Source organism: Oncorhynchus kisutch, linkage group LG24, assembly GCF_002021735.2.
Source record: "Oncorhynchus kisutch isolate 150728-3 linkage group LG24, Okis_V2, whole genome shotgun sequence".
Taxonomy (NCBI): Eukaryota; Metazoa; Chordata; class Actinopteri; order Salmoniformes; family Salmonidae; genus Oncorhynchus; species Oncorhynchus kisutch.
Genome location: NC_034197.2, coordinates 39,641,705 through 39,701,833, shown reverse-complemented (window position 1 = coordinate 39,701,833; position 60,129 = coordinate 39,641,705). Strand labels below are relative to the sequence as shown.

Sequence of the window (60,129 nt, the reverse complement as noted above, 5' to 3'; positions counted from 1 at the left end):
GTCTACAGTAGTGTCAGGAAGCACTGGGTCTATTCACCAATTCCACACTGTCATGAATATAAACACTTATGAAGCAACTAAGTGGTTACAGTCTCTAAGACTAAATAAAAAGGTATGTATTGAATTTAAACTCCCAAAACAAAACATGTCCACCGTATCCAAGCAACACCATGTGATCTATCTCCGACACTATTATTCTCTGCACGTTTTGTAAACCCTTACGCTCCTGGGTATTGTGAGAGAAGGTGTCCCCTCCTATATACCACCTACACTACCGTTGTAAACAGAGGCGGTGGTGAAAATGTTGAATTAACCATACGACCTTAATCTGGAGAAATTCACTCCAAACATCCTAGTTCTGGGACCTTCTCTCTCCTGGCCCATGTAAACCCCACCACCTACCTAACAGTAACTGTGTTGTAGTAGCACCTGCTAACAGTAGTAGTTGTAGTACTCTGTGGCCGAAAGGACATCCTATTATGTAATACTTTTATGTAGCCTGGTGCATTGGAACCTATGGAATAGTCACCCACCCATCTGACTCTCCAGGGAGGCTCATTCAAACTACTCAAATTGAACATTACACTTGCAGAGATAACCACCATGTTTTATGACTTCCTGTTCTAGATCAAAACAGATGTGACAACAGATTGCCCCAAGGCTGAGATGGTAAGTTCCAGATGAAAATATATTGTGTATAAAGGCAGATGGACGGGTTGCGGGTTCAAATCCTGTGGCAGGATTGTAAAAAAAAAAAAATGAGGAGCTGAACTGGAAACAAAATGGCTGCAGGTAAAGACCCGAGACCATCTGCCGTTGTGCCCATGTGCAAGGCGCTGCATTCTGGCTGACCCTGTGCCTCTCTACATGTGTGTCTGGCAGGGATGTGAATGGACAATAAAGCATCTATTCTGTTGTATTATATTCTCTGCTTGTTCCCTGTAGAGTATCTTGCCGCTGGACCATCCAAGACACCTCGGACTGTAAGTACTGGGCTTAATGATAATACTTCAAAGTAGGGTGGCAGTTAGCCTAGTGGTTAGAGTGTTGGGCCGATGACCGAAAGATTGCTGGTTTGAATACCTGAGCGGACGAGGTGAAAAATCTGTCGATGTGCCCTTGACCAAGGCACTAAACACTAATTTGCTCCAGGGGTGCCATGCTACTATGGCCTAACCCTGTAAAACAACACATTTCACTGCACCGATCCGGTGTATGTGACAGTAAAACATGTCATTTTTATTTTTATACTGCAATTCAGACAAGGTGTTACTCCCTATATAATGGAATCTTTCCAAACTCAGTGCTGTTGATTTGAACAATCCAAATCCTGTTTACCTCTCTCTTTAAATTTCCCAAAGAGTATTTATTGTATTTTAAAGCATACGAGATGAAAGAGAATGTAAATGTTACTTATCATATTGGTCCAATATACATTTGTTTCTGTATTATTCATTCATTCTTAATAAAAGTCATTTTTATGCAATTTCTTTGTGTGTGAGAATTATTTTTCTCCAGGTGTCCTGAGTAGAAGCAGAAAAGAATCATTAACAAACCTCACCATCCATGTCACGTGTCACTTTATTGCAGCTGATTGTACAGTCAGTTAAAAGGCATACAAAAAGAACAACGCGTTTAGATGATAGTAACTATTAGGAATATGATTGGTTAAGCATGTAGTAAGCCTTAATCAAATGACACCTGAAACCAATATATAAAATGTAAAGTCTTGTCCAACATGAAATTATTGTAATCAGAATACAATATCAAATATATTTCTAGGTGTTACAAAATTACATTTAAGCACTTGTTGAGTTTAAGGGTTGCATTTGTTCCTGTTTTCTTGAAAACAATTGTTGGACAAAATAGCTTTTTCAGGATATTGCTTTAAATCACAGTTCCTTCCTAAAAAACACTGGGTTCAGGCAGTAAAGAATAGACTAACAAAATAAAGAGATCTACTTTTAAATCATCAAAATATACATTTTAACATAACATTCAGTGGCCCTCAATCACACAGGAAGTGCACACACAGGAAGTGCACACACAGGAAGTGCACACACAGGAAGTGCACACACAGGAAGTGCACACACAGGAAGTGCACACACAGGAAGTGCACACACAGGAAGTGCACACACAGGAAGTGCACACACAGGAAGTGCACACACAGGAAGTGCACACACAGGAAGTGCACACACAGGAAGTGAACACACTGATTGCACATCCCAAATGGAACCCAATTCCTTATATAGAAAACTACGTTTGACCAGAACCCACAAGGCTCTCTTGGCATCCATTTTAGGAGCGAGCAGAGCTGCTGCATGTGAATAATGGTAAATGGAAGAATGTGCTGAGACGATACACACAGAGTTGTGCAGGCAGGCTGATGAGCTTTGTGAGAGTGAGTTGAGGGGGAAGAGCGATTTGGTACTGATGAAGTGTTCTTTGAGTTCAAGCTTTTTAGCGCCACTAGAGGGCAGTAGAAAACAAAAGCAAATGTTTATCACTCAATTTTCAAAGGACCAGGTCAGTGTTTCTCAGGAACATAGCCTCGTACGAACCACCTGATCTCACGAGCTTACATTCTGTTTCGTGGTATCATTGTTGTTCGTTGGAAAAACAATGAACTAGGTACATACAGTACACAATATATACTTAGGAACATTTAGTGAAGAATGGGGGAATCACTATGGTAACAAAAGAACAACATATAAAACCTTGTAGATAACAGAATTTAAACGACAGACTAAACTCCCATAGAACACTGCCCTAAAGAGCAAAAAGACAGTGACTGCTCATTTGGTCGAAAATGAGTTAATATCATAAAATACATGCTTAATCATGTGGACAAGTATCCTGCCTCATATTGTGTTTTGGAGAAAAGGGTTAGCAGTAACTGCATAAAGTAAATAAAAACAGGTAAGGTCAAGGTAAATAAAACACATGTTTCTCAGTTCCACATTATGAGCAGTTACTGCCTTTTTGCTTGGTAGGGCAGAATAGCTCTCCCATGTCATAGCTCTCCCATATCATAGCTCTCCCATGTCATAGCTCTCCCATGTCATAGCTCTCCCATATCATAGCTCTCCCATGTCATAGCTCTCCCATATCATAGCTCTCCCATGTCATAGCTCTCCCATGTCATAGCTCTCCCATGTCATAGCTCTCCCATATCATAGCTCTCCCATATCATAGCTCTCCCATATCATAGCTCTCCCATGTCATAGCTCTCCCATGTCATAGCTCTCCCATGTCATATGCCTGAAGTAGCCTTCAACAGCATTTCATTTCCTCATTGTACCAGCCTTACTAAGGTATATGGGTAGTACCATCTAAAGAAGATGTATTATCTGGGTAATAATAAGCAAATAATAAAACCTGAGTGGCAATCTGCCAACTCCTTGTCACTCGGTTAACCCCCGGGCACCAAAGATGTCGATTAAGGCAGCCCCCCGCACCTCTCTGATTCAGAGGGGTTGGGTTAAATGCGGAAGACACATTTCAGTTGAAGGCATTCATTTGTACAACTGACTAGGTATCCCCCCCCTTTCCTATCCCTTCATTGGCAATACAACAAAAACACGGGTACTCAGGCGAAGCAAATAAACTGTCTGTCTTTTAAAAGCACTTGGTCAGTAGTTTACACAGTAAAACAGCACCAACCAACATGGCTGTCCACTGTGTACATACCAAGTAAACCCAGGTATTTCACCCTATGTGATATACTCTTCCACCCAGCTTGGTCCTTGACAACTTCTATGTGTGATTGTCATGTGGCATGCCAAACATTGGCAAGACAGCACAAAGTAACCGATCTGGGACCAGGCTAACCTAAATTAGGGTCTGTGTACAAAGTAATCTCCCCTCAGTGGTATACCATACATACCGAAATAGGTCTCTCATGATTACACTAATAGTGAACTATTTTGAACTAACTCCAGATCCAGTTGAATGGTAATATGATACCTTTACGATGTTGAATGTATGTAGTATTGGAAAATACTACTGTACATTAATACTGTTGTTTGAGCACCTGTGAATCAGAGATGCTAACGCTAACCCAGATCTAGATTTGCTGACTCAAAAACAGCTTTGTGGTAACTACCGTGTCTTCAGAACGTATTCAGGCCCCTGGACTTTCTCCACATTTTGTTACGTAAACACCCGTATTTTAAAATGGATTCAATTACATTTATTCTTCATCAATCTACACACAATACCCAATAATGACAAAGCGAAAACAGGTTTAGACATTTTTGCAAATATATATATATTGACATAAGTATTCAGACCCTTAGCCATGAGACATCAAAATTGAGCTCCGGTGCATTCTGTGGTAAATTCAATCTGTTTTTGCTTTGTCAATATGGGGTAGTGTGTGTAGATTTATGAGGGGAAAAACAATATAATAAATTGTATAATAAGGCTGCAATGTAACAAAATGTGGAAAAAGTGAAGGGGTCTGAATACTTTCCAAATGCACTGCTATGAGTGGATTTATCTAGCAGTCCATTGTTGTATATTGCATGGTGCAGCGGTTCAGTATATCGCGTGGTGCATCCGTTCAGTATATCGCGTGGTGCATCCGTTCAGTATATCGTGTGGTGCAGCGGTTCAGTGTATTGCATGGTGCAGCGGTTCAGTGTATTGCGTGGTGCAGCGGTTCAGTATATTGCGTGGTGCAGCGGTTCAGTATATTGCGTGGCGCAGCGGTTCAGTATATTGCATGGCGCAGCGGTTCAGAGTATTGCGTGGTGCAGCGGTACGATTCCCAAACTATTATTTTGGGGTCTGATTGACTGCAACCCTTGGTGATATTATGTGAACATTGTTCATTAAGACATTTGTGTAGTATTGTGAAATTGGGCTTTGATTAGTGGGATGGGCTAAACAGTTTGGTACAGTGGCAGAAAAGGGTCTAGGTGAGAACACTTACATGTCTTTGGAAAGCATTCACACCCTTTGATTAGTGGGATGGGCTAAACGGTTTGGTACAGTGGCAGAAAAGGGTCTAGGTGGGAACACTTACATGTCTTTGGAAAGCATTCACACCCTTTGATTAGTGGGATGGGCTAAACGGTTTGGTACAGTGGCAGAAAAGGGTCTAGGTGGGAACACTTACATGTCTTTGGAAAGCATTCACACCCTTTGATTAGTGGGATGGGCTAAACGGTTTGGTACAGTGGCAGAAAAGGGTCTAGGTGGGAACACTTACATGTCTTTGGAAAGCATTCACACCCTTTGATTAGTGGGATGGGCTAAACGGTTTGGTACAGTGGCAGAAAAGGGTCTAGGTGGGAACACTTACATGTCTTTGGAAAGCATTCACACCCTTTGATTAGTGGGATGGGCTAAACGGTTTGGTACAGTGGCAGAAAAGGGTCTAGGTGGGAACACTTACATGTCTTTGGAAAGCATTCACACCCTTTGATTAGTGGGATGGGCTAAACGGTTTGGTACAGTGGCAGAAAAGGGTCTAGGTGGGAACACTTACATGTCTTTGGAAAGCATTCACACCCTTTGACTTTTTCCACATGTTGTTGTTGTTGTTGTTACAAAGTGAAATTTCGTTTTTAGAATAAGTATTCCCCCCGTTTCGTTATGGCATGCCTAAATAAGTTCAGGAGTAAAGATTTGCTTAATAAGTCACATAATAAGTTGCATGGAATTACTCTGTGCAATAATGTTGTTTTAACATGATTTGTTTTGATGACTAGCTCATCTCTGTATCCCACACATACAATTATCTGTAAGGTCCTTCATTCAAACACAGAACCACAAAGACGAGGGAGGTTTTCCATTTCGTCGCAAAGAAGGGCACCTATTGGTAGATAATTAAAATAAAAAGCCAACACTGAATGTCCCTTCAAGCATGCTGAAGTTATCAATTGCGCTTTGGATGGTGTATCAATACACCCAGTCACTACAAAGACACAGGCGACCTTCCTTACTCAGTTGCCGGATACTGTAGGAAGGTAACAGGGATTTCACCATGAGGCCAATGGTGATAATTTTAAAACATAGTTTTAAAGAGTTTAATAGCTGGGATAGGAGAAACTGAGGATGGATCAACAACATTTTAGTTACTCGACAATACTAGCCTAATGACAGAGTGAAAAGAAGGAAGCATGTACAGAATATAAATATTCCAAAACATGTATCCTGTTTGCGATAAGGTACTAAAGTAAAACTGCAAGAAATGTGGCAAAGGAAATTAACTTTTTGTCCTGAATACAAAGTGTTATGTTTGGGGCAAAACCAACACAACACTGAGTTACAATCTAAATATTTTCAAGCATGGTGGTGGTTGCATCATGTTATGGGTATGCTTGTCATCGGCAAGGACTAAGGAGTTTTTTAGGATAAAAATACATTTAATATAGCTAAGCAAAGGCAATATCCTAAAGGAAAACCTGGTTCAGTCTGCTTTCCACCAGACAGTGGGAGACAAATTCACCTTTCAGCAGGGCAATAACCTAAAACACAAGGCCAAATATACTTTGTAGTTACTTACCAAGACAACATTGAATATTTCTGAGTGGCCAAGTTACAGTTTTGACTTAAATCAGCTTGAAAATCTATGGCAAGACTTGAAAATGGCTGTCTAGCAATGATCAACAACCAGAGCTTGAAGTTTTGCAAAAAGGCTCTTAGAGACTTACCCAAAATCACCCACAGCTGTAATCGTTGCCAAAGGTGATTCTAACATGTATTGACTCAAGGGGGTTGAATATTTATCTATTTATTAATTTTTTCTTCCACTTTCACATTTGATCATTGACAAAAAAAAAGGGACAATAAAATGAATTTGAATTCCCACAAAATGTGTAAAAAGTCAAAGGGGTGTGAATACTTTCTGAATGAACTGTATCTACCAGACATATGGTACATCATCTATATGGTACATACAGTAACCCATATCATATATAACATGATCTCAACATTTTTCTGTGTACAGGGCCCTGCGTGCCCAAAAAAATACACCCTATATTCCCTATATAGTGCACTACTTTTGACCAGCCCCTATGGGACCCCTATGGGCCCTGGTTAAAAGTAGTGCACTATATAGGGAATACGGTGCCATTTGGGACGGAACCCAAGACTCATTCGTGGGTGTACTGTACGTTGTACTGTATTTAAGACAGAAGTGTACCGTTTCTGATGAATATAGGATGTGATTGTGTAGACAATTGTGGTTGTGTCGTGTCAGAAGTTTGTTGTGTTGTTCAATTCCTCTGAAAAATGACGTCAAGTGTTCCAGCCACATTAGTCCACACTACAATGAGATTTGTGTAGCAGGCGTCAGGCGATGCCATGAGAACATGAGGGATAACATGTGGCCCAGCAGAATAAGTGTACATTTGTCTCGTATTCAAAAAGTTACAAAACAGGATTCTCCGTTTGCTGCCTCTCTTTATGGACTGAAGGAAAAGTCTTCGTTATATCTACAACCATTTTTAAGCTATTACAGTAACATTGCTGTGGTCATAATAATTTCTCCTCAGACAGTCAGTCAGTTGGGTATTCCTTGGCTTTTCCTCAGTCAGACAGTCAGTCAGTCAGTCAGTCAGTTGGGTATTCCTTGGCTTTCTCCTCAGTCAGACAGTCAGTCAGACAGTCAGTTGGGTATTCCTTGGCTTTCTCCTCAGTCAGTCAGACAGTCAGTTGGGTATTCCTTGGTTTTCTCCTCAGTCAGACAGTCAGTTGGGTATTCTTTGGCTTTCTCCTCAGTCAGACAGTCAGTTGGGTATTCCTTGGTTTTCTCCTCAGTCAGTCAGTCAGACAGTCAGTTGGGTATTCCTTGGCTTTCTCCTCAGTCAGACAGTCAGTTGGGTATTCCTTGGCTTTCTCCTCAGTCAGACAGTCAGTCAGTTGGGTATTCCTTGGCTTTCTCCTCAGTCAGACAGTCAGTCAGTTGGGTATTCCTTGGCTTTCTCCTCAGTCAGTCAGATAGTCAGTTGGGTATTCCTTGGCTTTCTCCTCAGTCAGACAGTCAGTCAGTCAGACAGTCAGTCAGTTGGGTATTCCTTGGCTTTCTCCTCAGTCAGACAGTCAGTCAGTTGGGTATTCCTTGGCTTTCTCCTCAGTCAGACAGTCAGTTGGGTATTCCTTGGCTTTCTCCTCAGTCAGACAGTCAGTTGGGTATTCCATGGCTTTCTCCTCAGTCAGTCAGACAGTCAGTTGGGTATTCCTTGGCTTTCTCCTCAGTCAGACAGTCAGTCAGTTGGGTATTCCTTGGCTTTCTCCTCAGTCAGACAGTCAGTCAGTTGGGTATTCCTTGGCTTTCTCCTCAGTCAGACAGTCAGTCAGTTGGGTATTCCTTGGCTTTCTCCTCAGTCAGTCAGTCAGTTGGGTATTCCTTGGCTTTCTCCTCAGTCAGACAGTCAGTCAGTTGGGTATTCCTTGGCTTTCTCCTCAGTCAGTCAGTCAGACAGTCAGTTGGGTATTCCTTGGCTTTCTCCTCAGTCAGACAGTCAGTCAGTTGGGTATTCATTGGCTTTCTCCTCAGTCAGTCAGTCAGACAGTCAGTTGGGTATTCCTTGGCTTTCTCCTCAGTCAGTCAGTCAGACAGTCAGTTGGGTATTCCTTGGCTTTCGCCAAAGCAGCAGGGTCATTTCAGTCCACCCAAAAGCTGGGTAACTGGCACAGTTGGCACATGCTTGTTTTAAGGAAGGAGAGAGAAAGGGGAAGCAGCCAACTCTGCTCTCCCTCCCTCTACATGGTTATGTGTGTCTCAGTCAGAGCAATGGTGCTAGTAGTGCCAAGGTCGCAAGTTCGATTCCCGCTGGGATCACAAATCCCCAAAATGTCTGTACTCACTTTACTGTAATTCGCTTTGAATAATTATCAAGTGTCTGCTAAATGACATATATTAGGAACAGGAAGCCAACCCTGTCCTCCCTCCATCTACATGATTCCAGGCTTAATGAAGGAGAGTATGGTAATGTCCCCCAGCTAGCATACTGCTCCCGTAGTGATTGTTAAGGCATCGTGATTGCCCTATGGTTATTTTGCATATGAACTTCCAAGGAACCAAATGTGCTAGCTGGGGTGAAACTACCCTCTAGACGACGCCATTGTTGTTGCTGTTCTTTAGGACAGGAAGCTCAGGGCAGAAGCAGCCATTAGTCTTCCAGCTGGTGTCTACATCGCGGGCCTCGCGTCTCCTCTTTCTGCTCTGCCACCTCCTCGCCACGGGCTCCAGGAAGAGAGAGACAGAGGAGAGCAGGTAACACACCCCCGCTAGGTAGAAGGAGCAGTCGTAGGTCTGGGTGTAGTCATACAGGAAACCTAGAGGATGGAAGACAAAGGGAAGACAAGTCATTCAATGAAAAGAGAGAAATGGACATCCACATTAAAAGGACAGAAGACACCACCGCGAAGGGAAGAGGCCAATAACATCACTCCTCAATGAGAGAAACAACGGACACATAGAAAAATAATTACTCCTCAATAAATCAAATCAAATCAAATCAAATTTTATTTGTCACATACACATGGTTAGCAGATGTTAATGCGAGTGTAGCGAAATGCTTGTGCTTCTAGTTCCGACAATGCAGTAATAACGAACAAGTAATCTAACTAAACAATTCCAAAAAAACTACTGTCTTATACACAGTGTAAGGGGATAAAGAATATGTACATAAGGATATATGAATGAGTGATGGTACAGAGCAGCATAGGCAAGATACAGTAGATGATATCGAGTACAGTATATACATATGAGATGAGTATGTAAACCAAGTGGCGTAGTTAAAGTGGCTAGTGATACATGTATTACATAAGGATGCAGTCGATGATATAGAGTACAGTATCTACGTATGCATATGAGATGAATAATGTAGGGTAAGTAACATTATATAAGGTAGCATTGTTTAAAGTGGCTAGTGATATATTTACATCATTTCCCATCAATTCCCATGATTAAAGTGGCTGGAGTAGAGTCAGTGTCATTGACAGTGTGTTGGCAGTAGCCACTCAATGTTAGTGGTGGCTGTTTAACAGTCTGATGGCCTTGAGATAGAAGCTGTTTTTCAGTCTCTCGGTCCCAGCTTTGATGCACCTGTACTGACCTCGCCTTCTGGATGACAGCGGGGTGAACAGGCAGTGGCTCGGGTGGTTGATGTCCTTGATGATCTTTATGGCCTTCCTGTAGCATCGGGTGGTGTAGGTGTCCTGGAGGGCAGGTAGTTTGCCCCCGGTGATGCGTTGTGCAGACCTCACTACCCTCTGGAGAGCCTTACGGTTGAGGGCGGTGCAGTTGCCATACCAGGCGGTGATACAGCCCGCCAGGATGCTCTCGATTGTGCATCTGTAGAAGTTTGTGAGTGCTTTTGGTGACAAGCCAAATTTCTTCAGCCTCCTGAGGTTGAAGAGGCGCTTCTGCGCCTTCGTCACGATGCTGTCTGTGTGAGTGGACCAATTCAGTTTGTCTGTGATGTGTATGCCGAGGAACTTAAAACTTGCTACCCTCTCCACTACTGTTCCATCGATGTGGATGGGGGGGGTGTTCCCTCTGCTGTTTCCTGAAGTCCACAATCATCTCCTTAGTTTTGTTGACGTTGAGTGTGAGGTTATTTTCCTGACACCACACTCCGAGGGCCCTCACCTCCTCCCTGTAGGCCGTCTCGTCGTTATTGGTAATCAAGCCTACCACTGTTGTGTCGTCCGCAAACTTGATGATTGAGTTGGAGGCGTGCATGGCCACGCAGTCGTGGGTGAACAGGGAGTACAGGAGACAACATACTGTGGCCTGCTCCTCAATATACAACAGCCTTTGGCCTGTTTCCCAATATACAACACATACTGTGGCCTGCTCCTCAATATACAACACATACTGTGGCCTGCTCCTCAATATACAACACATACTGTGGCCTGCTCCTCAATATACAACATACTGTGGCCTGCTCCTCAATATACAACACATACTGTGGCCTGCTCCTCAATATACAACACATACTGTGGCCTGCTCCTCAATATACAACACATACTGTGGCCTGGTCCTCAATATACAACACCTACTGTGGCCTGCTCCTCAATATACAACATACTGTGGCCAGCTCCTCAATATACAACACATACTGTGGCCTGCTCCTCAACATATAACACATACTCTGGCCTGCTCCTCAATATACAACACATACTCTGGCCTGCTCCTCAATATACAACACATACTGTGGCCTGCTCCTCAATATACAACACATACTGTGGCCTGCTCCTCAATATACAACACATACTGTGGCCTGCTCCTCAATATACAACACATACTGTGGCCTGGTCCTCAATATACAACACCTACTGTGGCCTGCTCCTCAATATACAACACATACTGTGGCCTGCTTCTCAACATACAATATACTGTGGCCTGCTCCTCAATATAAAACGCACAGCCTGCTCCTCATTTTAGATTCTATTTTTACAAACACATTAATAACGTCAGCAATACCAGAGAGAAATTGACATCCCCCGACACCACACGTTATAATGAAAGAAGACACCACAGCAAAGGGAGACCGTTAGTAACGTCATTCAATAACAGCATACGTCTCACATGACGATATATGTCAGAGTTAACAGCACTCTTTTAATCATAATGTCAACTGAACAATACATGGGGGGGGGGGGGGGTTCTAAACCATTTCCTCCTCTCAGACCCTGGAATACAGATCCCCATTTCCTGGTTTAGAACTGAAATACATTCTACACGAGAGGCTACTCTAAATTTAAGGACACACGATATAATTTAAAAGTGGTGGTAATATTTGAATGGAACAGATGGAGTTCATGGTACATCACGTCCTGAATAAAGTAAGCTCTATATCTGGTCATGTTAGATCTGTAGTTCATCGTTATGGCTCTTTAGGTTACCAGCCTGAAGGGAAGAGAACAGCTAGGGCTAGCCCATTCCAGCAGGAATTGGATAGCTAACACACAGTCTGTATAGATGTTTGTTTACCTTTATTTAACTAAGCAAGTCAGTTAAGAACAAATTATTATTTACAATGACAGCCTACCCTGGCCAAACCCTCCCCTAATCCGGACGACGCTGGGCCAATTGTGCGCCGCCCTATGGGACTCCCGATCACGGCCGGTTGTGATACATCCCAGGATCGAACCAGGGTCTGTAGTGACACATCTAGCATTGAGATACAGTGCCTTAGACCGCTGCGCCACGTCATATAAAGCTGGAGGGGGAGGGGGAACGCTAACACAGCATGTATAGCTAGCTGGTCGGGGGGGGGGTGCCAGGTCATGGTGCCAGGTCATGGTGAGTTGAGTTCATCCTGCAGGACTAGCAGCATGAATGGCAAACACAGCAGCATGCTATTTCCGGACCCCAATGACCCTGGAATGCAGATCTCCTCTCAGACCCTGGAATACAGATTACCCCTCTCAGTTCTCAGGACAGCCTGACAAAGTGGGAGACCCTCCCACCCCCCTCCCCCAAACCAACCTCCCCTTCTCTCTGTGTCAATCGTGTCGTCGTAACTTCCTGTGTAGTTTTTATTATTACTTGAATATGTTATTCTACTTTCTATTACTATCTATATTATTACCACTGCATTGTGGGAAAAAGCTCTGGAGTTAAGAAATTCACTGTACTGTTTTACACAAGTTGTATCCTGTGTACGTGGCGAATATATTTTGAAACGTGGAAGTTCAAAGAGTACCTCAAATCAAATATTATTTGTCACATGCGCCGTATATAACAAGTGTAGACCTTACCGTGAAATGCTTGCTTACAAGCCCCTTTACCCCTCTCCTACAGATTGAAGTCAAAAGTCAGCAGTTGGGTGAATGCAGTGTTTTTTTTCTTCTGGAAATAGGAACACCAGTGTTTGTAGATCACAGTTCAAAGATGGGAAGGTGTTTTGAACTTATTTTATTTCGCCATATATATCTAGTAGACTAAATTAATTGTAAACATGAAGCTTATTGAGACAATGCCAAGAGTGTGCAAAGCTGTCATCAAGGCAAAGGGTGGCTACTTTGAAGAATCTCAAATATAATGATTTGTTTAACACTTTTTTTGGTTACTACATGATTGCATATGTGTTATTTCATAGTGTTGATGTCTTCACTATTATTCTACAATGTAGAAAATAGTACAAATAAAATAACTTTTGACTTTTGGTATTGTACATTTAGACTAGTTTAGATTATGAAATACCAGTTTATCAATGGCAGCGAAAGAGAGGAAAGCCCTTCTTAGATAATGTCTTGGCTGGTGTGGGCATTGCGTAACCCAGAACAACCTACTAACCTGGGCTCATATTCACAAAGCATTCTCAGAGTAAGAGTGCAGATCTAGTTGAGTTTATTTAGATCATAATCAATAAGATTACATGGATAGAGGGGACCTGATCCTAGATCAACACTCCTACTCACGAATACTTCGGTGTAAACGTGACCTTTTTTTATAACATTTGAAGCACAAACTTGTTCTGGCGATTGAAAACAGATTGTAAACCCAAACAAATGGCCAATGTCAACAGTTAAAACAGTCTGGACTGAAATCAAGTAAGGCTTAGCTGGCCTACAACCCACATGAAAATATACTACAGGGGTCTTCTCTGGGTCTGGGTCTTCTTTTTTAATGTGGGAGGGTTTTAAACCACGTTAGTCAGTCTTCTTTCCCCCCAGTATTTCTAATTTCTAAGAGGGGGTGTGGTATATGCACAATATACCACGGCTAAGGGCTGGGTCCAGGCACTCTGTGTTGCGTCGTGCATAAGAACAGTCCTTAGATGTGGTATATTGGCCATATACCACACCCCCATGTGTCTTATTGCTTAAGTATACTACAGTACATATGGTACTGTAGTACTTTAGTCTGCAATAGTATTTTTTCATGTGTGAAAAATGAAATGAACACAACTTTGTTTTTTAACTTTTTACCCCTAATTCTCCCCAATTTGTAGTTACAGTCTTGTAACTACCCGTATGGAGAGACATGCGTCCTCTGAAACACGACCCAACCAAGCCGCACTGCTTCTTGACACAATCCCTGCTTAACCTGGGAGAGGACAACAACACCAATGTGTCGGAGTAAACACTACACCCGGCGACCGGGTATGCATCTGGTCCGCCACAGGAGTCGCTAGAGCGCAATGGGACAAAGACATCCCTGCCGGCCAAACACTCCCTTAACCCGGACAATGCTGGCCCAATTGTGCACCGCCTTCATGGGTCTCCCGGTCATGGCCGGATGCGACAGAACCTGGACTCGAACCAGGATTTCTAGTGACATAGCTAGCAACTGCGATGCAGTGCCTTAGACCACTGCGCCAATCGGGAGGCCCGACAATGTTTTTCTATGGCTTAGCTTGCCTAGAAGGGCTGATGAAATGCATTGCTATGCATTTCTGTCAATCAACCCACAAACGGCTAACTATAGGTTGATTTTCACCTGGCTGTTTCTGTTTTCGAAACATGAACACACATGTTAGCTAATCTACTCAAACTTCACCAGTTAGTTAAAACAGCTGTGGTCACACACACACACACACACACACACACACACACACACACACACACACACACACACACACACACACACACACACACACACACACACACACACACACACACACACACCTACGAGTGAGAAAAATAAATCACTCATCTGTCATTGTGTGTGTGTGTGCATGCATGCAATGCGTGTGTTTCAAGTTCCACGTTTTTATTGTCACGTGCACACGTGTCTTTCTTGTGTGTAACACTCCCTCACCTGCGAGAGGAGGTCCTGTCAGACAGCCGAGGCCTACGAAGAACATAGAAAATCCCATGGAGTTGTTGAGTTTCTCTTGCCCTACCAGATCCACCTGAGGAAAGAATTAACAAAGAAACATACCACCAGTCAAAAACTAACTAGTGTTTGTTACCAAACTATCTAGGTAGGAACACAAACCCAGGTTTAGTACATTGCCTTCAGAAAGTATTCACACTCCTTGACATCATCCACATTTTGCTGTGTTACAGACTTAATTTAAAATGGATTCATTTGAAATTGTGTCTTACTGGTCTACATACAATACCCTATAATGTCAAAGTGGAATTATTTTTTGTAGACATTTTTTGATTTTTTTAAATGAAAAGCTGAAATGTCTTGAGTCAATAAGTATTCAGCCCCTTTGTTATGGCCTAAATAAGTTCAGCAGGTAAAACAATGGTAAAAACAAGTCACATAATAAGTGGCATGGACTCACTCTGTATGCAATAATAGTGTTACTGAGTGGCCTAGTTACAATTGTGACTTAAATCAGCTTGAAAATAGATGGCAAGACTTGAAAATGGCTGTCTATAGCAATGATCAACTTGACAGAGCTTGAACATTTAAAAAAAATAAAATAATAATTGCCAAATATTGTACAATCCAGGTGTGCAAAGCTCTTAGAGACTTACCCAGAAAGACTCACAGCTGTAATCACTACCAAAATGTGATTCTAACATGTATTGACTCAGAGGTACAGTGCCTTGCGAAAGTATTCGGCCCCCTTGAACTTTGCGACCTTTTGCCACATTTCAGGCTTCAAACATAAAGATATAAAACTGTATTTTTTTGTGAAGAATCAACAACAAGTGGGACACAATCATGAAGTGGAACGACATTTATTGGATATTTCAAACTTTTTTAACAAATCAAAAACTGAAAAATTGGGCGTGCAAAATTAGCCTAATCACTAGGCTACCCTGCCGCCCCAGATGGGTGGGGTTGACAAGACTGATCACTAGGCTACCCTGCCGCCCCAGATGGGTGGGGTTGACAAGTCTAACCACTAGGCTACCCTGCCGCCCAAGATGGGTGGGGTTGACAAGTCTAACCACTAGGCTACCCTGCCGCCCCAGATGGGTGGGGTTGACAAGTCTGATCACTAGGCTACCCTGCCGCCCCAGATGGGTGGGGTTGACAAGTCTAACCACTAGGCCACCCCAGATGGGTGGGGTTGACAAGACTGATCACTAGGCTACCCTGCCGCCCCAGATGGGTGGGGTTGACAAGACTGAGCACTAGGCTACCCTGCCACCCCAGATGGGTGGGGTTGACAAGACTGATCACTAGGCTACCCTGCCGCCCCAGATGGGTGGGGTTGACAAGTCTAACCACTAGGCTACCCTGCCGCCCCAGATGGGTAGGGTTGACAAGTCTAACCACTAGGCTACCCTGCCGCCCCAGATGGGTGGGGTTGACATGTCTAACCACTAGGCTACCCTGCCGCCCCAGATGGGTGGGGTTGACAAGACTGATCACTAGGCTACCCTGCCACCCCAGATGGGTGGGGTTGACAAGTCTGATCACTAGGCTACCCTGCCGCCCCAGATGGGTGGGGTTGACAAGTCTAACCACTAGGCAACCCTGCCGCCCCAGATGGGTAGGGTTGACAAGTCTGATCACTAGGCTACCCTGCCGCCCCAGATGGGTGGGGTTGACAAGTCTAACCACTAGGCTACCCTGCCGCCCCAGATGGGTGGGGTTGACAAGACTGATCACTAGGCTACCCTGCCGCCCCAGATGGGTGGGGTTGACAAGACTGATCACTAGGCTACCCTGCCACCCCAGATGGGTGGGGTTGACAAGACTGATCACTAGGCTACCCTGCCGCCCCAGATGGGTGGGGTTGACAAGACTGATCACTAGGCTACCCTGCCGCCCCAGATGGGTGGGGTTGACAAGTCTGATCACTAGGCTACCCTGCCGCCCCAGATGGGTGGGGTTGACAAGACTGATCACTAGGCTACCCTGCCGCCCCAGATGGGTGGGGTTGACAAGTCTAACCACTAGGCCACCCCAGATGGGTGGGGTTGACAAGACTGATCACTAGGCTACCCTGCCGCCCCAGATGGGTGGGGTTGACAAGACTGAGCACTAGGCTACCCTGCCACCCCAGATGGGTGGGGTTGACAAGACTGATCACTAGGCTACCCTGCCGCCCCAGATGGGTGGGGTTGACAAGTCTAACCACTAGGCTACCCTGCCGCCCCAGATGGGTAGGGTTGACAAGTCTAACCACTAGGCTACCCTGCCGCCCCAGATGGGTGGGGTTGACATGTCTAACCACTAGGCTACCCTGCCGCCCCAGATGGGTGGGGTTGACAAGACTGATCACTAGGCTACCCTGCCACCCCAGATGGGTGGGGTTGACAAGTCTGATCACTAGGCTACCCTGCCGCCCCAGATGGGTGGGGTTGACAAGTCTAACCACTAGGCAACCCTGCCGCCCCAGATGGGTAGGGTTGACAAGTCTGATCACTAGGCTACCCTGCCGCCCCAGATGGGTGGGGTTGACAAGTCTAACCACTAGGCTACCCTGCCGCCCCAGATGGGTGGGGTTGACAAGACTGATCACTAGGCTACCCTGCCGCCCCAGATGGGTGGGGTTGACAAGTCTAACCACTAGGCTACCCTGCCACCCCAGATGGGTGGGGTTGACAAGACTGATCACTAGGCTACCCTGCCGCCCCAGATGGGTGGGGTTGACAAGACTGATCACTAGGCTACCCTGCCACCCCAGATGGGTGGGGTTGACAAGACTGATCACTAGGCTACCCTGCCGCCCCAGATGGGTGGGGTTGACAAGACTGATCACTAGGCTACCCTGCCGCCCCAGATGGGTAGGGTTGACAAGTCTGATCACTAGGCTACCCTGCCGCCCCAGATGGGTGGGGTTGACAAGTCTAACCACTAGGCTACCCTGCCGCCCCAGATGGGTGGGGTTGACAAGACTGATCACTAGGCTACCCTGCCGCCCCAGATGGGTGGGGTTGACAAGTCTAACCACTAGGCTACCCTGCCACCCCAGATGGGTGGGGTTGACAAGACTGATCACTAGGCTACCCTGCCGCCCCAGATGGGTGGGGTTGACAAGACTGATCACTAGGCTACCCTGCCACCCCAGATGGGTGGGGTTGACAAGACTGATCACTAGGCTACCCTGCCGCCCCAGATGGGTGGGGTTGACAAGACTGATCACTAGGCTACCCTGCCGCCCCAGATGGGTGGGGTTGACAAAACTGATCACTAGGCTACCCTGCCGCCCCAGATGGGTGGGGTTGACAAGTCTGATCACTAGGCTACCCTGCCGCCCCAGATGGGTGGGGTTGACAAGACTGATCACTAGGCTACCCTGCCGCCCCAGATGGGTGGGGTTGACAAGACTGATCACTAGGCTACCCTGCCGCCCCAGATGGGTGGGGTTGACAAGACTGATCACTAGGCTACCCTACTAGGCTACCCTGCCACGCTTTGCCAGTATCAACAGTAGATTATGAAGTATTGACCTTGAATTGTCTCTCAGCTGAGACACTGCGTAAGTAAGTTCACAGCAGTGTGCAAGTTATCTTCTTAAATTATATCATCTAATTACCCAGTGAGAAGTCCTAGAAAATATGCAATTTTGTAAATATTATTAAATTGGAATTTCCGTGAATTGACTTAAGTTCTTCAAATCGACACCAACCCTGACGGACTGGTTTCTTACCAGGACGGGCAGTACCATGTAGCTCCCGCAGAACATGGACCCAAACACTGATATTGATATATTGTATGATTAGGCTTGTGTGTGTGTGTGATGTTTCCTTACCAGGACAGGCAGTAGCAGTGCCATGTAACCGCCACAGAAGATGGCAAAGAAGACAGCGTAAACCATGAGCAGGATGTAGGTGTTAGCCAGCGGGGCAAACAGGTTGACCACTCCACACAGGATCAGGTAGGTCTTGTGGTAGTGGTACTTATGGAACGGGTTCTTATCCGCTAGCCAACCAGAGCCTAGCTGGGCTATAGTCTCTGTGATACCTGGAGGGAGAGGGAGAGGGAGAAGGAGAGGGAGAAGGAGAGGGAGAGGGAGAGGGAGAAGGAGAGGGGGGGGGGTGAGAGGGAGGGAGAAGGAGAGGGGGGGTAGGGGGAAGGAGTGAGGGGGGGGGGGAGAGAAGGAGAGGGGGAAAGAGAAGAAGGGGAGGGAGGGAGAAGGAGAGAGGGGGAAGGAGAGGGGACAGAGAATAAGAGGGGGAAGGAGAAAGAGAGGGAGAGGGAGAGGAGAAACCTCTGTATTAGTCTGTATCAAGACTATTGATGACTTTAATGATGATTTTATATTATGTTCTTTGTCGTCAACGGATCATTTCATTACTCATGTACCTGTCCTATTTAAAGGTGGGTGGGCTGTTGAGTGAGTAGTGCCTTTGTCCAGGTTTCAATCAATCAGTAAATCAATCAGCTTTTTGAGAGAAAGAAAGCGAGAGACCAACCTCTATTAGAGAGAGAGAGGGAGAGTGACAGAGAGTGAGAGAGTGAGAGAGAGAGAGCGAGAGAGTACAGCAGCAGTCTTCAAACATGATGTGTGACATCTGTGACATCCTCCATCTCAGTCTCCTCGCACTCAGTCTCCCACAGAGTTCCCATCTGGAGTCCCGTGTTCCGTCTCGTGTTGGAGAGAATGTCCAGGAACACATTCCATTTAGCAGGACACCACGTAGTGGAACACTCCGACAGAGATCTATCTAGCCTGAGTGCCAGTCTGTTTGTGCTATTATTACAACTCCTTGTCACTCATTGTGATGTTTGGCTTGACTATGACAGCAATGGAGTAAACAAACTTCTCTTACGTGTAGAATACAGAATGACAGTCACATCATTTCTATTTGTGATGTTTTTATCTGCAGGGTTCTAAACTGTTTTCCTACTCAAGGTAAAGCAAGATACAGAGGTTAATAAGTGCAGTGGCTTATCATAAGCAACAGAGTGTTCCTTCATAATGCCGTTACAACCGCTGACGGCAACCACTGACGACAACAACAACAACTTACGACAACAACAGCTGACAACAGCTTACGCCAACGGCTGAATGTGGTAGACAAATCAATAGATAACAGCAAAACAAATATCTAATGAATAGATAAGATCTGCATCAACTACTGTATTCGTGATCATCTGTCACATCACAGCTATTGATTATGTTTTGAATTAATTAGTTCTAGTGGCTGATAATAACTGTGCATCTAGAATGGGTTAATCCCAAATGGCAGCCTATTCCCTATAAAGTACAGAACTTTGTGAACACAGATCTATGGTGCCCTTGTTAAAAATAGTGCAATATATATATATAGGGAAAATGGTGCCATTCAGGATTGTGGCCTCTCTCTCTCTCCTGTCTTTTCTGGAGTCAATGTGAATGTGATAGCTGCTGCAGTGGCTGTATTGTCCCTGGGTTCAGAAATAGCTCTGGACAGGCAGCATCATCCCATTGATCAATTAAATAAAGTAAACAGGTCCCCCATCCCACACAGTCAGACCAGTGCTAGTCTACAGCCCAAATGGCAGCCTATTGCCTATATAGTGCACTACTGTTGTAGGGAATGGGATGCCATTTGGGACACAAACCACAGTGATTTCCACTATTGATGGAGTACTGCAGTGAGTGGACTTGAATCTACTGTGGACTTCTTTTTTTATTTAACTAGGCAAGTCAGTTAAGAACAAATTCTTACTTACAATGATGGCCTAGGAACAGTGGGTTAACTGCCTGTTAAGGGGGCAGAACAACAGATTTGTACCTTGTCAGCTCGGGGATTTGAACTTGCAACCTTCCAGTTACTAGCCCAACGCTCGAACCACTAGGCTACCCAGCTCAGATACTCTGCAGCGTTATAGGGTTATCACAGTGTGAGGTTTGAGGGAAAAAAAGTTTAGTGATAGCTTTTTTTTAAGCTGGTAATCTTTTCTAGTCTTATTGATTGACAACGTCAACAGCCTTTATCAGAATGAGAGTGTAGTTGGCTCATGGTCTCAAGAAAGGCCATCAAAAACATTAGTTAATAGAGAGGCGCCAACAGAGGTTCACTTCGCCATAGCTCGTTGGTCAAAGCCTATGTGGAAATTAATAGGGTTTTATAGATACTAAATGACAAAAAATAATGTCTGAGGTAAACACAGGCTTAGGAGATCTTAAACATTTTGTTCTATGAGATATTCTTCATCAGCTAAAGCACACGACGGCTTCATGATTCACAAAGGTCATGTTAACTGACTCATAAACTCAGCAAAAAAAAGAAACAGCCCTTTTTCAGGACCCTGTCTTTCAAAGATAATTCGTAAAAATCGAAATAACTTCACAGATCTTCATTGTATAGGGTTTAAATACTGGTTCCCATGCTTGTTCAATAACCATAAACTATTAATGAACATGCACTTGTGGAACGGTCGTTAAGACACTAACAGCTTACAGACGGTAGGCAATTAAGGTCACAGTTATGAAAACTTAGGACACTAAAGAGGCCTTTCTACTGACTCTGAAAAACACCAAAAGAAAGATGCCCAGTGTCCCTGAACGTGCCTTAGGCATGCTGCAAGGAGGCATGAGGACGGCAGATGTGGCTATGGCAATAAATTGCAATGTCCGTACTGTGAGACCCTTAAGGCAGCGCTACAAGGAGACAGGACGGACAGCTGATCATCATCGCAGTGGCACAACACCTGCACAGGATCGGTACATCCGAACATCACCTGCGGGACAGGTACAGGATGGCAACAACAACTGCCCGAGTTACACCAAAAACGCACAATCCCTCCATCAGTGCTCAAAATGTCCTCAATAGGCTGAGAGAGTCTGGACTGAGGGCTTGAAGGCCTGGTGTAAGGCAGGTCCTCACCAGACATTACTGGCAACAACGTCGCCTATGGGCACAAACCCACCGTCGCTGGACCAGACAGGACTGGCAAAAAGTGCTCTTCACTGACGAGTCGCGGTTTTGTCTCACCAGGGGTGATGGTCAGATTTGAGTTTATCATCGAAGGAATCAGCGTAACACCGAGGCCTGTACTCTGGAGTGGGATCAATTTGGAGGTGGAGGATCCATCATGGTCTGGGGCGGTGTTTCACAGCATCATCGGACTGAGCTTGTTGTCATTGCAGGCACGCTGTGCGTTACAGGGAAGACATCCTCCTCCCTCATGTGGTACCCTTCCTGCACGCTCATCCTGACATGACACTCCAGCATGACAATGCCACCAGCCATACTGCTCGTTCTGTGCGTGATTTCCTGCAAGACAGGAATTTCGGTGTTCTGCCATGGCCAGCAAAAAGCCCGGATTTCAATCCCATTGAGCACATCTGAGACCTGTTGGATCGGAGGGTGAGGGCTAGAGCCATTCCCCACAGAAATGTCCAGGAACTTGCAGGTGCCTTGGTGGAAGAGTGGGGTAACAACTCACAGCAAGAACCGGCAAAGCTGGTGCAGTCCATGAGGAAGTGCACTGCAGTACTTAATGCAGCTGGTGGCCACACCAGATACTAACTGTACTTTTGATTTTTACCCCCCCCACCCCCCCCTTTGTTCAGGGACATATTGTTCCATTTCTGTTAGTCACATGTCTGTAGAACTTGTTCAGTTTATGTCTCAGTTGTTGAATCTTGTTATATTCATACAAATATTTACACATTTTGTTTGCTGAAAATAAACGCAGTTGACAGTGAGAGGACGTTTTTTTGTTGTTGCTGAGTTTAGTATATCATAGAACAAAACATGACGCCTTCATAATTCATAAAGGTCATGTTAACTGACTAATAGTATCACATAGAAGAAAACATATCAGATCTCCTAAGCCTATGTTAACCTCAGACTTAATTTTCAGCATTTATCCCACAACCCTCCTAAGATCAAATCAAATCAAATGTATTTATATAGCCCTTCGTACATCAGCTAATATCTCAAAGTGCTGTACAGAAACCCAGCCTAAAACCCCAAACAGCATGCAATGCAGGTGTAGAAGCACGACCCCATTCATTTCCCCATAGGCTTTGACCAATGAGCCATGGGTAACTAATTTCATTTCCCCCCCCTCTGGAGAACAGACTAGCCCTGAGGTTCTTCCCCCTCCGGAGAACAGACTAGCCCTGAGGTTCTTCCCCCTCCGGAGAACAGACTAGCCCTGAGGTTCTTCCCCCTCTGGAGAACAGACTAGCCCTGAGGTTCTTCCCCCTCCGGAGAACAGACTAGCCCTGAGGTTCTTCCCCCTCCGGAGAACAGACTAGCCCTGAGGTTCTTCCCCCTCCGGAGAACAGACTAGCCCTGAGGTTCTTCCCCCTCTGGAGAACAGACTAGCCCTGAGGTTCTTCCCCCTCTGGAGAACAGACTAGCCCTGAGGTTCTTCCCCCTCTGGAGAACAGACTAGCCCTGAGGTTCTTCCCCCTCCGGAGAACAGACTAGCCTTGGTGTTTTTTGTCTGTTTTACTCACAGCAGGTTGGTGGAAGTTTTTTATTTATTTATTTTTTACAGCTGTTTCTGAAGAAACGCAGGACAATGGGTTTCAATAGAGCTGCCTCTCTCTCTCTAGCCAGATCAGTTTGTGCCATCTTGCCAACTTATGACAACTCAAGACCCCACATGAAAAGAAATGCTACAGTTTACTATAGAATACTACACTACTTACTATAGAATTCTATACTAAACTTTATTATACTGTAGAATACTACACTACTGTAGTATCCCTCAATCACGTGTAGTACTTACTATAGTATGTGGTAGTATACTGTAGAATACTATAGTAAATACTACAGTATTATCAGCAAAAAAAGCACTGTAGTAAATACTACAGTAATATATGCAAAAACACTACAGTGTGCAAAAACACAACACTTTTTGAAACTATAGTAAATACTACAGTATTTAATTAGCATATACCCCACGCATTCCCCTCCCCCATATCACAAGTTGTGCCACCCATAAGTTATAAACCTATATGCCAAGTATAGACCATATACAGTTCTGTGAAAAGTATTTGGCCCCCTTTCTGATTTTCCCTATTTTTGCATAGAAACGGACTGTTATTAGATCTTCAACCAAAACTTGGTATTAAATCAAGGGATCCTGAGTTTACAAATAACAACAAAACAAAAAAAATGTGTATTTATTTATTTAATTAAATGGAGTTAAGAAACACCCAATGTCCCCTGTGTGGAAAAAGTAATTGCCCACTTACACTCAATTACTGGTTGTGCCACCTTTAGCTGAAATGACTGCAACCAAACGCTTCCTGTAGTTGTTGATCAGTCTCTCACATGTCATCCAAAAAGTTGAATACATTTAGCCAAAAAAGCACCTGGAAGCACCTGGATGATTATCAAAACTCTTGGAAGAATGTTGTATGGACAGTATAACCTTTGAGAAGACATGGGTCCCGTTATGTCTGGCGAAAACCAAACACGGCATTCCATAGTAAGAGCGTCATAAGAACGGTCAAGCATGGTGGTAGTGTGATGGTTTGGGGTTGCTTTGCTGCCTCAGGACCGGGACGACTTGCCTTAATAGAAGGAACCATGAATTCTGCTCTGTATCAGAGAGTTCTACAGGAGAATGTCAGGCCAACAGTCTGTGAGCTGAAGCTGATGTGCAGCAAGACAATGATACAAAACACACAATCAAGTCTTCATGAAAATTGATAGAAAGCAACAAAAATCGAAGTTTTGGAATGGCCTAGTCAAAGTCCAGACCCAATACCAATTGAGATGTTGTGGCAAGACTTGAAATGAGCTGTTCTTGCTTGAAAACCCAGAAAAGTCGCTGAGTTAAAGCAGTTCTGCATGCAAGAGAGGGCCACAATTCGTCTACAGCGACGTGAGAGACTGATCAACAACTACAGGAAGCGTTTGGTTGCAGTCATTGCAGCTAAAGGTGTCACAGTCAGCTATTGAGTGTAAGGGGGCCATTACTTTTTCATACAGGGGCATCGGATGTTGGATAACTTTGTCCATAAAATAAATTAAATAAGTATGTAATTGTTGTGTTATTTGTTCCCTTTATCTAATAGGTTTTGGTTGAAGTATAAAAAAAATATACAAAAGTAGAGACAATTAGAAAGGGAGAAACTTTTTTTCACGGCCAAAGTATTATATAATAACTTCACTATCCTCAAAGGGATATTCAATATAGTATATATACAGTGCCTTGCGAAAGTATTCGGCCCCCTTGAACTTTGCGACCTTTTGCCACATTTCAGGCTTCAAACATAAAGATATAAAACTGTATTTTTTTGTGAAGAATCAACAACAAGTGGGACACAATCATGAAGTGGAACAACATTTATTGGATATTTCAAACTTTTTTAACAAATCAAAAACTGAAAAATTGGGCGTGCAAAATTATTCAGCCCCTTAAGTTAATACTTTGTAGCGCCACCTTTTGCTGCGATTACAGCTGTAAGTCGCTTGGGGTATGTCTCTATCAGTTTTGCACATCAAGAGACTGACATTTTTTCCCATTCCTCCTTGCAAAACAGCTCGAGCTCAGTGAGGTTGGATGGAGAGCATTTGTGAACAGCAGTTTTCAGTTCTTTCCACAGATTCTCGATTGGATTCAGGTCTGGACTTTGACTTGGCCATTCTAACACCTGGATATGTTTATTTTTGAACCATTCCATTGTAGATTTTGCTTTATGTTTTGGATCATTGTCTTGTTGGAAGACAAATCTCCGTCCCAGTCTCAGGTCTTTTGCAGACTCCATCAGGTTTTCTTCCAGAATGGTCCTGTATTTGGCTCCATCCATCTTCCCATCAATTTTAACCATCTTCCCTGTCCCTGCTGAAGAAAAGCAGGCCCAAACCATGATGCTGCCACCACCATGTTTGACAGTGGGGATGGTGTGTTCACGGTGATGAGCTGTGTTGCTTTTACGCCAAACATAACGTTTTGCATTGTTGCCAAAAAGTTCAATTTTGGTTTCATCTGACCAGAGCACCTTCTTCCACATGTTTGGTGTGTCTCCCAGGTGGCTTGTGGCAAACTTTAAACAACACTTTTTATGGATATCTTTAAGAAATGGCTTTCTTCTTGCCACTCTTCCATAAAGGCCAGATTTGTGCAATATAAGACTGATTGTTGTCCTATGGACAGAGTCTCCCACCTCAGCTGTAAATCTCTGCAGTTCATCCAGAGTGATCATGAGCCTCTTGGCTGCATCTCTGATCAGTCTTCTCCTTGTATGAGCTGAAAGTTTAGAGGGACGGCCAGGTCTTGGTAGATTTGCAGTGGTCTGATACTCCTTCCATTTCAATATTATCGCTTGCACAGTGCTCCTTGGGATGTTTAAAGCTTGGGAAATCTTTTTGTATCCAAATCCGGCTTTAAACTTCTTCACAACAGTATCTCGGACCTGCCTGGTGTGTTCCTTGTTCTTCATGATGCTCTCTGCGCATTTAACGGACCTCTGAGACTATCACAGTGCAGGTGCATTTATACGGAGACTTGATTACACACAGGTGGATTGTATTTATCATCATTAGTCATTTAGGTCAACATTGGATCATTCAGAGATCCTCACTGAACTTCTGGAGAGAGTTTGCTGCACTGAAAGTTAAAGGGGCTGAATAATTTTGCACGCCCAATTTTTCAGTTTTTGATTTGTTAAAAAAGTTTGAAATATCCAGTAAATGTCGTTCCACTTCATGATTGTGTCCCACTTGTTGTTGATTCTTCACAAAAAAATACAGTTTTATATCTTTATGTTTGAAGCCTGAAATGTGGCAAAAGGTCGCAAAGTTCAAGGGGGCCGAATACTTTCGCAAGGCACTGTATATATATATATATTTTTCCCCCTTTACCAATAGGTGCCCTTCTTTGCAAGGCATCGGAAAACCTCCCTGGTCTTTGTCGTAGAATCTGTACTTGAAATTCACTGCTCGACTAAGGGACATTACATATAATGTGTGGGGTACAGAGACTGGGTTTTCATTTAAAAACACCATTATTGCACACGGAGTGAGTCCGTGCCACTTATTATGTGACTTGTTCAGCAAATTGTTAATCCTGAAGTTATTTAGGCTTGCCATAACGAAGGGGTTGAATACTTATTGACTTAAGACTTTTCAGCTTTTCAGCTTTTGTTTACTAATTCATTAAAAAAAATTATTGTAAAAACATAATTCAAGTTTGACATTATGGGGTGTGTAGATCAGTGACACAACATCTGCAAAAACGTCAAGGGGTGTGAATACTTTCTGAAGGCACTGCATACTACAGTTTTCATTACTACAGTATTTATACTACAGTTACCTGTAAATACTACAGTATTCACTGTAGTGTTGTTAATGACTTTGGTCTGCAAAAAACTACAGTGAATACTACAGTAAAGCCTGCAAAAAAACAGTACAGTGAATACTATAGTATTTACAGTATATCATAGTATACTATAATATGTTTTCATGTGGGACAGCACAAACAGATTTGGAACCAGGATCTTTCTCTCTCTCTCTCTCCACTTCCTGGAAGCCAAACGGCTTGGGAATGGGAAGTCACAGATGTTTGTGAGGCTCTCACCTCTGTCAGTCATCCAGCCAGAAAAGACAGGCATGTGTTATAGTGCTACACGCCTCCCAGCGATAACCCTTAACAAGCTAAAGGTCCAACTACAAGGCAGAAGGATTGCTTTTCAATTCCTCTCACTTCAAACAGACATTTAATCAAATAAAATGTATTTTATAAAGCCTGTTTTATATCGGCAGGTGTCACAAAGTGCTAGTGAGGTTTCCCTGTTGAAGCAGCCCACATGAAAAAAAAACTACAGTTTTCTATAAAACACTACAGTACTTACTATAGAATTCTCAATGATTATGAGGGAACAATATCAACCAGGCACTTCAACATTGGACAAAAAAAAGAAAGTATAAATTGTAATGCCCTCCTGTCACCACGGCAACCGCTTTTACACACTAAGCCGTTGCCTAGTGACCCCAGTGGATTGGCCGATGGTGGCCTGACATGAGGCCTGGTCTGGTGCATAGAAATGTAAATAATAGAACGCAGAAACATGGACTGGTATGGGAATGTGCATTCCATTAATTATATTTCTATGGTCTGGACTATGGTGGCCCTCCTCTCTGTCTGAGCTCAGCTAGCTGAAAGGACCTCTTTCTATGGAGGTGGGGAGGGAGGCTGGGGGACATATTGGGTATGTTGTGGTGTGTGTGGGTCTCTCTCTCTCTGTCTCTCTCTCTCTCTGTCTGTGTGGGTGTGTGTGCTTTCTGGGAGCATGGAACATGACATGGCAGCAGAATGTGAGACAGAAAGCATGTGTGCTGAGAATAACTCAATGCTATCATCCCTGCTCCTCTCACAGACAGGCTCAGACTCACTTACTTTAATACACAAAGTCTGTGAGGAGCATAGGCCATCCATTTATGTTCTCCAAGACACCCTCTGCTCGTTTAGAGGTACTTTGGGTTCAAGACGGAAATAGAGACATCCATACCAACTGGTTCCCGGCCCACATGGACGAACCTCTGTGTTAGACCTACATTCATTCACATACCACTCCCATTCCCTCTCAGAAGCCAGAACCAAATTGTGTGCACTAGCTAGCTATCTACTCAATATGACAGTCTGTCACAAGATCTCCAGTCATTAGTCAATAATTTTGCACGCCCAATTTTTCCTTTTTTGATTTGTTAAAAAAGTTTGAAATATCCAATAAATGTCGTTCCACTTCATGATTGTGTCCCACTTGTTGTTGATTCTTCACAAAAAAATACAGTTTTATATCTTTATGTTTGAAGCCTGAAATGTGGCAAAAGGTCGCAAAGTTCAAGTGGGCCGAATACTTTCGCAAGGCACTGTACATATATACATACATACATATATACATACATATATACATATACATATATAGATAATGGAGAACCATTTAGGACGCAAGCCTGGTTTTCATACAGAGTGGCCTCAGCCTCATCAATGGGGATACTACTGAGCTGAACTCAACGGCTCGGGCCATTGGGCCAAAGTTCAGGTTTTATATAAGAACGTTTTACATAAGACTACTGCAGCTAGGGTCTGAGTCTGCGCTGCTACAGTACTCACAAATAATTCATAAATAGTGTAAGAGGAACAAGATAACTATAGCTGAGGTCTATTTTTTTTTTGCCTCACTTCTAAAAAACTATTTCTAATAATCTATTCAACCACAACTTCACATAAAGCTGGTTCTACCTCTAAACACAGTGCCCTGAGAACTACACATTTGAAGATATAGTATGTTTGCATCCTTTTCTAAAAATAGAATCTCATCTCATAAGCACTGCAAAGAAAACTAGGTACTCGGCTGGGCTCGTTCTACATGACTAGGCATACGGAAAACTGGACATTTTGAATCTTGCATATGTTCATAGAAAGATTTGTGGCTCATTCAATTACTGTACTGGCTTTCCAGATTGATTGCCAACAGCTTGAGGTCGTTTGGATCAATTACTTTGCCAGTCATGCTCTATTGGTCACATAGGCAAAATTGCCACGGGGGACATGGCAAAATGTGTTGAAATGCAGGAATCTAGCTGTTTTACAAAAACAATCTGCTTTCCCCAAAACAATATTGTTATTATTTTTGGGGGGTTGGGGAGTAGGTCCCCCGGAGTCCCAAATGCGTTAGTCCGGCCCTGCTCGGACGCACTGCATGTTCTCTGCTCAGCGATGCGGTCTATAGACATTCGCACAGCCTATTCGCACTTCTCCCTCACTCATTTCAGTCAGGGGCGAGACGAGGGGGAGGGCCTGAGGTGGCACCAGCCTCCCCTGAAATATGATTGGTCACCCTTGGTGACCCCCCCCCCATTCTCATTGGGTCAGAGCGCAGTCAAACTCGGCAGACTTGAAGAGCAAAGACGGAAAGTTCGTTCTGGTTTTCCCTTTGTACGAGATGAAAACTGACCCGGCACCTCTGGCAGGCTAAAACGAACGCACCAAAACAGTACCGCGTCGTCTTCTGGCGCTGACCCGGCACCTCTGGCAGGCTAAAACAAACGCACCAAAACAGTACCGCGTCGTCTTCTGCCGCTGACCCGGCACCTCTGGCAGGCTAAAACGAACGCACCAAATCAGTACCGCGTCGTCTTCTAGCGCTGACCCGGCACCTCTGGCAGGCTAAAACGAACGCACCAAAACAGTACCGCGTCGTCTTCTGGCACTGACCCGGCACCTCTGGCAGACTAAAACAAACGCACCAAAACAGTACTGCGTCGTCTTCTGGCGCTGACCCGGCACCTCTGGCAGGCTAAAACAAACGCACCAAAACAGTAACGCGTCGTCTTCTGGCGTTGACCCGGCATCTCTGTCAGGCTAAAACAAACGCACCAAAACAGTACCGTGTCGTCTTCTGGCGCTGACCCGGCACCTCTGGCAGGCTAAAACGAACGCACCAAAACAGTACCGCGTCGTCTTCTGGCGCTGACCCGGCACCTCTGGCAGGCTAAAACGAACGCACCAAAACAGTACCGCGTCGTCTTCTGGCGCTGACCCGGCACCTCTGGCAGGCTAAAACGAACGCACCAAAACAGTACCGCGTCGTCTTCTGGCGCTGACCCGGCACCTCTGGCAGGCTAAAACGAACGCACCAAAACAGTACCGCGTCGTCTTCTGGCGCTGACCCGGCACCTCTGGCAGGCTAAAACGAACGCACCAAAACAGTACCGCGTCGTCTTCTGCGCTTCTGTCATTAGAAGGAAGTTTCCCGAATGACCTAGTGGATATTGACAGAATACGGTCGGGAGACAGACTAGGGAGTCGGGATCAACATTCAACGACACAAATGTCAGTTTTTGTCCATGGTATGTTCAGTCAATTATTATATTTAAAAAGAAACATGGAATGGGCATAAGGTAAGGAGAACTCCACTTATAATAAAACTCAGTCTTCATCTGTTGTGTCTTTATAATATAAATAAATAGGTATGTGTGCATCATTATAATGCAACTCAGTGTTCATATTTTGTGAATTTGTTATACTTGCCTTCAAATAATGATGATGGCGACTTAACCTTCCATTTGCACTGGGTTTACAAAATACCCTTTCATATAGGCCTCAAAATACCCTTTCATATAGGCCTCAAAATACCCTTTCATATAGGCCTCAAAATACCCTTTCATATAGGCCTCAAAATACCCTTTCATATAGGCCTCAAAATACCCTTTCATATAGGCCTCAAAATACCTTTTCATATAGGCCTCAAAATACCCTTTCATATAGGCCTCAAAATACCCTTTCATATAGGCCTCAAAATACCCTTTCATATAGGCCTCAAAATACACTTTCATATAGGCCTCAAAATACCCTTTCATATAGGCCTCAAAATACCCTTTCATATAGGCCTCAAAATACCCTTTCATATAGGCCTCAAAATACCCTTTCATATAGGCCTCAAAATACCCTTTCATATAGGCCTCAAAATACCCCATCCATACAATCCATTTGGGAAGTTTTCAGACCCCTTCACTTTTTCCACATTTTGATACGTTACAGCCTTATTCCAAAATGTTTAAAAAATCTAAGTAATAATAATCTCATCAACCTAAACAAAATACCCCATAATGACAAAGCAAAAACAGTATTTTAGAAATATATATATATATATATATTTATTTGAGAAATATCACATTTACATGAGTATTCAGACCCTTTAATCAGTACTTTGTTGAAGCTCCTTTGACAGTGATTACAGCCTTGAGTCTTCTTGGACATGATGCTACAAGCTTGGCACACCTGTATGTGGGGAATTTCTCCAATTCTTCTCTCAAGCTCTGTCAGGTTGGACAGGGAGTGTTGCTGCACAGCTATTCTCAAGTCTCTCCAGAGATGTTCGATTTGGTTCAAGTCCGTCTCTGGCTGGGCCACACAGGGCCATTCAGAGACTTGTCCCAATGCCACTCTTGCATTGTCTTGACTGTATGCTTCGGGTTGTTGTCCTGGTGGAAGGTGAACCTTCCACCTGCGCGCTCTGAAGCAGGTTTTCATCAAGGATCTCTCTGTAATTTGCTCTGTTAATCTTTCCCTCAGCCTGACTAGTCTCCTAGACCCTGCCGCTGAAAAACATTCCTACAGCATGATGCTGCCACCTCCATGCTTCACCGTAGGGATGGTGCCAGGTTTCTTCCGGAAGTGACTCTTGGCATTCAGGCCAAAGAGTTCAATCTTGGTTTCATCAGACCAGAGAATCTTGTTTCTCATGGTCTGAAAGTACTTTAGGTGCCTTTTGGAAAACTTAAAGCGGTCTGTCATGTGCCTTTTACTGAGGAGTGGTTTCCGCCTGACCACTTGACCATAAAGTCCTAATTGCTGGAGTGCTGCAAAGATGGTTGTCCTTCTGGCAGGTTCTCCCATCTCCACAGAGGAATTCTGAAGCTCTGTCACAGTGACCATCAGGTTCTTGGTTACCTCCCTGACAAAGGCCCTTCTCCCCCAATTGCTCAGTTTGGCCGTGCGGAAAGTTCTAGGAAAGGTCTTGGTGGTTCCAAACTTCTTCCATTTAAGAATGATGGAGGCCACTGTGTTCTTGGGGACCATCAATGCTGCAGGCATGTTTTTATACCCTTCCCCAGACCTGTGCCTCGACACAATCCTGTCTCGGAGCTCTACGGACAATTCCTTCGACCTCATGGCTTGGTGTTTGCTCTGACATGCACTGTCAACTGTGGGACCTTATATAGACAGGTGTAGCTTTCCAAATCATGTCCAATCAAATGAATAGGTGGAATAGGTGGACTCCAGTCAAGTTGTAGAAACATCTCAAGGATGATCAATGGAAATAGGATGCACGTGAGCTCAATTTCAAATTTCATAGTGAAGGGTCTGAATACCAAAGATTTTCTAAAAGCCTGTTTTTGCCTTTTTCACTACGGGGTATTGTGTGTAGATTGATGAGGAAATTGTTGTTGTTTTTTAAATCCATTTTAGAGGAAGGCTGTATAGAAACAATGTGGAAAAAGAGTCTGAATAAAGCACTGTATACACCTCCATATATACCCCTCCATATATACCCCTCCATATATACACCTCCATATACAGTGGGGCAAAAAAGTATTTGTGCAAGTTCTCCCACTTAAAAAGATGAGAGAGGCCTGTAATTTTCATCTGACTAGGTCTTTCCCTTTACTAGGGAAGGTGTTATTACTACCCTATATTCAACAAGGTATATTCAAATTCAATTGTTTAATCATCAAGGGTACAAGTATGAGTATCCTGAGAGATTATTGTCTTTGGTCACCATCCTTGCTTGTTTGCACAGTGGAAATGTTGTGAAAAAGAGGTTCTGTGGGTTGATAAAGACCTGAGACATGTCTGTAGACCCTACAGCCTACTTTCCCGGTATGGTGTCCTAATGCCCACAGCCTACTTGCCTTGTAGGGTGACCAAATGTCTACAGCCTTGTCTCAGGGGAAGGTTGATCGACTGTCTGAGACTCACCTGCCACAGAGATGATGAAGGAAGCATCCATGGCATCTATACCCAGGTTCCTGGCCCGGGCAGACAAGTGGAAGTAGGGGATGAAGTAAGCCAGCTGGCTGAATACCACGGACCAAGTGTAGATGCAGAAGAAGGGGTTCTTCAACAGGGAGAAGTCTAGGACTCTGTTATTTTTCACAGCCGGTGGGATGTGATCATCCACAGTGGTAGAACCATTAGTTGAGGAGAACCCAAACACAGCTGAACCGTTTAGGCTAATGGTACCGTTCTGTTCCATGAGGCTGGGGCTGTCTATGGTGGCTGTGGGAGGGGATGCCTCCTGAACGTGCCTGTTCACGCTGTTTTGTACCAGCTTGGTCAGTTCAGGGTTTGGTGGAGGTGGGGGGATGTAGTTGCTCTGAACCAACTCATGTGTGGAGACCTTCTCTGAGGTCTCAGTGTCCCAATGCAGGGGTTGTGGAGTGGAAGGAGAAGACTCTGATTTGGTGATGCCATTGGTTAACATTGTGGATCTGTTAAAGCAGCATCCATTCTGAGGGCGGTCCTTCTCCTTCTCTGGATCTATCAGAGGGGTTTTTTGGATGGATGAAGATGAGGATGAGGAAGGGGGTGGTGCAGGCTTAATGTGGATGGGTCTTAGCAGCATCCCAGAGGCCACCAGGTTTAACATCAGGCCTCCTAGGATCAGCAGAGCTCCTATGGGAGGAGCATAGGGGTGTTACGGGGTCATTCCAGAAGAGCATTATGATATTCCCATAATAATTAAATCATTTTCACATCCCAATAACAGATGTGTGTGTATATGTGTGTGTGTGTATATCCGTGTGTGTGTGTCAGTACCTTGCCAGGCATACTGATCCAGCAGCAGCTGAGTGAAAGGGGCGAGGGCGAAGGTCAAGCCCATCCCAGACCGCCCGATGGAGTATGCCGTCGCTAACCTCTTACGGAAATATGTTGCCGTGACAACAGAGGTGGCTTGGTACAGGAGTGCAAAACCCAGGCCTGAGAGGGGTTACATGACATACAGTATATAGACAGCAGTATGTTGACACCCCTTCAAATGAGTGGATTTGGGCTATTTTAGCCACACCCGTTGCTAGCAGGAGTATAAAACTGAGCACACAGCCATGCAATCTCCATAGACAAACATTGGCAGTAGAATGGCCGGTACTGAAGAGCTCAGTTACTTGGGCACTGTCATAGTTTCCAACAAGTCAGATTGTCAAATTTCTGCCCTGCTAGAGCTGCCCCAGTCAACTGTAAGTGCTGTAAGTGCTGTTATTGTGAAGTGGAAACGTCGAGGAGCTCAGCCACAAAGTGGTAGGCCACACATGCTCACAGAACTGGAATGACAAGTGCTGTAGCGAGTAAAAATCGTCTGTCCTCAGTTGCAACACACACTACAGAGTTCCAAACTGCCTCTGGAAGCAATGTCAGCACAAGAACTGTTCGTCGGGAGCTTCCTGAAATGGGTTTCCTTGGCCGAGCAACTGCGCACAAACCTAAGATCACCATGCCAAGCGTCGGCTGCATTGGTGTAAAGCTCAACGCCATCGGACTCTGGAGCAGTGGAAACGCATTCTCTGGAGTCACAATTCACACTTCAAATCAAATTTTATTGGTCACATACACATGGTTAGCAGATGTTAGTGCGAGTGTAGCGAAATGCTTGTGCTTCTAGTTCCGACCATGCAGTAATATCTAACAAGTAATCTAACAATTTCACAACTACCTTTTACACACAAGTGTAAAGGAATGAATATGTACATGTAAATAAATGGATGAGCAATGGCCGAATGACAAAGGCAAGATGCAGTACATGGTATAGAGTACAGTATATACATATGAGATGAGTAATGTAGGGTATGTAAACATGATATAAAGTGGCATTGTTTTAAAGTGACTAGTGATACATTTATTACATCCGAGATTTGAGGCAGTATGTTGGCAGCAGCCACTCAACTTCACCATCTGGCAGTCCGACGGACAAATCTGGGTTTGGCGGATGCCAGGAGAACACTACCTGCTTGAATGCATAGTCCAAACTGTAAAGTTTGGTGGAGGAGGAATAATGGTCTGGGGCTGTTTTTCATGGTCTGGGCTAGGACCTTTAGTTCCAGTGCAGGGAAATCTTAACGCTACAGCATACACTTACATGCTAGATGATTCTGTGCTTCCAACTTTGTGGCAACAGTTTGGGGAAGGCCCTTTCCTGTTTCAGCATTACAATGCCACTGTGCTCAAAGTGAGGTCCATATAGAAATGGTTAGTCGAGATCGGTGTGGAAGAACTTGACTGGTCTGCACAGAGCCTTGACCTCAACCTCATCAAACACCTTTGGGATGAATTGGAACACCGACTATGAGCCAGGCCTAATCGCCCAACATCAGTGCCTGACCTCACTAATGCTCTTGTGGCTGAATGGAATCAAGTCCCCGCAGCAATGTTCCACAGTCTAGTGGAAAGCCTTCCCAGAAGAGTGCAGGCTGTTATTGCAGCAAAGGAGGGACAAACTCCGTATTAATGCTTATGATTTTGGAATTAGATGTTCCAAAAGCACATGTCCACATACTTTTGGTCATACAGTGTATTTATGATCATGTATTTTATGATCATCACAGATTCAGACACAGATTCCTATTTTTTGTCACCAAATACCAAAATAAGAATGCAAGAGAAAAAAAAACACAGTTCAAGTATATCAGATACCTGAAGACAAGTACTTTCAAGTATTTTACACATATATTGGACTCCAGCCTAGTCTGCTCTGTAGCTCTTTTAACCTCTTTTAACCTCTGATAACTTACCCACAATCAGCCCCATGCTGATGTATAGGAATACCACACTGGTGGCAAAGACACTCATGAGGAAGCCAACACTGACCAGCACAGCCCCAGCTATAGAGGTCACTCTGTTCCCCAGCTTCGCACACGATACAGCGGCCAGGGGACCTAACACAGGAACAAACAGAAAAACATGAAAATGTATCCCATAATTCATCCATTCACAAAGCTCTTAGTAGGACAGACAGGTGTCAGATGTTGTCAGTGATGCAACACAAGAGCCAGACCCCCATACCCCAGACCCCAGACCCAGAGGGAAGAGTGATGTGGTCGGACTTTGGTTTTATGTGAACTCTGACCTCACACACACACACTGCACACATCTGTATTAAACACGCGCACACACACAGATACAGTACAGTGGGGGCTGCTGAGGGGAGGACGGCTCACAATAAGGTCTGGAATGGAGTAAGTAAATGGAATGGCATCAAACACATGGACACCATGCGTTTGAGTTAAATACCGTTCCAATCATTCCTCTCCAGCCGTTATCACGAGCCCGTCCTCCCCAATTAAGGTGCCACCAACCTCCTGTGATACAGTAGTAGTCTGAGTGTTTTCATGTCATGTGAACGCTGACCTCCAGAGAGCCGCAGGCTAGACATGATCGAGCCGATCCAGCTGATACTCTCTGCCGACCCTCCGAACTCATCCTGGAATGTCACGAAGAAGATCCCAAACGTCTTCAGGGTCCCCATCACCAGCACATTCACCTGGAGTCAGACAGAAAGAGGGAGGCAGGTAGGCAGACGTACACACACACACACACATGATCTGCCACACTACAAAATGCAGGGTTGGGGGGGTCAGGGTTCGGGTCAATTCCCTTTCTATTGCAGTCAATTCAGGAAGTACACTGAAATTCCAAATTGGAATTCGGTTTACTTTTACGAATCGACTGGAATCTAAATGAAATTGACCCTAACTCTGCATAATTGTATAACATATGAACAATTATATATACAAACAATAATAATCTAGAAACATGTCCAATAGATAAACATTTGGTGAACCTCCAAACACTCAAAGATGAGGAAAGAAGAAGTCGTACCAGGAAGCAGTGAAGTACAACCATCCAGCCCCAGCCACCATCTGGGGAATCCTCATAATGAATCTCCTTCTCTTTCTTCTCCTCTTTCTTCTCCTCTTTCTTCATACAGGCATTCAGGGCGTTATTTCTGTTGAACAGGCTGAGCTTGGCAGCCTTGGGCTCGCTGCAAAACATACCACAACAATGCAACACTTTTCAAAGTAAACAATAGCTATGGAACACTTTCAAAGTAAAATGTTACAATGTAATGCTTACAAAAAGAACACATAATGGAACACTTTCAAAGGACTGTAAACCACCACATCTATGGGCTTAGTTACTCAGCCACAGCGCATTCTGATAATAATCCTAATCATGAGCCATACAGTAAATCTCAGCTAAACGCTTGATGAGAACATAAGAAAAATGTTCGGTATAGAATTATATAATCTACTGTATACTGTACTGGTATATATTGTACATGAAAAGCTGTGGTCAGAAAAGTACTTGATTTATTTCATGAAATAAGTCATACTCCAAATGTACTGTATGTAATCAATACAAAAACTTCAAAGTAGTGGCTCATTTGATCTAATTTGACCTCTACTGACAAAGCTTAAGTTGTACAGTAGCTACCAGAGACATTGCAATGTCTTCATATGTTAAAGAATATATTTAAAGTAATCAACCGTGGCTACTATTTCATTTTTTCCCCCCACTCCGGTTGGTAATAGTGATGGATAAGGACAGGTTACTAACTCCTATTGGTTAGTGCAGACAGAGCCCCTGGGCAAATTATTTCAGGGTTTTTAACATTAAGGCCTGTGACGATACCAGTACCATATTATTTTTGTTCCATGGCAAAAATGGAAAAACACAAAGCAGACCAAACTCTTGTGTCCTTTAAAAAAAAGAAAAATTCTGTATGTAACATATTGTGTTCTATAACCTGGATAAATAAATACAGGTGACTCTGGATGACATCATAATGTCATAATGTCTGGATGACATCATGATGTCATAATGTCTGGATGACATCATAATGTCATTATGTCTGGATGACATCATAATGTCATAATGTCTGGATGACATCATGATGTCATAATGTCTGGATGACATCATAATGTCATAATGTCTGGATGACATCATAATGTCATAATGTCTGGGTGACATCGTAATGTCATAATGTCTGGGTGACATCATAATGTCATAATGTCTGGATGACATCATAATGTCATAATGTCTGGATGACATCATAATGTCATAATGTCTGGATGACATCATAATGTCATAATGTCTGGGTGACATCATAATGTCATAATGTCTGGATGACATAATGTCATAATGTCTGGATGACATCATAATGTCATAATGTCTGGATGACATCATAATGTCATAATGTCTGGATGACATCATAATGTCATAATGTCTGGTTGACATCATAATGTCATAATGTCTGGATGACATCATAATGTCATAATGTCTGGATGACATAATGTCATAATGTCTGGATGACATCATAATGTCATAATGTCTGGATGACATCATAATGTCATAATGTCTGGATGACATCATAATGATGTTTGTTTGCCAACAATAGGGATGTTTCTTTAAGAAGTTAAGTCCGCTTCGTGTTTTAATTTCTTTGCTAAGATACTAACGAGTATCGCGATACTGGTATCGTCCCGGCCCTAGTTAACAGGTTAACAAGCACTTTAGTGTTTTATGTGTGTTTACAACACGTGTCTGAAGTACAGTAGATCTCCTTGGTCCGACTGTCTGTGGGTGAATTCGAAGATTTCACACTCGGACCTATAGAATGGTCTAAATTAAAATGTGTAAACTCCTCCCACCCAGGGAACTCGGCCTGTATGTCGTAGCACACGTTCATATTTCAACACGCACCATCTATAGAGTCCCTTGAGTAAAAGCGCTGTCAGCAATACTATACTTGTCCCAGGATATTGTACATTTCCTATAGACACTGGCCAAGTGCAATGCTACTGACAGCGCTTTACTCAAGGGACTCTATAGATAGAGAGTTAAGGATACTGAGAGGTTGGGAGTTCTTCTTAGAGACTGTAAATTATAATTTATCATCCATCTAGCTACACATGATTTTGTGTGTGTGTCATGGATCACCAGCAAGGACAAGGTCCCAGCTGTGTGTGTGTGTGTGTGTGTGTGTGTGTGTGTGTGTGTGTGTGTGTGTGTGTGTGTGTGTGTGTGTGTGTGTGTGTGTGTGTGTGTGTGTGTGTGTGTGTGTGTGTGTGTGTGTGTGTGTGTGTAAAACCCCAGCTTTGCTAACATGAATCCGTAGCCTTGTGTCGTGAGGTTCTCCCTGGAATTAGGAGTGGTTGAGGAGATTGACTTGTTCATGACTCTTTAAATCTGTCTAAGCCAGCTGTGGGGTGATAATGACTGCCAGCCAACTGTGTGGTGATAATGACTAGCAGTGCGTCCCAAATGGAGCCCTATTCCCTTTGGACCAGTGTACTATAAAGAGAATAGGCTGACATTTGGGACAAACGCCCAAGCCTGGACTTGGTCGCTCTATTAACCAGACAAAAACACTTTTTAACATGCGAACAAACTTGACCTGAAACCTGTACCTTCCAACTACTTTGCAGACGCTGCGTTGTTGGACATCCGATTGCTACAGAGTGTAGGATCTTAATTTGATCACCCTGTTTCAGGAGAGCTTACCTGAGGTTTAAAAAGGCTTCTGAACTATGACATTTTACCTATGAAATTTCAGACTTGATTTTCCCGTACGAAGAACATATCAACCCCTACAAAAATGTTGCTTAATTAAATTATAATCCACATTTTCTGTTGCTGCATGATTATTTTCTTGCTGTAGCAACCTGGCTCAAATTCAGATCCTACATCTGTATATCATATGATGTGGTTAGCTGGTATGACAGTCTGCAATGTAGGTCAGCCTGGCCACTGTTTGGTTGTGTTGATGAAGCTCTGTAGATTGATCACAAAAGCATTCCAAGAAACACCTCCACATTTCCAAGATTCCTGCCAGCCCAACCCAGCTGCTAACAATGTCCTCAGGAACATATATCCCAGTTAGACAACAAGTCCCCAATAGCACCTAGCAGTTTGCACTTGTATTTTCTCACTAAATCAAATACAATTTTATTGGTCACATACACATGGTTAGCAGATGTTAATGCAAGTGTAGCAAAATGCTTGTGCTTTGAGTTCCGACAATGCAGTAATATCTAACAAATAATCAAATAAATTCACAACAACTACCTTATACACACAAATGGAAAGGGATGAGATATATATATATATATATATTATATAAATATATAAATATAAATATATATAAAAAATATATATATATATAAAAATATATATATATAAATATATATAAAAAAATATATATATATATAAAAATATATATATATAAAAATATATAAATATAAAAATATATATATATAAATATATATAAAAAAATATATATATATATAAAAATATATATATATAAAAATATATATATATAAATATAAAAATATATATATATAAATATATATAAAAAGATATATATAAATATATATAAATATATATAAAAAAAATATATAAATATAAAAATATATATATATAAATATATATAAAAAGATATATATATATATATATTAAAAAAAAGATATATATTTATATATAAAAATATATATAAATATATTAAAAAATATATATATAAATATGGATATATGGATGAGCGATGGCCGTGCGGCATAGGCAAAGATGCAGTAGATGGTATAGAGTACAGTATATACATATGAGATGAGTAGCACTAGCACTGACTGCTGCTTTATTATGGAAAACATTTACTTACTGCCATTAATACAGGTAACGAGTGGAGGACAGAGGAGCCTCTTAAAGAAGAAGTTACAGGTCTGTGAGAGCCAGAAATCTTGCTTGTTTGTAGGTGACCAAATACTTATTTTCCACCATAATTTGCAAATAAATTCATTAAAAATCCTACAATGTGATTTTCTGGATTTTTTTTCTTCTCATTTTGTCTGTCATAGTTGAAGTGTACCTATGATGAAAATTACAGGCCTCTCTCATCTTTTTAAGTGGGAGAACTTGCACAATTGGTGGCTGACTAAATACTTTTTTGCCCCACTGTAAGTGATGGATACTGTCTGACCCCTGACCTCCCTACTTGCATGCTTCATTTGGCTTGGTCAAGTATCCATCCCTACTGGCATGCTTCATTTGGCTTGGTCAAGTATCCATCCCTACTTGCATACTTCATTTGGCTTGGTCAAGTATCCATCCCTACTGGCATGCTTCATTTGGCTTGGTCAAGTATCCATCCCTACTTGCATGCTTCATTTGGCTTGGTCAAGTATCCATCCCTACTTGCATGCTTCATTTGGCTTGGTCAAGTATCCATCCCTACTGGCATGCTTCATTTGGCTTGGTCAAGTATCCATCCCTACTTGCATGCTTCATTTGGCTTGGTCAAGTATCCATCCCTACTTGCATAGTTCATTTGGCTTGGTCAAGTATCCATCCCTACTTGCATGCTTCATTTGGCTTGGTCAAGTATCCATCCCTACTTGCATGCTTCATTTGGCTTGGTCAAGTAATCCATCCTTACTTGCATGCTTCATTTGGCTTGGTCAAGTAATCCATCCTTACTTGCATGCTTCATTTGGCTTGGTCAAGTAATCCATCCCTACTTGCATGCTTCATTTGGCTTGGTCAAGTATCCATCCCTACTCGTATAATTCATTTGGCTTGGTCAAGCATCCATCCATACTCGCATACTTCATTTGGCTTGGTCAAGTATCCATCCCTACTTGCATGCTTCATTTGGCTTGGTCAAGTATCCAACCCTACTTGCATGCTTAATTTGGCTTGGTCAAGTATCCATCCCTACTTGCATGCTTCATTTGGCTTGGTCAAGTATCCATCCCTACTTGCATGCTTCATTTGGCTTGGTCAAGTAATCCATCCTTACTTGCATGCTTCATTTGGCTTGGTCAAGTAATCCATCCTTACTTGCATGCTTCATTTGGCTTGGTCAAGTAATCCATCCCTACTTGCATGCTTCATTTGGCTTGGTCAAGTATCCATCCCTACTCGTATAATTCATTTGGCTTGGTCAAGCATCCATCCATACTCGCATACTTCATTTGGCTTGGTCAAGTATCCATCCCTACTTGCATGCTTCATTTGGCTTGGTCAAGTATCCATCCCTACTGGCATGCTTCATTTGGCTTGGTCAAGTATCCATCCCTACTTGCATGCTTCATTTGGCGTGGTCAAGTATCCATCCCTACTTGCATGCTTCATTTGGCTTGGTCAAGTATCCATCCCTACTTGCATGCTTCATTTGGCTTGGTCAAGTATCCATCCCTACTTGCATAGTTCATTTGGCTTGGTCAAGTATCCATCCCTACTTGCATAGTTCATTTGGCTTGGTCAAGTATCCATCCCTACTTGCATGCTTCATTTGGCTTGGTCAAGTATCCATCCCTACTTGCATGGTTCATTTGGCTTGGTCAAGTAATCCATCCTTACTTGCATGCTTCATTTGGCTTGGTCAAGTAATCCATCCTTACTTGCATGCTTCATTTGGCTTGGTCAAGTAATCCATCCCTACTTGCATGCTTCATTTGGCTTGGTCAAGTATCCATCCCTACTCGTATAATTCATTTGGCTTGGTCAAGCATCCATCCATACTCGCATACTTCATTTGGCTTGGTCAAGTATCCACCCCTACTTGCATGCTTCATTTGGCTTGGTCAAGTATCCATCCCCATCAAAGAGAACCTCTCAAAATTGGTTACCAAAGATGCACTTCTCCAAAGAAACACATCTTACTATTACTTACAGTACATTTGGAAAGTATTCAGACCTCTTGACTTTTTCCACATTTTGTTACCTTACAGCCTTATTCTAAAATTGACTAAATATTTTTTCCCCTCATCAATCTACACACAATAAGTCATAATAACAAAACAAAAACAGGTTTTTAGATAATTAAAAAAAACATGTATTAAACATACATAAGTATTCAGACCCTTTGCTATGAGACTCGAAATTGAGCTCGGGTCCATCCTGTTTCCATTGATCATCCATGAGATGTTTCTACAACTTGATTGGAGTCCACCTGTGGTAAATCAAATTGATTGGACATGATTTGGAAAGGCACCCACCTGTCTATATAAGGTCCCAGAGTTGACAGTGCATGTCAGCAAAAAAACTAAGCCATGAGGTTGAAGGGATTGTCCGTAGAGCTTCAAGACAGGATTGTGTCGAGGCACAGGTCTGGGGAAGGGGGCGACAAGTGGCCTGGCAGGTAGGAGTGTTGGGCCAGTAACCGAAAGGTTGCTGGAACAAATCCCAGAGCTGACAAGGTAAAAATCTGTCATTCTGCCCCTGAGCCAGGCAGCTAACCCACTGTTCCCTGGTCGCTGTGGATGTTGATTAAGGCTGCCCTCCACACCTCTCTGATTCAGCAGGGTTGGGTTAAGTGCAGAAGACACATTTCAGTTGAATGCATGCAGCTGTACAACTGACTAGATATCCCCTTTCACTTCTTAAATGAAAGAAGTTTGAAACTACCAAGACTCTTCCTAGAACTGGCCGCCCGGCTAAACTGAGCAATCGGGAGAGAAGGGCCTTGGTCAGGGAGGTGACCAAGAACCCGATGGTCACTCTAGAGTGATAGAGTGCAGCAGAGATGGTTGTCATTCTGGAAGGTTCTCCCATCTCCACAACCATCTCTGCAACACTGTGTATGCGTTTACTGAGTAAAGGGTACTTCAATAAATGTCATATTTCCTTATTTTTTTATAAATGTGTAAAAATGTACAATAACCAGTTTTTTTCTCTGTCATTATGGGGTACTGTGTGTAGATTGATAAGGAAAAAAACTATTTAATCCATTTTAGAATAAGGCTGTAACGTAACAAAATGTGGAAAAAGTCAAGGGGTTTGAATACTTTCCGAATGCACTGTATACAAAATACTAGGCTCCTGTATCGTTGCCTATTTTTTCCCCCATTAATATGGCATTATAGGAGGACTGAATAGTTGTAAGGAGCGTATCTATGGTAATTGGACGAGGGGCGCTCTTTGAAAATGGGGATGGATAACCTACTTGAACAAGCAAAATGAAGTATGCAGGTGAATTGTGAATCATGAAAAAGCATGAAGGCAAAAAAAACTCAAAGCACTTTCAGTAGACCATTTAAAACCCCTTTATTCATAGGCTACTTGCCTATTTTTGATGTTTTTGAAATACAACATCCACTTCCATGGGCCCTGTGTGTCACTGCTGGATTGGCTGCACTTCCGCTCTCAACTGTGCTCTCAACTGTTTTTAAGGACAAACCTCAAATATTACTGCCCCTCCCATCTCAGTACAAGCGAGCTGATGTAAATTGACGAAACTATCCAGGGTGTGCCAGTTTTTACATGACGGAACTTCAAACTAATGTGCGTTTGACACTAGCGCCTGAGCACCAGCTGAAAATAGAACCCTTTATTGAGAGAGAGAGAGAGAGAGAGAGAGAGAGAGAGAGAGAGAGAGAGAGAGAGAGAGAGAGAGAGAGAGAGAGAGAGAGAGAGAGAGAGAGAGAGAGAGAGAGAGAGAGAGAGAGAGAGAGAGAGAGAGAGAGAGAGAGAGAGAGAGAGAGAGAGAGAGAGAGAGAGAGAGAGAGAGAGAGAGAGAGAGAGAGAGAGAGAGAGAGAGAAAAGAGAGAGGGAGAGAAAGAGAGAGGGAGAGAAAGAGAGAGGGAGAGAAAGAGAAACAGAGGAGAAAGACAGAGAAAAAGAGAGCGCAAACAGGTCGATCAAGCTGATCAGAACATGACGCTGGTTGAGCACGGGCGTTTCCTGTCTATAGGCTGGGAGCAACAACATGGAGTCATGTTCAAATTTGCCGAAGGCAGTGCGGGATGGGCTCTGTATGCATCACAGAAGTTAGAGTAGCAATGATCCAGAATGCTAGAGGCTTGTGTCACGCATTCGATATGCTGATAGAATTTAGGAAGTATTGTTCTCAGGTTAGCTTTGTTAAAATCCCCAGCTTCAATAAATGCAGCATCAGGATGTATGGTTTCCAGTATACATAGAGTCCAGTGAAGTCCTTTCAGGGCCGACTAGGTATCTGCTAGAAACCGGACGGCTGTACCGACTCTGACAACATATCCCGAGTGGGCCATGTTTCCGTGAATCAGAGAATGTTACAATCTCTGATGTCTCTCTGGAAGGCAACTCGTGCCCTAATTTCATCCACCTTGTTATCTAGAGATTGGACATTGGCGAGTAATATGCTCGGAAGCGGTGGATGCTGTGCTCGCCTTCTGAGTCTGACCAGTAGGCCGCTCCGTCTGCCTCTTCTGCGGCGACCATGTCGTTTTGGGTCAGCCTCTGAGATAAGATCCCATGTCCAGGGTGAAGGTCAGATGGGGCGGTAAGGTAGCCTAGTGGTTAGAGCGTTGGACTAGCGATTGAAAGGTTGCATGTTCAAATCCCCGAGCTGATAAAATCTGTCATTCTGTCCTTGAACAAGGCAGTTATCCCACTGTTCCTAGGCTGTCATTGAAAATAAGAATTTGTTCTTAACTGACCTGCCTAGTTAAATAATGGTTAAAAAACAAAGGATCTGCTTCGGGAAAGACCAGTTCCTGGTTGGTAAGTTGACATCACTTTTATATCCAATAGTTCTTCCCGGCTGTATGTAAAAACATTTGAGATTTTCTGGGATAACAATGTAAGAAATAATACAAAAAAAATAAATAAATAACTGCATAGTTTCCTAAGGACCTGTTTTATACATATTATTATTGGTAATTAGATTCATTAAAAGCAGCCATAGGATCTCTACAGTCATTAGTGGGTACAGGTACAGATCCAGGCGGAGGTGTCATTTACCTGTTGTGTTCTTTAGGTAGCATGGTGAAAGCAGCAGCAGAGAGAATTCAAAAGATCTGTTGTCTACTGTAGCGTCATCCTCTGGTGTGTCTGGATAGGGAGATACATCTACAGTTGTGTCAAGGTTAGCCTTGCACCTGTAACAACATACACACAAGTTAGAAATAACTTGAAAATCACCCTAGAAAAGGTTTAACCTCAAGGTCTTTTATGGTTCGATAAAAGCTAAATGAAATGACATTCATGGCAACCGTGTGACTTGTCTTGAGAGAAAAACTTTCCCTGACTGAAGTTGAAGTTAGCAAGCGTTGTACACAGATAACCACCCATCAAAGCGTAAGCACGAAGACACAGTATTTAAATGAGATCCATTTGATTGAGTTCTCACAATGACCACCTTTGCAGAATGATGCAACTTTCTTCTTGCCTTTCTAGATTCCTTTCAGGGAGATCAAATAGATCTAACAGATCACGAAGGAGGAGACAGGGATCAGGACTAACTAGTCTTGAGATAACACTCGGCTGGATGTCAACGATGACCACTAGCACAATGACCATCTTTCTTTGAGAAACTCTGAAAAAGCAGAGACATCTCTGGACAAACAGACAGAGAGACAGACATAAGGTAGGCGAGGGGGACAGACAGATCTAAAGCAATAGTCTGACCTTAGCACTCTTTCATCAGCCAAAAAAGGTTGAAAAATTATGATTATCTATAGATTAAATGATGATAATCTATAGATTGTGTTTTGTTATATTATTCAAATCAAATTGGAGAGTCAGTTGAAGCTGTCCTACAAAAACTGTCATGTCATTACAGTGCATCTTAATATTACTCTACATTTTGCTTTAAGAGCGCGAGCAGGTTCAAACTAGATCATGCCGGATTGGATTTCCTTCCTGCAAGCCAGGGCTGAAGTAAGCTAAATGTCACCTCTGGCATGCATGACATGTATTGAACCACCACAGACCTGGTGCTCAGTCTGTCGGGTTATACCAGGGAGGAGCTCAGAAGCAGGAGGATGAGCTATTGTGGGGGTGGGACTGTAGGGTGTGTGACAGGGGTTTCCAGCCCTTATCATTATCTCTGAGTTTCTATGCAGTGCTAAGGGCCCTGATGTGGAGGCTGCTAGTATCTCTGGCCCTGAGCAGTGCTAAGGGCCCTGATGTGGAGGCTGCTAGTATCTCTGGCCCTGAGCAGTGCTAAGGGCCCTGATGTGGAGGCTGCTAGTATCTCTGGCCCTGAGCAGTGCTAAGGGCCCTGATGTGGAGGCTGCTAGTATCTCTGGCACCGAGCAGTGCTAAGGGCCCTGATGTGGAGGCTGCTAGTATCTCTGGCCCTGAGCAGTGCTAAGGGCCCTGAGGTTGAGACTGCTAGTATCTCCGTCTCTGAGCAGTACTAAGGGCTTTGAGGTTGAGGCTGCTAGTATCTCTCTCTCTGAGCAGTGCTAGGGCCCCTGGGGTGGAGGCGGGCTAGTTATTGACACATACTATAGTATGTCATATTATACGCCACATAGCTAGCTGTGTGCTATGTCTGGACAGCTACCATATCCATCTTCTGTGTGAAGAGCTAGCATGTCTGGATAGCTAAGTTAGCATATTAATTTCCTATATTAAGACCAAGGGGCTCTGGTCTCATCTGTCTATCTATATAAGAACCCTATGATGGAAACCTTTAGGTCAGCCAAAATGTTAGTTAGAAGCTTTCTCGCTGGGCAGAAACTGGATGAATCGCTGTTGTTTCCACGTTGTTGTTTCAACTAAAATTCTATGTTTTTTTCCTGAAAAATAAATTGGATATACCAAAAAGTCATCAAAGTAAACTCATTTCAAGAATTGTTAAAAAACATGTTTTTTTAAATCACCCAACTTTTAACCGAAGTCCAATGATATGATTGACATTTTTATTTCCTTCACTTTGTAATCACATAGACGTCGAATTGACATTGGCTATGCCCAGTGGGTTCAGTTACAGCATCCAACTCCCTTTGGAGTGTTGCGTCAACAATGGCTTAACAGGCAATTAATTACAATAAACTAGGCATGTTGATTGCTTTGTCCTGGAGTAGATCAGGTTGAAACAGGATATTGGTCAGGCGACCATAAAAGTTCAATTAAAAGAACAAAACCTGTTGAACTCATTGTTTCGTTGGAAAATGAAAGATTCTCTCATTTCAGAGTAATTGATCTCATCTCAAGGTTTTTCCAATATTTGAGAGCAAACAACTAAAATTAAGATATTTGATCATTGTATGCTTGAGATAATGTATCAGTTTCCTTTTTAAGGATTTACTGTACGAACAAGCTCTGTGACCACAGATCTGTAGCCACAACTACTGTAGCTTTGCCTCCCCATATGACTCCATATTATAGTAATACAACACAATACCAATAGCAAACTCTCACATTCTTGAATCCGCATTAGTCATGAGGAATGGTGAGATTAAGTTGCTAAGAAGCTGCTTGGTGATTAGTTCGAAAAAGATTTTGCCATAGTTTATTATCCCTGAAAAGGAGAATGGAACGACCACACACCACAGTATTGTGAACTCATACGCCAAAGTATTCAAGTACTATTTGAAATCTTTAAAATACGTTGTTTGCATGTCCTCACCGGGAGTGCCAGGTGGTCAGGGTTTTATATTGGTTTCACTTTTGGCGGCAGGTAGCCTAGTGGTTAGAGCGTTGGACTAGCAAGATCAAATCCTGAAAGATCAAATATGACTAAATACTAAAAGATCAAATATTGTTGCATTGTGGCCCCTCACTCACCCTACCTACAGTCACAACTCTGTTTGGGGGGAAAAAACGAGATAAATCACTACCCACTAGCTGTTTGAATTCAGTTAGAGAAACACACAGGTCATAAACCTATGTTTGAATTCAGTTACAGTAACCTTATAACAACCAGGTGACCAGGTCAAGAACGCAGAAATTAACTGAACATTAAATGGGCAATCTGGGATTGGCACATCACTTTTGGGACTTTTAAATTAATGACATTTAGCCAGATCCCAGATTTCTTCATTAAGTTACTATGTAAGACCATATGAACATATATTTCCCCCCCAAAGTATTTCACACAAGATGGATAATCACGACTAATTGTCGCCGCTAATTAATTTAATAAAGGACTTATGGGTTAATAGATTCGATCAAACTACATCGGTGCAGTGCCCGTGCACTCCAAATCGCACAAAATTGAAATGACAACAAATAAAACGTAGTGTGTAGCAGCAATCATTAATAGTAGGCTACAGCCAACAAGAAAACAAAATAGGCTAATATAAATGATTATGTATTTGTGACTTTTTTTTAAACAATAAAACCATATCCCCAAAGCCCTATAAAAATAAATACAGAAATGCAAAAACACTTCAGTATAGAACACTTAGCTATTGATTCATGAAAACTGAAATTACAGTATTTAACATACTTATATGCATACCTTAATCTTCCATCAGATTTTGAAGTATTTTCCTCTTGATCTCCAACAGTAAGAAATATCGATGGTGTTCTGCGCTCGAAGAGCTAGATGGGAGATTCCTACATTTTAGGTGCACACTGTCCTTTTGATAGTGCACTTATTGGCTGCTTCTACTTGAAGTTTCCTTGACATATACATCGACATAGCAGGACCCGTTCCTTTGAGGATGAATGAGCCATAACTTTATTTAACTGTGTGTATTCCCCCTCAAGAGTTCAACAGAACATTTGCGATTTATTGAGAAGGGTCGCGTGAACCAAAGTCACTCTCACAGGGGCTGACACGTGACTGGCACGTAACGATCGCTCTGAAAACCTCCCAAAGGGGTATAAAAACGTCTCACTGCTCTGTCAAAACAGCATGTTAATATAGACTAAAAATTGAGAATGAGCACGAACAATGTTAAGAGTTAGAGATTATAGAGATGATCGGAGATAGAGGGTCTTTCTACAGGTTGACAGCCAACCTAGGCGTTATCGCTGACTGCAGTGTTCTCGCCGCATGTAACGGGACATCCCATCCACTGCAGAGGAACTTTGGCGCAAGGTCTGTATGACCTGAACTCCAATTGTGTAATAATGAGAGATTATTAAAATGGTATAAAACCATATAACGACTAGGTTTTGAAACTAATACGTTCCATCCACGCGTAGGCCTATTATTTGCACAGAATTACCTCAGCAGGATGCCAAGAGAAATGCTGAACCATCTAAAGGAGAAAATAATGGACCCATGACACGAAGGTCAGAAGATTAAACTGACCGGATCCCAGTTAAAGTTTATCGACCTGAGATGCCCTAGAAATGCATTGAACTGGAAATGCGTTCACTGAAAGCATGTGCACCTGCTGGGACAGTGAAGAGATACACAGTTCACATGTCTGCTCACTGTAGTAAAACATAGATCGAGATAAAAAGAGCGAATGCGAGAGAGCTAAATGATAAAGCAGACCCATCTATAAATATCTCACACACACAGAGGCATCATGCAACTCATTTTATGAAGGGAGCACTTGTGACCAAATTCCATCTGTTAATTAACTCGGGGTAAATATTTTCTTTATTTTTTCCAGTATTTGAATATATAAAACTACAGGGAATGTGATGCATCACACACACCTAAGTTAATTCAGTGAGCAGTGTGCTAGTCAAGAACACGTTGTGTTCCAAATAGCACCCCAGTCACTATAGTGAACAACTTTTGACCACGGCCCATTATATAGGAAATAGAGTGCTATTTGGTACAGAGACAATGAATCACTGACAATGACCTCTGACATTAGCTGCATTAAAAAGGTCAGTGTGTTCCGAGTCTGGGGTGGCCTTTAGATTGGGGGGGGTAAGTCTTCTGGCTGTAATGGGGACTGTGAGGCTTGGCCCGGAATCAATGTTCAACTCCTGTAGGTTTGTAGGTCATGTTTACTTACTGGAATTCTTTGCATTTTTGGTAGATCACCTGCCTAATGGGCCAATCACAGAGCAGGTTCAACTTGTATGACCGCTCAGCTCACTCGCCCCAGGTAATAGCTGCAACCCTTAATGTCAATCCTTTAGTGGGGGAAATGGAAAACTGACAAGACCAGCATCTGGGGGGGGGGGGGGGCAACTTATCCCTACAGTTAAAATCCTAGAAGACTCAGTTCAGACATACTGTACGACACAAGTCCCCCCCCCCCCCCCCCCCATTTGACTTGCCACATTTAAAAACCAGATACTGCAGTACAATATAGAAGTACAGAGTACCAACTACCACATTCAGCTCCTCTAGGCCAAGTTCACTGCAGTATCCCACGAGAGTGACATTATACTTGAAAACATACCACACTAAAAAGAGTGTAAGTCCAGACACGCACAGTACAAACACAACCAAGTCCCCCTGACTTTGCAGAAATCATAGACACCATTACAAACTGTGACATTGCTTTTAATATGAACATATACAATATTTCTACATGGATTTGAAAAATCAGACCGGATTTCAGATGAATGTCCAAAAGAAAAGTATTAGCCAGTTAATGAACAAGAAATAAGTCGCCCCAAAAACAGATCAGAACCTATTAAAACATATACAAAACGCAACTCAAATAGTATGTATGTACTTGACTTTTAAATATGACTCTTGGCCAAACACAGTGAAAAAAAATCAAAAAAAAAAATTCTTCTGCAACTTCAATGTGACCTCCCAGATCCAGACTTTATATTGGGTATGATTATTTAGCATTAGTGAACAAACAGATTTACAAAACAGCCTCGTCCATCTTCATTAGGTGAGCTCATGACGCCATCTTGTGAACAGCTAGGGTGATGGCTCCATGTGTTCTCACTAGAATATTCCTGGGGGGGGGGGGGGGGGTGAAAAGGTTTACCATAGTAAAAAGCCTGTGGCCAATCAATTGCATTTCAAATCAAGACATGCCTAAATAAAAATGCAATATTCAAAATCACTAACCAACAAAAATACTCAACAGTATGCAAATAAACATCACTATTAAAAGCAGTATAGTATTACTACTGTTCGCATTGTTTTAGAGATGAGGAAACAGTAGCCACAGCAAACTTGTCATGTGACTTGCCTATGGTATTGAAAGACCAGGGCCCATATTAATGAAGAGTCTTAAAGTAGAATAGCAGCTCCCACCTGTCCATTAGTGTTGCACGGTATACCGAAACGTAGGTACTTTAAAAACTGGAATTTGTTTTACGTTTCGGTATTGCTGTCAAATGTCTCTCACGTGATCGAGAGGTTAGTCTGTCAGCACAGCCTCTTTATAGCGTGAAGAGCAAAGTGCCTGCTCCAAGTACTAATTTATTGCTAGAGTTGTCGGCGCTGCATTAGCTCTCCAGTCCACTCCTGCTTCACAGCATCTAACACAAACGAATAAAGCAACATGAAATGTTGAAACTGTTCGCAAAAACAGACAGGCTAGAACACTTATATAAATGCAAGACAATACCGGTAGCTAAGCTTCCAGCTTTAAAATTGTAGGCTAACTTTCCTTGCTAGCTTACAGTTGAAGTCACTACCTAGTAATACTTTGTGATAATATGCAAACCATAGCGCATATAAGTACGCTGATTTCAAACCTGACTGTTACCAAAAACTGCTTCACTTGGTTTTCCTTTGCCTCGCGTCTGGTTCCCACTAGATTCCTTTGTTTTTAGCTATTTTTTTTTTTAATTGCAGAAAACAAAGTATACATACAAGAAGTATACAAACGCTAGGGGGGGGGGGGGGTACAAATGACTGATTATAAACAAAGACCTTAAAAGATGCTGAACACTGATTGGTTTCAACAGCTTTCTTATTAGAAGAATGTAGAACAGTCAAGAATATTAACAATGATTAAACTATGAATATATTTCCATAAATTCTTTACATGTTGAGCAGGTATTTCCAAACTGGGGGTACGTGCAATGTCGTATTTTCTTTCTTCACATTTTCAAACAGTACATTTATATTTTCCAATGGGGGTATACATTTGGGCGAGGCCCCCCCCTGACAAGGCAGTTAACCCACTTTTCCTAAGCCGGCATTGTAAATAATAATTTGTTCTTAATAACCTGTTATGGCAAGGCGATCCGAGGGGGAACTCCCCCCCCCCCCCCCCCATTCAGCTGAAAAGGTGGCACAGAGAATTTAAAAAAAATAAACATCTTGTTCATCTACCCATCATGTCCAATTTTTAAAATGTTTTACAGCGAAAACCCACTTTTCCTAAGCCACCATTGTAAAATAATAATTTGTTAACTGACTTGCCTAGTTAAATAAATATGAAGCGGTGCACATACTTATGATATCCACAAGGTGGCAGCACAGTCAATGAACAGACAAATCTACATTTTATTGGTCACATGCTTTGCAAACAAGTGTATACTTAAATATAACTAGGCAATTCAGTTAAGAACAAATTCTTAATTACATTGACAGCCTACCGGGGAACAGTGGGTTAACTGCCTGGTTCAGGGGCAGAACGACAGATTTATACCTTGTCAGCTCAGGGATACGATCTTGCAACCTTTCGGTTACTGGCTCAACGCTCTAACAACTAGGCAACCTGCCGCCCCTTAATATTCATTTTGACAAAGAGACGGACTCCCAAGGACATTGAGTTTGAATATTTTCAGCTCTATAGATTTATCCAACATGTTACTGGGCCCACCCTACCAAGGGGCTTTCTATTGACATAGCTTCTATTGTTGATGTTGCTTTATCTGATCACCACTGTGGATTTTTTTTACTACCTTGTTTGCCAATAGCACAGGGTAATACTGAACACGTTAAGAAACACCAGCTTACCTCTGAAGTTGCTACAGACGGAGTATGAACAATACTCCATCACCCATTCTACCTTCCTCTTGTGATGATTTAGTTGATAACTTTTAATAGCAAATGAAAGGCAACCATTAATGGCATAGCTCCAGTAAGGTTGAACAAGTCCACATCCAAACAGTGAGGCCCTTGGATGAGTGAGGAAACAAATACATTAAGAGGGAAATTGTAGAAAGGCAGAGCGGAAGTGGAGAAAGTCAAATGTGCAGGTCCATTATGATATTCTGAGTGAGCAACTTGGCATATATAACAAGTCAATTAGAAAGATTAGCCTGTCTGGCATATCGAACTTGATCACTAATAATCACAATAATTTGAGAGTGTGCTTCTCGACCATGGATAGCCAGATAAAATCCTACCACCGCAAACCTATAAGACAACAAACATTAGGCTGGGTATCAGTCAAACAAGACCTTTTGAGAGGTTTAATGATGTGTCCTAGCCTACCACGCAAAAGGCACTATGGATTCTTTCCCCCCCCTGGTTGACACAGACATGCTCACGAAAGTTATATCACAACTTAAGCCTTCAACTGCCATCTCTATCCTATCCCCATCACCATATTCAAAACAGTTTTTATTTGCATATCAGAAGAAGCGCAAGCTATTGTTCTTCAGCTCTTAGCAATTGGTCGGCCAATCTCCAACTATTTAGCAAAAAATTCTGGAGAAATTGGTTCAAACAGTCTGTTTCTCGTAACCACCACAGCAAAAAAAAAAAAAAAAAAATATATATAAAAATATAAATAAATAAAAAAGTCTGAGCCAAAGCACAGAGAATCTGGCTGTACATTCACGGGTAATAAAGATAAAACACCAGCAAAAAAAAAAAACCTGGGTGTCATTTTATATCCTGAACTCAAATTTCAAACACCACATTAGGAATGTGACCAAAATAGCTTTTAACTCCCTGAGGAACATTGCCAAGGTGCAGCATTAAACTACTGTAATGCTCTCCTGTCTGGTCTACCAAAGAAAGCCATTGGTCAACTGCAAAACACAGAATGCTGCAGCACGGGTACTGACAAAGACCGGACGGAGAGCACACATTACACCGGTTTTAAGGTCTCTGGACTGGCTGCCTGTTAGAAGAATCTTAAAAATGCAAAACTATTAGTTTTTAAATCAATCCCAGATTGCGCATCCCGATACATGCTTTTAAGTTATGTACCCAGTAAGTCCCTTAGGTCCTCTGGCACTGGCCTTTTAACTATCCCAAAGCCCATGCCCAAGAGGTATGGAAAGGCAGCCTTTAATTATTACACCCCCAGCCTCTTGAATAGCCTGCTAGAGAACATGGTCCGAAACTGTGGACATCTTTAAAGATCTATTTTAAAACACCTTTTTAGACATTTTTGTATTGTTATTCTTTTGTTTTTAAATCCTCATGTTTGTGTATTTTGTTTCTTTCTTTCTGTGAAGCACACTGTATTCCATGTCTGAAATGTGCTGTATAAAAACTTGATTTGATGCTGTATAAAAACTTGATTTGATGCATTTACCACCCTCCCCAAAAATGAAATGCTAAATTAGCTGCTAATGTGGCTGTCATCCTGAACTACAAATCCCATGATGATCCTAAAGTGAAATCCCACCCACCCGGGGCACCAAGTGATGCAAAACAAACTCGCCCTAATATTAACTGGATGTGATTCCTCACCCTGAATCGGACTCCAGGCACACTGTGGGACTGTCTGTAGGGTCTCTGGTGAGAGAGGCTGCCTGTCTGGCCAGTACAGATACCACTCCCCCATGCTCATCAGACAGAGAGCCACGACCTGAAATAAACACAAGGATACAAAGTAGACTCCGATTCAGTCATATGGAATGTCAAAATGTAGGCTGATCTTGTGTTAAGTTACCTCGTATCAAAAGTGGACCTGACAATTGCTAGGCATCACCAGAGATAACAGGATTTAGCTCTAGCAAGCATACTATTATTTGATGTATTGCATTGTCTAATATTTGTTACTGTTGCCATTTCAAGGATATATTTTCATAGTTTTCAAACATTCAGTTAGTCTTCTGTTGAAGTGTTAAATGTTAGAGGCAGTTACCAGACATAGGCTGAAAAACAGTTTAGCTAGCTAGCAGCATTCCCCCCAATGACGAATGATGGACTACTAGCTATGGAACCCTGACCTGTTCACCGGATGTGCTACCTAGTACCTTGTCCTGGAAGCTGACTGACAGTTACTCCTGAGGTGCTGATGTGTTGCACCCTCTATAACCACGGATTATTATTTGATCCTGCTGGTCACCTATGAACGTTTGAACATCTTGAAGAACATACTCTATCGCCATAGCCTGAAAACGATTGGCCACTCCTCGGGGCCTGGTTCCTCTAGGTTGCTTCCTGCCTTAATAGCGAGTTTGTCCATAGTCGCTATGGTTCTCTGGGTATCTCTGTATAAGCACAGTGACAACTGCTGATACAGGGCATTGTGAAATAAATGTTATTGATTTGACGACGACTGCGTGTGGTCGTCAGTTTAACAACATTTTGTCTGCTGAATAATCAGATACATAAAAAGACAGCAACAAGAAATGAGGACTTTACTTACAGCCTAGAATATGTCCTTGTTGGTCCGTGCAGAGAACTCCGACAATGGCTGGATTCTTCATGCTATCACATCAAAACAACATGAGGAATATTTATCATAATTTAACGACTTGGTACAATCAAATAAGTTTCGATCAAATAATCACTTACGTATCATCCAGATGTTGCTCGAGAGTCGACTCCATGGTTATGATAGCGTTAGCTACAATTAATAACTGGGACATCTGCCGATAATTTGTTTGTGATTGTCTGCTTTCTGACTTTTCTCGAGTCAGTCAGCTGATGCGCATTCCTACGGAAACCATCGAAGGCTAAATTACACTAAAGGCGATTCCATTTAATTTTTTTTCTGGAATGGAAAGGAGGGTGGAGAAAGAACACAACTTTACAAAATAAGAACAGTTGCTTCTCTCCCAAAAGCAATAGACATACAACAATATACTCTTGTTGGTAAGCTACCCCCACTTTACATTAGTGGTTCTCAAACCTCTCCTCAGGTCCCTTCTTCTGTAGGTTTTATGGCAGACTACAACCCAAAAAGGTGCGTTACCGCCACCAACTGGACAGGGTTGAGAAAACCAAGGCAAAAAATAAAACCCATACGTGATAGGGAAAACTTAATCCACCCAAAATAAAACACATTAACAAAACCAAAACTTATTCCTTAAAATCTCCATTTCTCCCTTTTCAGGCTCTATGACCTGACAGGGTGGTACGGCTTGTGACAATACTCCATGCAACTCCTCCACTGAGAAGTTCTTTCAGTCCTTGGAACCGTTCCGTCGCATCCACAATGATATGCATTTTCCTGAACTCCCTCTCCACCATGGCAGTGCCATTAATCCCCATAGCTAAAAAAGGCCCTCTACTTAACCTTTAACATATCTGGGTCCTGCTGCTGAACGACAACGCCTGCAGCCTTCAGTGAAGGTCTGTCCGCCATCATGGATTCTTCAGGAGCACCATTCTAAACCTCAACCCTTTTAACAGCCGCTGCATATGATATGCTCTGGACAGCCCTGTCTTTGGCCATCTCATTCTCTTTCACCCTTGGTCATTCAAAAGATGTGGCTTGTTCCAAAGATGTGGCTTCATGGTTCCCACCACAGTGGCAACATTTCACATTTTCATTACTTTTAAAAACACAGGATATTTTCCTTTTCCACATCTTGGCTTCTCCCTTCTTCTAACACTTAAAACATGTCCAAAAGCATTACAGTGATCACACTGTATTGGCCTTGGGATACATGCTCTGACTCTGTAGTTTATATAGCCAAACTGCACTTGAGTAGGGAGAGACTCCATAAAATAAAAGAACAGAAGAACAGATTCTCTTCACTTTCTCCTCATTGACCATACGATTCATCTGACAAACATCAATCACTCCAGGAATATTTTCCATCTCTGTAACGTCGACTTCCCAAAAGACGCCAGATATTACCCCCTGTAAACGTGCCCTGTTCCGAAGAGACACAGGACACAAACTTTTAAAATCTGGTGAGACGCACACGCATCTTCTGCTCCTCAGATGAACAAAAAAAAATCTAAACAAGCCTGCCTCTCGTGATCCTCACAGCCTTCACTTTACCCAAAACTCTCTCCACCAGTTTGGGTATATCAAATAGATTCTTCAAAATTGGTAATCCAATAAGCTGCTCCTCATTAAGAAAATGGATTCCTACGGGATAAGAAGGGACATTCTCATCACTGTATGCTAATTGCTCAGTTTTCTAATCTTTTGGACAATATTCCAATTCTCCTTGATTACCCCACCATTATATTCCCGCTCCACATCAACATCCGCTTCCGTCATCTTTTTCAATCTCACTCTCCTCAGTCAGGATCCCCCAGCCGTTCCATGTATTTGATCTATTCCAAAGCTAGCACACCTGATTCAACTTGTTACCTAATCATCAAGCCCTTGAATTGGTGAATCGACTGAGCTTGTTCAGGGCTACAACAAAATTGTGAAAAGTCTGAGGCTCCCGGAGGAGAGGTTTGAGAACCAGTGAAGATTGATATCCTTTACCAACTAGGCCTTAAGTGATTGATAAATAAACAACATTTGCATACATCCCAGAGTGATTCACCCAGAGAAAATAATTCCAAACGCAAATTTGGCCCTTTTCATTAAAATAGATAAGCATACTGTGTATATCCCACGCTGAGTTACAGCCTCGCTGACACTGTGCATTTAGCTACAGTAAGCAAAACGAGAAGATCACTCTGGGACTGCAGTGCCATCAGCCACCCTGATGTATCGACTTTAGCCTAGGGGAGAGTGGGGTAAGATGAGCAAAATTTTCAGCGTCACACCATCAAGGGAAATATAGTATTCTCTCCCAAAAAATATATCTATAAATATTTCAGGATGTTGTGTATCCCTGGAAATAATCAGAATTCATGTAAACATTACAGTTTCGAAAATATAGCTTGTTCAAAAAAAGTTGTCTCTTGGCACAACTTATGGGGAAATGGGGTAAGTTGAGCCATGGGACAGGGTAAGTTATGCCAACTACAATTTTCTGCACAGAAGGGAATATTACCACTACGTTTTTGAAACCATGTTTATCTTTATTTCTCAAACACAATTCAACACAATAACAATGGCTTTTTAAAAACTGTTAATCATCTTTTAACACGGGTTTAATTAGGTGATAACGCCCGAGAAGCCGGTGTTGAAGCCGGTGTTTGTAGGATATTGGCACGGGTGTTATTGGGCCAGAGACGAATTCGAGGGTCGGCAAACTGTGTCAATATATACTCCAAACACCGGCTTCAAGGGCATTATCACTTTTATACAATGGGTTACCAACATATTCAAATAATGATTGACATATCTTCATTAAAAATGTTATTTTGATTAATATATTCATACTATTTTATTCTTATGTGACAGTATAGACTTTACGTCCGTCCCCTCGCCCCGACCTGGGCGCGAACCAGGGACGCTCTGCACACGTCGACAGTCACCCTCGAAGCATCGTTACCCATCGCTCCACAAAAGCAGTGGGCTCTGCAAGGGGAACCACTACTTCAAGGTCTCAGAGCAAGTGACGTCACCGATTGAAACGCCACTAGCGCTAACTAGCTAGCCATTTCACATCGGCTACATTTACACAAGATATAATCCCGACACAAATCTAGGTTTGCTACCCAAGCCGGCTGGTTGTTCGTTCTATCGGTTTGGTTGCCAGAGACGTGACCCAGTCGCTCAGTCTTTTTGTTCCGTATCTATGGACAAAATGTTCCATTGCCATACTGGCAGGCAACATTCTTATCCCTTGCTTGCTAGCTAGCCAATTACGGCTAACTTACAGTCACATCAAAACAGTGCAGACAATAACAACAGTAGCTTCATTTGTTTAAGCTGTTTTCTAGTGACATTTATTTGGATGCAAACAACACAGAAAACACAATCACTTCAAACTGAAGCTGGAAAGACTGCAAACTAGCTGCACTTCGTTTCATTTGACCTTTTTCTTTGTATGTATCCATAAAAATAATGCCTGCTGATTCATGATGATTTCAACCGGCTGAGAAAAGCTGCCTGCCTGTCTGTCTCGTCCAGACTCCCGACACACTCGTTACTATGGGACAGCTGGAGATCGAAAATTGAATCAATGTTGCAACTGTTGGAGCAACAGACAGGTTTATACAAATCTCTGCTGTTGAAAATGACATGTTAGTCTAAAATAAATATGAGATAATGTCCAAATGTTTTTATAGTGGAGATCAAGTT

At 42.8% G+C, this 60,129-nt stretch overlaps 2 protein-coding genes across 4 annotated transcripts; both read right to left on the bottom strand.

Annotated features, from left to right (window-relative positions):
• Window positions 1–1,562: 1,562 nt before the first annotated feature.
• On the bottom strand, window positions 1,563–50,092 carry LOC109884804 (monocarboxylate transporter 5-like). Of its 3 annotated transcripts, none has more exons than XM_020476730.2 (10): window positions 49,446–50,083; window positions 46,007–46,143; window positions 37,109–37,271; window positions 36,638–36,770; window positions 36,022–36,165; window positions 34,055–34,216; window positions 33,215–33,910; window positions 18,582–18,793; window positions 14,732–14,825; window positions 1,563–9,291 (listed from the first exon to the last, which is right to left on the bottom strand). In XM_020476730.2, exons 2-10 carry the CDS (start codon window positions 46,027–46,029, stop codon window positions 9,065–9,067), a joined length of 1,854 nt encoding a protein of 617 aa, XP_020332319.1. In that variant the 5' UTR covers window positions 46,030–46,143; window positions 49,446–50,083; the 3' UTR covers window positions 1,563–9,064. The 3 variants fall into 3 exon arrangements, with proteins under 3 accessions (XP_020332319.1, XP_020332310.1, XP_020332326.2); XM_020476721.2 differs by having other exon boundaries at window positions 49,458–50,082; XM_020476737.2 differs by lacking the exon at window positions 1,563–9,291 and adding an exon at window positions 12,151–12,372 and having other exon boundaries at window positions 49,458–50,092.
• Window positions 50,093–51,403: 1,311 nt separating this feature from the next.
• LOC109884793 (ragulator complex protein LAMTOR5-like) lies at window positions 51,404–58,196 on the bottom strand. Its single transcript, XM_031803712.1, has 5 exons — window positions 58,161–58,196; window positions 56,538–56,736; window positions 56,389–56,450; window positions 55,485–55,602; window positions 51,404–51,829 (listed from the first exon to the last, which is right to left on the bottom strand). The coding sequence occupies exons 2-5, from the start codon at window positions 56,609–56,611 to the stop codon at window positions 51,769–51,771; spliced, it is 315 nt and encodes a 104-aa protein (XP_031659572.1). The 5' UTR covers window positions 56,612–56,736; window positions 58,161–58,196; the 3' UTR covers window positions 51,404–51,768.
• Window positions 58,197–60,129: the final 1,933 nt, after the last annotated feature.

Coding starts and splice junctions, on each gene's coding strand:
- LOC109884804 (XM_020476730.2), bottom strand. CDS start 46,029: ATGCTACCTAAAGAACACAACAG. Junction 14,826..18,581: donor CACTGCTACTGCCTGTCCTG/GTAAGGAAACAT, acceptor TTCTTTCCTCAG/GTGGATCTGGTAGGGCAAGA. Junction 9,292..14,731: donor GACAGGACCTCCTCTCGCAG/GTGAGGGAGTGT, acceptor TCCATCCTCTAG/GTTTCCTGTATGACTACACC.
- LOC109884793 (XM_031803712.1), bottom strand. CDS start 56,611: ATGTCCCAGTTATTAATTGTAGCTAACGCTATCATAACCATGGAGTCG. Junction 56,451..56,537: donor GAGCAACATCTGGATGATAC/GTAAGTGATTAT, acceptor TTGATGTGATAG/CATGAAGAATCCAGCCATTG. Junction 55,603..56,388: donor ACAAGGACATATTCTAGGCT/GTAAGTAAAGTC, acceptor TGTTTATTTCAG/GTCGTGGCTCTCTGTCTGAT.